Below are 71,731 nucleotides of genomic sequence, written 5' to 3'. Positions count from 1 at the left end.
GCGGCAGGTCGCCGCGGAGGAGAAGAAGAAGAAGAAGGACGCGGAGAAGGCCCAGGCCCACGAGCGGAGGCGGGCTCGAGATGCCTTGGAGAAGCGCCGTCGCCAGCAGGAGAGGGAGGGACTCCCGAGGGAGCCGTCGCCGGAGACGCCCGACAACGACGACGACGATGATGATGAGGAGGACGACATGGCCGCCCGTCTCGGCCTCAGCCCCGGCTTGGGGTGTGGCCAGGAGCCGTCGAGCCAGCCCCCGAGCGGGCCGACACCGTCAGTCCCCGGAGCTGGGGCGTCGGGGTCCCGGCCCGAGGCATGGGGGCAACCCGAGAGGTCACCTGACCCCTCGGCTGGAGGAGCTGAGGTGGCTCCGGAGGGCCAGGTCAGGGCGTCTGCTCTCCAAGGGCCGCCGCTCGTACCGGCAGCGCATGGAGGTGACCCTCAAGTCGTCGTGACAGTGCCCGGGCAGTCTGCTCCCCGGGTGTCCAAAGCAAGGGTGGCGCCAAAGTTGCCGGCGAAGCGGACCTCGGCGGCTGTTCCGGGAGCCGGGATCCAAGAAACTTCCCCCCAGGCGCGGTGGATCATGGCCCGGAGTGGGTAAGTATCTCGGAATGTCTTCGTCTTGGCTTTCCATTCATATGTCTCGGCCGTGATTTTCCTTTTTTCCTCAGCAAGCGAAGCCATGGCCAGACCGACCTGGCACCCCGGAAGGCCCTTAAGACGGCGCCGACCTGTGCGGCCAGCGCCGCCCCGGGCCTTGTCGTTCAGCCGACCCTTTCGTAGGGCGTTTCACCGCAGGGGGCTCGGGTGGCACCTGTCGCTAGGGAGTAGGCTCCTGAGGCTGGCTCTTCTACCGAGGCGGCCATCGTGATAGGGGAGGCGGCTGACGCCGACGTGGTCCCGAGCCCGCCTGTCGTGCCGGCCATGCTGGCGCCTGCCGCTACCGAAGTTGCCGCCGTCCCAGTCGAAGAGCGACCGGTTGCTATCGGCGTCGAGATGGCTGATGCGTCGGCGCCCAGTGCCTCGGAAGAGGTGGGCGTGGAGGCGTGATCCGTCCAGCCGGGCGGCAGCCGCATCGCTGTGCGGCGGAGCCCTGGGGCGCCCAGTGCCTCGGAAGAGGTGGGCATGGAGGCGCGATCCGTCCAGCCGGGCGACAGCCTCATCGCTGTGCGGCGGAGCCCTGGGGCCCGGCGCCAGTTGCTCCGGTTTCGGACCCGCGAGGCCTCGGACCCTGTCTTCGTTCTCGACGATGAACAGGAGGACCAGTCCTGGGATGAGCTCCGCGAGTGTGCTGAAGCAACGGTGGGGTCGCTCCGGTCGTCGCTGGAGGTTTTCTGCAGGGACGTCCCCAAAATCCTCCAGGTAACGGTTTCAGGCATACCTTTTCTTTTCTGTGAGCGAGGCGTTCTTCGTGACGCCCTGTTTCCTTCCCCCAGGATCTGACGGATCGGAGCGCCGCCAAGTCGTTGTTCATCCGCCGTGAGGTCGATGTCTGGGGCTCGCTGCGATCCCTGAGGACCTCGCTCGCCGGGGCTACTGCGCGCCTTTCTCAGCAGGATGCCAAGGTAGCGGACCTCCAGTTGCTCTGCACTGACCTGAGAGCCGAGGCAGCAGCAGCGCGCACGGAGGCGGCAGCGGCGCGCACAGAGGCGCAACGGCAGCGGTCGGAGTTCGTCCAGGTCGTCGAGGAGCGGGACCAATCTCGGGGCCGGGCTGTCGAGGCCGAAAGCCGGGCCGAGACCCTCGTGGCCGACCTAGCCGCAGCTCAGGTCGCGGCCTCGGAGCAGCGTGCCCGAGCCAGAGGTACGCCTTGGCCGTCCCTGGTTCTTGTTCTTGTCTGTTTCCTCTGCTTGTGCTTGAGGTCTTTCTTCTGGTTGTTCGCAGAGCTCGAGTCCGCCCTTGACGAGTCCGCCAAGGCGCTCGCCGAGGCGCTCGCCGGAGCTGCCGAGCAGAGGGAGGCTGACCTCGTGGCCATGTCCGAGGCCGTCTCGGACGTTTATCGGATCCTCGGCTCCGGCGACGTCCCTTCAGAAAGCTCCCCTCAAAGCCGCCTTCAAGCCTTGGGTGATCACGCACGCGGCAGAGTCCGCGAGGCGCTACACCACGGCGTCAGGCGGGCCTTCACCGTGCTCGCTTCCCACTACGTTGTGGACCTGGAGCGGGTTAGTGAGGGGTATTGTCTTCCTGACGAAGACGAAGCTGCCCTGGCAGAAGTTCAGCGGCTCGACGCGGTCGCCGCGGGTCCGAGCGTGGTGCTGGCGACCACCTTTGAGGCGGAGATCCTTCCCCCTGCGCCGTCGCCGGAAGCCAAGATGGACCTTACCGAAGGCGGGGACGGAACTGAAGGCGCGGCTCCTTCCCAAGGCGGCGCCTAACTCTCGTTGGAACAGTTTCTGTTGGATGTGCGTGTGTCTTACCGCGGCCGCTGAGGCCTGAACACTTTGTTTTTCTTGCATGAAGTCGCACTCTCCTTTCTTTCAATTTGCGTGTCCGGCTTAGCTTGCCAATAATAGGGTGGCTTCCCGAGTTGGGTTATTTTTCGTGGCAGGTGATGAGTGAGGCGTCCCTAACCCGGAGGCATAGGAGTTCCTCGGCTCAGTCGGCCTCGCCACTTACATGTACCCACGTTCGCTCCTCGGGACCCTGCTTCTGACATAGCCGGGAGAACGCAAAAAGCCTTTTTTGATCGAAAATTTTGGATGCGGAGAAGTACACCCAATCTTGACGCAGAGGGGTTCCCCCTTTTTAGCCCCCGAGGGAGGGTCAGGCTCTGCCGAGGCGAGGCCGACCCTTCCTTGACGACTGAGACTTGTGTGGGAGCGAGGTATACAAACAGCTTGAAAACATCTTAAGGGTAGAAGCGACGTAGCTATCGGACGTTCCAAGCGTTGCCGTAGACCTCGCCTTGACCGCCGGCCAGCTTGTACGTTCCGGGCTCCAGAACGTCGGCGATGACAAGCAGCCTTTCCCGGGGGTGTGTGCAGCCCCCGGGTACCCCCAGCAAGGGCTCGGGGTGCTGTGCGATGGTCGAGGTTTTCTCCTGGTTGGCTTCGATGCCCCGTTTGGAGATAATGAACTCCAAGACCATGCCCTGGGACGCCCCGAGGACCCACCTTTCAGGGTTGAGCTTGACGCTTTTCGCTTCTTTTAGCTTGTGGATCTCCTTGCCTATCACTCTGCGCTTCCCCTTGTCGAATCGGCGCAGAGGCTGCCTGACGGATCGGGCTCTGGCCCGAATATCCAGCGAGTGCTCGGCGACATCCCTCGGTATGCCAGGCATGTCCGAGGGACTCCACGCAAAGACGTCGGCGTTTGCGCGGAGAAAGTAGGCGAGCACTGCTTCCTATTTGGGGTCGAGCCCGGAACCGATCCGGATCTGCTTGGAGGTGTCGCCACTGGGGTCGATAGGGACGTCCTTGACCGTCTCCACCGGCTCGAAGTTGCCGGCATGACGCTTCACGTCTGGCACCTCTTTAGAGAGGCTTTCCAGGTCGGCGATGAGGGCCTCGGACTCGGCGAGGGCCTCGGCGTACTCCACGCACTCCACGTCGCATTCGAACGCGTGTTTGTGCGTGGGGCCGACGGTGATGACCCCGTTGGGGCCCGGCATCTTGAGCTTCAGGTAGGTGTAGTTGGGGACGGCCATGAACTTCGCGTAGCATGGCCTCCTCAGTACCACGTGGTAGGTTCCTCGGAACCCGACCACCTCGAACGTCAAAGTCTCCCTTCGGAAGTTGGAGAGCGTTCCGAAGCAGACGGGAAGGTCGAGTCGTCCGAGGGGCTGGACGCGCTTCCCGGGAATGATCCCGTGGAAGGGCGCAGCGCCTGCTCGGACGGAGGATAGATCGACGCGCAGGAGCCTGAGGGTCTCGGCGTAGATGATGTTGAGGCAGCTGCCCTCGTCCATCAGGACCTTGGTGAGCCTGACGTCGCCAACGATGGGGTCGACGACGAGCGGGTATTTCCCCGAGCTCGGCACGTGGTCGGGGTGGTCAGCTTGGTCGAAGGTGATGGGCTTGTCGGACCAGTCTAGGTAGACTGGCGCCGCCACCTTCACCGAGCAGACCTCCCGGCGCTCTTGCTTGCGATGCCGAGCCGAGGCATTCGCCACATGCCCACCGTAGATCATGAAGCAGTCGCGGACCTCAGGGAACTCTCCTGCTTGGTGATCTTCCTTCTTGTCGTCGTCGCGGGCCCTGCCACCCTCTGCGGGTGGCCCGGCCCTGTGGAAGTGGCGCCGAAGCATGACGCACTCCTCGAGGGTGTGCTTGACGGGCCCCTGATGATAGGGGCACGGCTCCTTGAGCATCTTGTCGAAGAGGTTAGCACCTCCGGGGGGCTTCCGAGGGTTCTTGTACTCGGCGGCGGCGACAAGGTCCGTGTCGGCGGCGTCGCGTTTCGCTTGCGACTTCTTCTTGCCTTTCTTCTTGGCGCCGCGCGGAGTTGACGCCTCGGGAGCATCTTCCGATGGGCGGCCCTGGGGCTGCTTGTCCTTTCGGAAGATAGCCTCGACCGCCTCCTGGCCAGAGGCGAACTTGGTGGCGATGTCCATCAGCTCGCTCGCCCTGGTGGGGGTCTTGCAACCCAACTTACTCACCAGGTCGCGGCAGGTGGTGCCGGCAAGGAACGCGCCGATGACATCCGAGTCGGTGATGTTGGGCAGCTCGGTGCGCTGCTTCGAGAATCGCCGGATGTAGTCCCGGAGAGACTCTCCCGGCTGCTGCCGGCAGCTTCGGAGGTCCCAAGAATTCCCGGGGCGCACGTACGTGCCCTGGAAATTGCCGGCGAAGGCTTGGACCAAGTCATCCTAGTTGGAGATCTGCCCCGGAGGCAGGTGCTCCAACCAGGCGCGAGCAGTGTCGGAGAGGAACAGGGGGAGGTTGCGGATGATGAGGTTGTCGTCATCCGTTCCACCCAGTTGACAGGCCAGGCGGTAGTCCGCGAGCCACAGTTCCGGTCTCGTTTCCCCCGAGTACTTTGCGATAGTAGTCGGGGGTCGGAACCGGGTCGGGAACGGCGCCCGTCGGATGGCCCGACTGAAGGCCTGCGGACCGGGTGGTTCGGGCGAGGGACTCCGATCCTCCCCGCTGTCGTAGCGTCCCCCACGCCTGGGGTGGTAGCCTCGGCGCACCCTTTCGTCGAGGTGGGCCTGACGGTCGCGACGATGGTGCTCGTTTCCGAGGTGGCCCGGGGCCGCAGGCGCGGTGTTGCGCGTGCGCCCGGTGTAGACCGAGGCTTCCCGCATGAATCGGGAAGTCGCGGCATGAGGTTCCGAGGGGTATCCCTGCCTTCGGGAGGCAGAGCTCTCGGCCCGTCGGACCGCAGCGCCTTCCAGGAGATTCTTGAGCTCTCCCTGGATTCGCCGACCCTTGGTGGTTGATGGCTCCGGCATCGCGCGGAGGAGCATCGCTGCGGCTGCCAGGTTCTGACCGACCCCACTGGATGCGGGCGGCGGCCTGACCCTGACGTCGTTGGCGACGCGGTGCTGGAAACCCTGGGGCAGGTGACGTATTTCTCCGGCCAGGGGTTGGCCCGCCCATACTTGCCCGACGTCCCGGCGGATCGGCTCAAGCGCTCCTGCTCCCTCGTCGAGCCTGGCCTGCGCCCCGCGGACTTGCTCGAGCTGTGGGTCGTGACCCCCCGCCGGAACGGGGACCACAACTAGCTCCCACGGGATGTCAGCGCGAGGCACCGGCCTAGGGAGATCACCGTCCTCCGGCATGCCGAGATGGTTGCCTTCGGAGGGATCCCCTAGCTCGACGTGGAAACATTCACGGCTTGGGCCACAGTCCTCGTCGTCGAGGCTGCGGCTACCGTCGGAACAGTCGGAGAGGCAGTAGTCACATGCGGTCATAAAGTCCCGCATGGCACTGGGGTTGCCAAATCCAGAGAAATCCCAACAGATGCTGGGATCGTCATCTTCCTCGGACCCAGAGGGCCCGTAGGTCGAGACGTCCGTCAATCGGTCCCAAGGCGACCGCATACGAAACCCCAGAGGGGTTGCACTCGCCTCAACGAGAGCGCCCGCCAAAGCAAGGTCGCTAGGCGGGTTGAGGCTGAGTCGAAATGATGTAGGATGGGAATCGGTCGGTACCTTTTGGTCGACGAGCAGCGACATAGTCACGTCGAGGACTGATTGCACCGTCGTCTCAGGTACGAGGGCGACGTCCTGCAAGCTCTCCGCGAGCGCGCTGGCGTCGTACACTTGCTCGGGATTGGCGTGTCGCGGGGGGACGGCGCTCGCCTTCGTCTCAAGCGCGAGGTCGACGCCCGACGCGCCCCCCGTTGGGGCGCTGGGGACGTCGATTTGCTCGACAGCCGACGAAGCGCGGCCTCCCGCTTGGCCTTGGTTGCCCCGCCTCCTCCTCCGTTGGCGGGGGAGAGGACGGGGCGAGCTCGAATGTTGTTCTTCCACCACGCGGGGAAGATGTCGTCGATTCCGCCGCCGGCGGGCGGGTTGTCGGCCGCCATTGTCGTTGTCGCGCGGCGGTGGAAGGAGTATCATGTTGTAGCTGCCGTCGAAGGACATGAACTCAAGCCTCCCGAAACGGAGCACCGTCCCGGGCCGGAGAGGTTGCTGGAGACTGCCCATCTGGAGCTTGACGGGAAACTGTTCGTCAACACGCAGCAGGCCCCTACCTGGCGCGCCAACTGTCGGCGTTTCGAGACCGGGGGGTCCCTAAGCCGACGAGTGAATGTGCCGCGTGCCCCAGCCCAGATGGGTCGAGCGCGTGGGCGAGCGCGAAGGGGGGAAGCGAGGTGGCCGGAGACGGGCGTGAGAGAGGTGGAAATCCCGCGGCCTTCGTGTTCGTCCCGCGCCCAGGTCGGGTGCGCTTGCAGTAGGGGGTTACAAGCGTCCACGCGGGTGAGGGAAGCGAGTGGCCCCAAGAGAGCGCCTGTCTCGCCCTCGTCCCCGCGCGGCCAACCCTCTCTAAGAGGGCTCTGGTCCTTCCTTTTATAGGCGTAAGGAGAGGATCCAGGTGTACAATGGGGGTGTAGCAGAGTGCTACGTGTCTAGCGGGGGAGAGCTAGCGCCCTAAGTACATGCCAATGTGGCAACCGGAGAGATCTTGGCACCCAGCTGGTGTGGTGTCGTGGCTGTCGGAGGAGCGGCGGAGCCTGGTGGAGGGACAGCTGTCGGAGCGGTTGAGTCCTTGTTGACGTCCTCCTGCTTCCGTAAGAGAGCTGAGAGTCGTCGTCGTCACAGGGCTTGCGGGGCGCCATCATTGCCTATCTGGCGGAGCTAGCCAGATGGGACACCGGTCTTGTTCTCTGCGGCCCGAGTCGGCTCGGGGTAGGGTGATGATGGCGCTCCCTGTTGACGTGGCTGGCCTGTGCCCTAGGTCGGGCGAAGCGGAGTTCGTCGTCTTCTGGGGCTGAGCCCGAGTCCGAGCCCTGGGTCGGGCGGAGCGGAGTTCGCCGTCTTCCGGGGCTTAGCCCGAGTCCGAGCCCTGGGTCGGGCGGAGCGGAGTTCGCCATCTTCCGGGGCTTAGCCCGAGTCCGAGCCCTGGGTCGGGCGGAGCGGAGTTCGCCGTCTTCTGGGGCTTAGCCCGAGTCCGAGCCCTGGGTCGGGCGGAGCGGAGTTCGCCGTCTTCCGGGGCTTAGCCCGAGTCCGAGCCCTGGGTCGGGCGGAGCGGAGTTCGCCGTCTTCCGGGGCTTAGCCCGAGTCCGAGCCCTGGGTCGGGCGGAGCGGAGTTCGCCGTCTTCCGGGGCTTAGCCCGAGTCCGAGCCCTGGGTCGGGCGGAGCGGAGCTTCCTATGGTGCCTTTGGCAGGGCCTGACTGCCTGTCAGTCTCACTCTGTCAAGTGGCACTGCAGTCGGAGTGGCGCAGGCGGCGCTGTCCTTCTGTCAGACCGGTCAGTGGAGCGGCGAAGTGACGGCGGTCACTTCGGCTCTGCCGGGGGGCGCGCGTCAGGATAAAGGTGTCAGGCCACCTTTGCGTTAAATGCTCCTGCGACTCGGTCGGTCAGCGCGGCGATTTAGTCAGGGTTGCTTCTTAGCGAAGGCAAGGCCTCGGGCGAGCCGGAGATGTGTCCGCCGTTGGAGGGGGCCTCGGGCGAGACGGAAATCCCTCGGGGTCGGCTGCCCTTGTCCGAGGCTAGGCTCGGGTGAGGCGTGATCGAGTCGCTTGTATGGACTGATCCCTGACTTAATCGTACCCATCAGGCCTCTGCAGCTTTATGCTGATGGGGGTTACCAGCTGAGAATTAGGCGTCTTGAGGGTACCCCTAATTATGGTCCCCGACAGGCACCTTCCCCGTCGGCAAGATAGAGCTCCCCCTATCATTTGGTATAGCACCCAATGCACGAAGTGAGCAGGTCACCTTCGACATTGTTGACATGGTTTACCCGTACATTGCTATAATGGGTCGGGACTCGATCAACAAGTTTGAGGCGACCATTCATGGACTCTACCTATGCATGAAAGTCCCAGGCCCTCAAGGCGTAATCAACGTCTACGGCGACCAGCAGACAGCGCACAACATTGAAAGGGATTTCGTTCCAGGGCAACGAAATGTCCACTGCCTAACGGCAGAGCGTGAAGGCTTTAAATGCAGTCGCCCGATCAAAGAAGAAAAAGCCAAAGTGCAGCTCCAGAGCAACGATGGAACGAAGGCGGTACCCCTCGACCTAGCAACGCCTAGGCAAACAGTATTAATAAGCGAAGACCTGACCTCGCGAGACGAGGAAAAACTCCTTTCCTGTCTCTCCCAAAACAAGGACGTCTTCGCTTGGTCTGCCCTCGATCTGGTCAGGGTCAGCCGCTCTATCATCAAGCACAGCCTGGGCATCGACTCTTCGGTGCGCCCAAAAAAGCAACGACTGCGGAAAATGTCACATGAGAAAACTAAAGCAGCCAAGGCCGAGGTGCACCGCCTATTGGAAGCTAGATTCATCGAACCAATCGCTTATCCCACATGGCTCGCCAATGTGGTCATGGTGCAAAAGAAGAGTGGCAAGTGGCGCATGTACATAGACTTCACGAGCCTCAACAAGGCTTGTCCCAAGGATAACTTCCCCTTGCCACAGATCGACAAAATAGTCGATAGCGCAGCAGGCTGCGAGGTAATGTCCCTCCTCGATTGCTTCTCCAGGTACCACCAGATTTACATGAAAGAGGAGGACAAGGCAAGCACAAGCTTTATCACACCCTCCGGCACGTACTGTTTCATCCGAATGCTAGAAGGACTCAAAAACGCCGGATCAACCTTTTCTCGCCTCACAAAGAAGGTCCTCGAAAGTCAAGTAGGCCGCAACATTTTCACCTACGTAGACGACATTGTCGTTGCAAGCAAAAACAAAGAGGATCACCTGGCCGATCTTGTAGAAACATTCGCCAACATGCGCGATGCATGACTCCGACTCAACCCTGAGAAGTGTGTCTTCGGAGTTCGCCAGGGGAAAATACTTGGTTACCTGGTGTCGCACCGAGGGATCGAGGCCAACCCAACTAAGATCCAAGCGATCATCAACATGGCACCTCCGCAGTCCACCAGGGATGTCCAGCAACTAACAGGCAGATTGGCCGCCCTGAACAGATTCATGTCCAAATCCATAGAGCGTAGTCTACCTTTCCTCAAGACATTGTGTGGTGCAAAAGACTTCGCTTGGGGACTAGAGTAGGCGGCGGCCTTCGAGTCGCTCAAACAACACATGTCCGACTTAGCAACCCTCACAAGTCTCGACCCTTCGCTGCCTCTTCTTCTATACATTGTGGCTTCACCATGCGCAGTCAGCGCAGCGTTAGTCCAAGAGTAGGACAGAGAGGGCACAAGTCGGCAGTGCCCAGTGTACTATGTCTCCGAAGTCTTTACGACTTCTAAGTGCAACATGACTGAACTAGAAAAAATTTCATACGTAGTCATCATGGCATCGCGCAAACTGTGACACTACTTCGAGGCATTCAATGTACGAGTCACTTCGGAAAGGGGTCTGGGAGAATTGTCCAAGAACCCGGAGGCATCCGTCCGAATCACCAAATGGGCATCCAAACTCTCCGGGTACCACATCACCTTCGAACCTCGAACAACGATCAAATCACAAGTCCTGGCAGACTTCATTGTTGACTGGATAGGACTAGCATGGCCACAAGAAGAGTCCCTAGAGAAAGTTTGGACCATCCACTACGATGGCGCATGGTCCCTAGAGAAAGAGTCCCTAGAGAAAGTACAGATACGTAGCGCGCCTCAGCTTTGCCTTAGAGTCTGATAGGTGCACCAACAACATAGCAGAGTACGAAGCCGTCATCATGGGACTTCGCAAATTATGAGCACTCGGTGTCACCACATGCATAATCAGGACAGACTCCAAAGTAGTCGTCGGCCAGGTTGAGAAGGAGACTCAGCAAAAGAGCACATGCTCATGCAGTATCCCACCGCCTTTTTCCCCCGGCGGACAACAGCATCGGCGTCGTCATCCCCCGGGTAGCCGGCATACGACAAATGGTTCAACTCAAAGACGCGGTTCAACCGAACATTTGAACCGCGGATATCCCAACTCCTCAGGGTCTCCGTCCTCGGAACATACTTTCCCACAATCTTCACGGCCTCAGCCTCCACTTCACGAACAAATGCGGCCGAGTTCCGACCACGCAAATCCACAGCAAAGGCAGGACTTCGCACCAACCGGTCGCCCAGTGTCAGCATCCGCCGAGGGCACACTTCGCTTAGCATCCAGCCATGCGCCAAAGGCCACACCCCATACCCGATGAATTCCTCAACCAAATCACGCCCGCTACTCAAGCGGGCAGCATACCGAAGGGCCCCCTCGTCCTCGTCATCTTCCGCCACCTCGAATTGAGGGAACGCCACATAACAATGTGAGCAAAGAATGGCCAGAGGCAGGCTAGGCAGGTCTTCGACATCACTAGGAGAAACATAGAACCAATAATCCCACCAGTTGCCCCACTTGTTCCTGGCGCAAGGGACTATCTCCACGACCTCCGCCGAAGTCTTTCCAGTCCTCGGCGTGAAGGTGCACGATCCAAATTGAGTAATATTATTTCCTATCTTCCTCTTCTGCCAATGCAGGCAATAATTATTGGCGAAGACCTCCATAGACGGCTGCCCGCCGTACGAAGTAACCACCCAAACATACTTCGCTAGCGCAACCACGGCGTTAGGCGTCAACTGATGAACCTGTACTTCGAACCATTGCAACACCTCCGCCACAAAGCGATGTGCCGGGAGGCGAAGGCCGCCGACAAAAAAGGACTCGAAAACAACCAACTCGCCTTCAGGCTCGGGGATCTCCTCTGCACCCGACACCCGCCCGACGCCGTCGCCAAAGTACCCATGCCGCTGCATCTCCAGCACGCGGACCGAGGAAATCCTCGAGGTGCCGAACTCTACGGTGTGGCCAGGCTGCAACTCCATCACCGCCAAATCGGTCAAAGTATCCTCGGATGACGGCGCGGCCGACGATGCACTCGCAGCAGACGAAGAAGAAGGCATTGGAACGTACCATCGGCAGCGGCGCGCGGTCTGCTTGATGCGGGCCAGAATTCCGAGGCGGGAAAGCAAGGAGGGCAAGCGAGCAGTTCACGAAAGCTAGGGTTTCTACAGTGCGAGAAGAAGATGGGACCAGGCTGGCCACGATCGCCTTTTTATAGGCAGGACGTGACGCCTCGGGAAACACGCAGTCCAACAGTAACACGTCCATAAACGGTCACATTTCAAAAACCATTTGAGCGAGGGCAGCGTCTTCACCATCTAGCGGCGTCTTCGACACCAGCTGACTTAGTCGACCTGGTCCCTCGGAGGGCAAATCTTGGGGCGAAGGCGAACATGCTACCCTTCGCTCTACGCCTTCGTCTCCTCATCACTCTGACGAAGGCTACACCCACAACACATCAGAACAGGCCGAGGGTGTGACCCAAACAGAGACTGGTGCGACCCCCTTTGCTCTGGTCTCGCAGATGAAGGTCCCGCGTCCCCACCGCCGGGGAAGGCCTAGGTGTAATTCGGCCCATGGTGATGGGCCCCGCGGGGTCAGGTCTGATTAGGGCCATGTTTGTAATAGGGTTTACTTTAATGACTGTCTGTAACCTCCCCTCGTGGGAATATTCTGGGGATAAACCGGGTACTCGAGGGTATAAATGTCTTTAACAGGGACAAACACCCCCTCGAGTACCTATAAATACCCCCATACAGTGCCCTCACACGAGAGAGGAACAAAGCTTTAAGCATTCCATGCTAAACTTTGCAAACACACTTTCCGCTTCCTTGTTGGATCAATTTGCCCGGATAAGCAAAACACCAACACTCCCGCCGATGCTTATGTAAGCGATCGGGGCGAATAGATTCATGTGGAGTAGCTCAAGTGGCCTGTCAGTCATCATTATGTTCTTGTGTGGATGATGGGTGCCAACTTGCTTTCCTGCTTGGCATGCGCTACAAACCCTGTCTTTCTCAAAATAAACATTTGTTAGTCCTAAAATGTGTTCTCCTTTTAGAAGTTTGTGAAGATTCTTCATCCCAACATGGGCAAGTCGGCGATGCCAAAGCCAACCCATATTAGTCTTAGCAATTAAGCAAGTTTCAAGTTCAGCTTGGTTATCATTAAAATCAACTAAATATAGCTGACCCTCTAACACTCCCTTAAACGCTACTGAATCATCACTCCTTCTAAAGACAGTAACACTTACATTTGTAAATACACAGTTGTAGCCCATTTTACACAATTGAGAAACAGAAAGCAAATTATAATCTAAAGAATCTACAAGAAAAACATTGGAAATAGAATGGTCAGGTGATATAACAATTTTACCCAAACCTTGATTTCCATCCCCGAATGTGATAGCTCATTGGGGATCTTCATTTTTCTCATAGGAGGAGAACATCCTTTTCTCCCCTATCATGTGGTTTGTGCACCCGCTATCGATTATCCAACTTGAACCACCGGATGCATAAACCTACAAAACAATTTTAGGCCTTGTTCTTAGGTACCCAAACGGTCTTGGGTCCTTTCACATTAGAAACAAGCACCTTGGGTACCCAAACACAAGTTTTGGAGCTCTTGTGTTTGCCCCCAACATATTTGGCAACTACTTTGCTTAATTTGTTAGTTAAAACATATGATGCATCAAAGGTTTTTAATGAATCATTATGCTCATTTGATGCAGCAGGAATTTTCTTTTTAGGCATTTTAATGTGAGTGATATGCCTAGAACTAGAAGCCTCATTCTTATACATAAATGCATGGTGAGAAACATTATGAGGTTTTCTAGCATGAATTTTCCTAATCTTATGTTCGGGATAGTTTGCGGGATATAAAATGTAACCCTCACTATCCTGAACCATGGGATCCTTACCCTTAACAAAATTAGATAATTTCTTAGGGGCATTAAGATTGACATTGCTCCCCTGTTGGAAACCAATGACATCCTTAATGCCAGGGCGTCTCCCATTATAGAGCATGCTACAAGCAAATTTAAAATTTTCATTTTCGAGCTCATGCTCGGCAATTTTAGCACTTAATTGAGCTATGTGATCATTTTGTTTCTTAATCATGGCAAGGTGATCATCTATAGCTTCAACATTAATATCTCTACATCTAGTGCAAATAGAAACATGCTCAACAGTAGATGTAGATGGTTTGCATGCATTTAATTATTCTATCTTAGCATTTAATTTAACATTCTCATCTCTAAGACAGGAAATAGAATCATTGCAAACATTTAATTTTTCAATCATAGAACCTAAGCTATCATTTCATTTCTAAGACTAGAAATTGAATCATGATAAATGCTAAGCTCCTTAGTTAATTATTCACAATTTTCTACTTCCTGAGCATAAGCATTTTTCAGTTTAACAAAATTTTTGTTCTCTTTAATTAGGAAGTCCTCTTGGCTATCCAAGAGTTCATCCTTCTCATTAATTGCTTCAATTAATTCATTTAATTTTTTCTTTTGGTCCATGCTAAGGTTGACAAAGAGAGACATTAAATTATCTTCACTATCACTAGGGCTACCCTCATCACTAGATGTTGTATATTTGGGGGTGGCTCTAGAGTGTACCTTCTTCTTCTTGTCGTCCTTAGCCATGAGACACTTGTGGCCGACGTTGGGGAAGAGAAGGCCCTTGTTGACGGTGATGTTTGCGGCGTCCTCGTCGGAGGAGGAGTCGGTGGTGCTCTCATCGGAGTCCCATTCCCAACATATGTGGGCATCGCCGCCTTTCTTGTAGTATCTCTTCTTCTCCCTCTTCTTCCCTTTCTTGTCGTCATCCCTGTCACTTCCACTAGAAATAGGACATTTAGCAATAAAGTGACCGGACTTACCACAGCGGTAGCACACCTTCTAGGAGCGGGATTTGTAGTCCTTCCCCCTCGTTTGCTTGAGGATTTGGCGGAAGCTCTTGATGATGAGCGCCATTTCCTCGTTGTCGAGCTTGGAGGCGTCGATTGGAAGCCTACTTGATGTAGACTCCTTCTTCTCTTCTTCCATCGCTTTGAATGCGACGAGTTGCACCTCGGGTGTGGAGGTGGCGGCTTGCTCCAAGTTGACAATGTGTTTGGAGTCTTTGATCATTAGCTCAAAGCTCACAAACTTGCTTATCACTTCCTCGAGAGACATTAGCTTATATCTAGGATCCCCACGAATTAATTGTACTTGAGTAGGATTGTGAAAAACAAGGGATCTTAGAATAACCTTGACCATTTCATGGTCATCCCACTTGGTGCTCCTGAGATTGCGCACTTGGTTCACCATAGTTTTGAGCCGGTTGTACATGGCTCGCGGCTCTTCTCCTTTGTTGAGGACGAACCGACCGAGCTCCCCTTGATTGTTTCCCGCTTGGTGAACTTAGTCACCTCGTCCCCTTCGTGTGCTGTTTTGAGGACGTCCCAAATTTCCTTGGCGCTCTTTAACCCTTGCACCTTATTATACTCCTCTCGACATAGAGAGGCAAGGAGTATAGAAGTTGCTTGGAAGTTAAAGTGTCGTATTTGGGCAACCTCGTCTGAGTCGTAGTTTTTGTCCCCCACCTTAGGTACCTGCGCTCCAAATTCAACAATGTCCCATATGCTTTCGTGGAGTGAGGTTAGATGATGCCTCATTTTATCACTCCACATACAATAATCTTCACCATCAAAATATGGTGGTTTGCCTAGGGGAACGGAAAGTAATGGAGCGCACTTTGAAATACGGGGATAGCGAAGAGGCATCTTACTATACTTCTTGCGCTCATGGCGCTTAAAAGCGACGGATGACTCAGAGCTTGATGTGGAGGGTGACGAAGAGTCGGTCTCGTAGTAGACCACCTTTTTCATCTTCTTATTCTTGTCACCTTTCCGATGCGACTTGATGGAGGAAGAGGATTCCTCCTTGTGTTTGTTGCCGGACTCCCTTGAGAGAGTCCTCCCCGAGCTTGCGGACCTGTCGCCGGTCATAATCTCCCTCTTGGCGTGATCTCCCGATATCACTTCAAGTTGTTAGACTCTAATGAAGCACTGACACTGATACCAATTGAAAGTCGCCTAGAGGGGGGTGTAGCATCCCAAAAATTTGAATCTTGAAATTTTCTCAAACTTGCTCTAAATTCAAAATGAATTTCAAATTTCATTTCAAAATGTTTGTTTGCGAGTTGATATCAACAAATAAAATATAGTGGTCTATATTCTCTCTACAATCCTCCTCAAAATATCGTACAAATATTTCCCTAGGGATCCCCCTCAAATTTTTTCCAGAGATACTGCCCAGATATTTCCCAGTGATCCCTCTCTGATTCTTTCCAGAAATACTGCCCAAATATTCCACCGATAATTCTCCAAATATTTTCCTCCTGAGAAATACCTTCAGAATCATTTTTGAAGTCCCTACAAATATTTTCTTCATAACTTTCCTCATGACCATACGTATACGTACGCCTCCGGTGTCATACGGTGAGCTCTACAAGCTAATTACACTTATACAAGACAAATACATGTTTATCTCCCACTAATCCTTTCATCCTCCCACTAATCCTCGCCTCCCTCCCCCTAATCCCCCATCGAGCCTATAAATAGAGGGGCAAGGGCCTCCTCTCAAGCCACCCAAGCCATTTCATGGCAACTCTCTCCCTCCCCCCACACGCCCACACAAGCACACACTAGCACAAGGATTGTTCGGTCGTTCTTCGATCGTTCGTCCACCTATTCTTAGTTTGTTCGTTCGTTCGTTGGATCGTTCGATCGTTCGTCCGATTGTTCATGGTTCGTTCGTCCGATCGTTCGATCGTTCGTCCAGATAATCTTTGTTCAGCCGTTATGCTGTCGAAATTCTGATCGTTCGTTCGTTCGATCATTCGATCGTTCGTTCATAGTTCTTATTCATCGTTCATCATTCGTTCATAGTCCCTATTCATCGTTCGTCCAGAAAATCTTTGTCCAGCCGTTATGCTGCCGAAATTCCGATCGTTCGTTCGTCCGATCATTCGATCATTCGTCCTTTCGTTCATAGTTCCTATTCATCGTTCATCGTTCGTTCATAATCACTATTCATCGTTCATCGTTCGTTCATACGACTATTCATCGATGATATCTATAATTACTTTTTCGTCGTCACTATTCATCATTACTATTCGTCGATCATCCGATCATCCCAAATTTCAACTACTCATCCATCATGCTGTCCAGTCCACCTAAGACCTACCAGACCAATATTCTAGTCATACGAACTCCTGTGACTGTGATTTTCCTTCCAGTGGGAACTTCCCATCTGGTCACTCATCCCAGGTTTCTCCAAGTTGGGCATGCTTAACTTTGAGATTCCTTCGAACCAGGCTTCCAAACTCAGATTGCAATAATTCTTGTTTCTAAATTCTTATCAAACTATTCCCTATCCAACCATGTCATCCCTTAAGCATGGTTCATATTCCAGAAAACTCCCAAAATACTCTTGTCACATATTCTGCCTATAACTCTCCTGTTCATACTAAGTCAGACGATTCATTCGTCACTATTCTCATCAACAGTGAACTCTACTGTACTACACCACATACACCCAGCTACCATCTCCCTCTCCACACACACTCAACACCCTCAGCCAAGGCAAACACCCCACCCACTCAGTTACTCCGCTCTGTCGGCTACACACATAGTGTCGCTTTGACTCCAGTCCACCCTCCTGGTAAGCACCTCCGCTCCACCACTAGTAGTATCTCAACACCACATGACACAGATTCTACTCGAGACTCTACCCATCCATATATCGCTATTCTGACCACTATACTAAATATCTGTTGATATACTTGCTGGTTTGTATGTTTGCTTATTCATGTTGCATAGTTATCGGAGCGCTCGTGCCGTCTCGTGGAGGCCAGATCTGCAAGTCTACGCCAAGCGATGGAGCCAGAAGCCAGTTCTGCGAGCTCTCCCCCTCTTCGCCGGATAAGCACGGCAAGCTCATTGGATCCCTTTGATGCATAAATTACCTATGATTTTTCAACCACAACCCTCAACCTAGTATTTTATGCATGATATGACATTGAGACAAGTTATTATGGCCACCCAGCCGCTTGCCGCAATAAATCTTTCTACTCCTTGATACCTTTGTTACAAATGATTTGAGAAAAGGTGTGAGTTTTCAAAAGAAAATGTTTTCCAAAATGGGTATGATGAAGGGTTGTCACCCTTATCACCTTTTGAACGGGATGATCAGGGACTCCCTGGTTTAGGGGAGGGCCTCGAGTGTTGTCTCAGCCGGGTTAGGTGTGAGCAGAAGGAGTGTCCCCTCATATAAGGATCGGTTTGTCATCCTTCACTACCTGTACTCATGACTAGTACAACCACTCGAGACTGTATGGGCAGTCACTCAATCTGAACTCGTATGGTCCAAACCCAAGGGTTATGATGGCTGGGGAGCACCGGGAGGATAATGAGGGGGAATATTTTGTCCGGTTTGGACATGGTGGTGTCCTGACTCCTTCCGGTATAACCGTTAAGGTAAGGGCGTGCGAGGAAAGAGAGAGATTCGGCATTCGGATCTCACGACGGTGAGATTGCAGAAACCAGACTAGTGGGTAAAGTGTACACCTTTGCGCAGAGTTCAAACCTATTCGAATAGTCCGTGTCCACTGGAATGGACGAGTCTGGTGTGGTATGACAATTAGTGTTTTGTTTTCCGAAAATGCTTTTGAAAAGTGGTTTTTAAAAGGTCTGGCGGTTGAGCCGTGAGCTATGGTGGACAGGAAGTCCAATAGCTGTTTTTGAAAATAAAAACCAGTGGGAAACTGCTGAGATACCTGGATGGTTTAGTCCAGGGGATTTTGTTCTATATGGAAAAACTTACTGCTCCTTTGGGAGAGGATGCTCTTTGAAAAATACAAAATTTTTTACAAAACAACCCTGCATCAAATATTGTTGTTTCTGCAAAATATCCTGAGCTCCACATATTCCATGCATTATATCTGATTTCCCCATTCCGCGGGTGAAGGTGGGCTGCTGAGTACATAAGTACTCACCCTTGCTTATTTGTTGTTTTTCAGAGAAGGTGATCGTTGATCGGGTAAGAGTTAGAGTTATGGACCTTGCCTGTGGCTGTTGGACTGCTGATTTGCTTCGCTTCGTATATCGGGCTGCTTCAGCCCCACTCTGATGATATGTCCCGAGTTATGGACCAACTCTTAAAGTTTATTGCCACCTTTATAGGTTTGTCTCGTTTAAGCAGATCTGAAATAATCTGATGTATAAATGTGTTTACTAGCCTCCTGGGACTAGTAATTGTATCACATTTGAATCCCAGAGGATTGGAGCGCTTTAGGGGGTGAATAGACGAATCCTGAAATTTATAACTTTAAACACACACTTTAAGTCGGGGTTAGCGTTAGAGTTAAATTCAAGTCGGAAAAAGAGGGAAAACAAATCAACCAAGAAATAAGGCGAGTCAACACGGTGATTTGTTTTACCTAGGTTCGGTTCAAAGAACCTAGTCCCCGTTGAGGAGGTCACAAAGACCGGGTTTATTTCAACCCTTTCCCTCTCTCAAACGGTCACTTAGACCGAGTGAGCCTTCTTGCTTAATCTCACGGGTCACTAAGACCCCACAAGGACCACCACACACTTGGTGTCTCTTGTCTCGCTTAAAAGCACTTGAGAATAAGAATGGAAAAGAAAAAGTCCGAGCCAAGCAACAAGAGCAACAAAGAACACAAGAAAACCCTCTCTCAAGTCCCTAATAGAATTGAGTTGATTTGGAGGCTTTGGAGAGGATCCAATCTATTTGACGTGTCTTGGAGTGGAGTCTTTTGCTCTTGTATTGAATGCAATGTTTGGAATGCTTGGATGGATATGAATGAGGTGGTTGGGGGGTATTTATAGCCCCCAACCACTTCCATAGCCGTTGGGGAGGCTGCTGGCGATGGGCGCACCGGACAGTCCGGTGCGCCGCCACATCACCCAACCGTTAGGGTTCGGAGCGAATTCGACCGTTGGGGCTTTTGTCTTCTTGCGGCATCGGATAGTCCGGTGCCACATCGGATAGTCCGGTGCCCTCTAACTTCGCGGCTCTGACTTCTACCGCGGCACTGTTCACGTGGCAGGTACTTTTGAAGTCGACCGTTGGCGCTGGATAGCCGTTGCCCGCTGGCTCACTGGAGACGCCGACAACAGAGCTCCTCCGTCGTCGTCCCTCCCGCTCAGACCCAGGCGTCGTGAGCGGGAGGTGCGGGTGAGAAGGACAGCGGGCGACGCGGGTCTGGGTCGTACGAGACCGCGCTTTGATGTCGGGAACGACGCTCTTCTGCCATTGTCCCTCCCGCTCGGACCCGAGCATCGCCGAAGGGCGGCGGTTGTGGCATCGATTACAGTTCTGAGATGCGGGTGGGGCGGTTGCGGCTGCGAGATGCGGGGATGGGGCGGGCGCGGATCAGCCGCGAGATTAGCGGGGGGAGGGCGAGGGAGTGGATCCCGCGATGCCATGGATGACCCCGCTGGTGACGGCTGCTGCGGGGATGCGGGGACGGGGCGGGCGCGGATCGGCCGCGAGATTAGCGGCGGGGGAGGCGGAGCCGTGGTGATGACGGTGGTGGACGCCCTTGTTACCCTTTTAAGAAGTAGTAGAGATTCAGTTTTATGAAAGGACCAACGACTTAATATGAGTAATTTGATTTTTTAGATGCCTGGATTGTTTCAGAAAAGATTCCGCATGGCCCAGTAGAACGTGGAGCAGGCTTTGGGCCTATCTATCTGTCCTTCGCACATCTGAATATTCAAGCCCAGCCCAGCGTCTAACCAACCAAACCAATCACTGTAGTCCGTACCGCGAGGCGGAGGCAGTGGTGACCAGTCCACGCCTCTCCTCTCCCGGTCCACCGCCACCGGCACCCCGCCCTCCGTTCCGGATCCGCCGCCGCCGCCCATGTCCGGCCGCCACGCGCCGCACCTCCGGCTGGCCGTGCCGCCGCGGCTCTCCGCGCACCCCTCTTTCCGCTTCCCCTCCACGCCGCTCCCGACCCCGTCGAAAGCCCGCGGACTCCCTTCCTCCGCCGCCCCGCCGTCCTCCCGCTACGCCGACGGGCTCCTCCGCCTAATCGTGCTGCACGCGCTCTTCCTCCTCGCGCCCGCCGTGCGCGCGCTCCCCTCCCTGGCCCACGCGCTCGCGTTTTCCCCGCCCCTCGCGCTGCTCTCGGCCGCCGCCCTCCTCCTCCACCACTTCGCCGCCGCTTCCCGGAAGACCCACCAGCCTCACCGCCCGTTCCCCGGGTTCCCCGCTCTCGTCCGCCCGGCCTTCCTCCTCGCGCTTTCTATCCTCCTCCGGCTCGTGGCCCTCCGCATCCTCCCCGCCCCGGGCCTCCTCGTCCTCGCGGACTCCGCGGGCTCCCTGCTCGCCCGCGCCCTGCGCCGGCCCTCCCGCCGCCGAGTCATCTCCACCGCCGTCGCCGCCTTATCCCTTGTCTGCATCTCCCCTTCCCCTTCCGTGATCCTCGCGATCCCCTTCGCCGCTGGCTTCCTTTCCTCGACCGAACAATCGGCCGCGGCGCGGCATGCCACACGCACTCGGCTCGCCCGGGCGGCGGCATTTGCTCTCGCTGCTGCCTTTCTCTCTGTGCCAGCGCTTGTGGGTCTCTCCTTTTTCGGTGCCAGCGATGCGGGCGATGGTCCTCCTGATGGAGCAGTGCCGATCGGCCCGGTCTGGTGGCTGCTGCTTAACTCTGCCTTCTTTGGCATGGCTTTGGAGCGACGGCAGGAGCATGGCAGCGGCGGCGGTAGGCCGAGTGTGGATTTTGCACTGACGTTCTTATGCACTCTTGTTCTGGAGCTGCTGTACTACCCAAAGCTGTCTTTACCAGGATTCTTGATTTGTGGGTTCCTCTTGTGGATCGCCAGCAGGGAGCTGATCCCTGCAGGATATGTGGAGCATGGAACTGAAGATATCTCAGAGTCAGTTTTTGAAGCAATCATGGGTCCAGTTAGGCATATCTTGAGTGAGCGGAAGTCGAGAAAGATTGCTGTGTTTCTATTGATCAATACAGCCTACATGTTTGTGGAATTTGGCTGTGGGTTTGTGAGTGATAGTCTTGGGCTGATCTCTGATGCTTGCCATATGTTGTTTGATTGTGCTGCACTGGCAATTGGTCTCTATGCGTCCTACATTGCGAGATTGCCTGCAAATGGGATGTACAACTTTGGAAGGGGCAGGTTTGAGGTTCTGTCAGGGTATGTCAATGCAGTGTTCTTGGTTCTTGTTGGTGTGCTGATTGTGTTGGAGTCGTTTGAGAGGATTCTTGAGCCTAGGGAAATATCAACTAGTAGTCTTTTGTCAGTTTCGATAGGTGGACTTGTTGTAAACATAATCGGATTGGTGTTCTTTCATGAGGAGCACCACCATGCTCATGGTGGTACCTGTTCTCACTCACATTCTCATTCACATCATGGTCATGAACATCATCAACACCATGGCCATGAAGAGCACAAACATCATAATCATGATCATCACGGTGCGAATAATGTGAAGGCATGTTGTGATCATCATGGAGATGACAACCATCGCCATGATCACCATGGGAATAGTAAAAGTGAGGGCATTCATAACAATATCATGGATAACACCTGCAAGGAGAAGCATGGCCATGAGCATCATCACCATGAACATTCGGAACATTGCCATCAGAGCAGAGATCATTCTCATCAAAATTGCAACAATATTACTGTTGAGCAACAGCTTCTTGACATTCCTCTTAGCAATATATCTTCTCATGACACAGAAAGTCACTCTTCAAAAGAAGGATTGAGACCATCAGATTCTGGAAACAGTAATAAGCCAGGACACCGGCACCACATTGATCACAACATGGAAGGAATCTTCTTGCATGTCCTAGCTGACACAATGGGAAGCGTTGGTGTTGTAATATCGACCTTACTGATCAAGTACAAGGGATGGCTTATAGCTGATCCGATATGCTCAGTATTCATTTCTGTAATGATCGTATCTTCTGTTATTCCATTGTTAAGGAATTCTGCGGAAATTCTGTTGCAGAGAGTCCCAAGAAATCATGAAAAGGATTTGGCTGTAGCATTGGATGATGTTATGAAGATCGAGGACGTCCTTGGAGTCAACAATGTTCATGTATGGAACTTAACTAACACTGACACTGTAGGTACTTTTCAGTTACATGTATCAGCAGAAGCTGACAAGTCTTCCATAAGAAATAAAGCTTCACGGATATTTCAAGAAGCTGGGGTTCAAGATCTGATTATCGAGATTGAGTGTGTTAAAAGGTAGCAAGAGTTGTTGAATGTTGATAGTATGATAGGATTTGACATAGAGAAGTTTTTTGACACTCCATACAGGAGCCATCCGTTTCAAATGTATCATGGAAGTATTTTTTTTTTCATCTAAATGCAAGTATGCAGCTTGTCGTTCAGGAATAGCATACTCTGTTGTAGGCTTGAAGCAATCAATTTTGAATCCAAATGATGTTTGGTGCAACAGCAAATCATACCCCCATCCATCTGTTATTGTGCATATTGATAATTTTGCAACTCAATAGTGGTCCTCCTATCATCCTATGGACCTGATAACGGAATATTATGAGACATAACAACACTTCTTACAGCGTCGGTTTATTGCTGCACTGACATCTTTCTCTAACTGGCTCTAAATAGACCATTTCACAACTTCCAGGCATCTATTATTTACATTAGTAATTATCTTATGGTAAAGTAAATCACAAAATTCTCTTTACCAACATGTGTAAATGGCTGTTTATTTTGTTGTTACACTTGCAATCTGAATGAAACCGGACATTTACTTTTATTTCACATAATTGATACATTGATCAACAAATATTGAGCATCTCAGCTCCATTCAGCATTATTTGAAATTCTAGAGTACTATACATATTCACTCCATCAGTTCAGTAAAGTGGGCAAATTACAAGTGAAACTAGATAATACACATTCTAAACTTGATGTTCAATCTTGTGCTCTGGAAAAGGAAAACTAAATCAATCAGAGATCATATATGTACTCTATTCATCTTTCCCCTGACAGTGCTATATTCATGTATCTATACATAATTTTGTTTCTGAGGAAACTTTCATGTGTTTTTAGTGAAACAGTTTATTCCCCTTGGCGGTAATCTAAACCGGCTCCATATCTCCAAGCTTCCAGGTACCGTTTCCACTGATATTTGTCCCGTGGGGGCAAGGATTCCACCCAAGACCTTCAAAATATTATAAAAATCGGAAGCACGTCAGACTCTTAGATGTCAAAAGTGAGAATTTTGATATTAGGTACAGGTGACAACAGTTGTACCTCAGGATCGGATCAATATAGGTAGAAAGGAATGTGTAGTAACCAAGCATCATAAAATGGCCTGACCACTCAAGGATGACTCCCAGTCCAACCTAGGAGGAAACAGAATAAATTACTAACAGACTTCAGCCTCATGAGAAAATGATGCCTTTTCAAAAGCCTACCTGCTTAAATATGGAAGGTAAAATTTGTGGTCTAGTGATCATTACTAGCCCCAAAGTTTTCACAAGAGGTCCAAACTGTATTACATCCTACAAATGTGCAGTCCCATAAGTGAAAGACAAGTATTTCTTTATGGATATAACAACGCATACAATGTCCAAGCAGCAACCTGTAGAAATGGCCGAAGTACCGAATCCCCTAGTTTCTGACATTGAAGGAAATCAAAATTCATATAAGATGAATAGAATTATTGATGCAATGGTGTACTTTTAGGTACCTTAAGTTACCTGCATTGACTGAAAATTAGCAAAGAGAAGCTCATTGATAAAGGTTGGTGAAACATTGACATGTGGCCTTACTGACATCGCTCGTTGGAACAACCATGATGCACTTAAGTTTGGCTGCAATACCAAAACCGAATAAGCTTCCACTTCAAATTGTATCGAAATGGCTATGGCATACACTAACCATGTAAGGGTTGAGCAGCTGCAAACTATGAGCATCCAGGAAATCACCTTCAACTGCTTCACATATACCTTAACCCCAAAATAAAAAAAAGAAGTATGTGAAATCAAATGATAAGAAACCAGCACATGTAGAGCTATCCAAAATTCATCATCAATAAAGTGATACTGCAGAAGGGCAGGTCTGGTGCACTGGTAAGAGTTGTCTCACTGAGTCAGGTAACGGGTTCAAAGTAGCCTCTCCGTATTTGCGCTGCTCTGAATGAGTTTTTAAAGTCATTGATAAAATTAGAAGAGGTTCCTCTAGAAAGGTCGAATAAACGTACAAGGAGGGCATTGTCTTGTTGGTTGGGAAAGAGTCTGCAGGTCACTCAACCAAGGCGGTCTTGGAATCCATAATTTAGAAGCTTTGGGTTGGTCGCTGTCTCGCTGAACATGAGGTGGCTCTGGTTAAGGAAGGCCAGGAATGACGGCCCTTAGAAGGACCTGCAGTCACTTGTTCACTCTAAGGGCATGTACAACCTGGCATGTACAACTTTGAGACTCTGGTTCGGTTTTCTAAGTATAAGAGACACTTAAAAGACTCTGTGATACAAGCCTCTAGACTATAAATGCAGTTAAGAGACAATATAAACAATATTCGTGAAGAGCCCGTCTTTTGTATTTTTTTATCTAACCCCCTAAAGACCCCTCAAGAGACTTCATATTAAATGAGGTTGTATATGCCCTAATGCTGCAGCACTCTTTGCTGCTTCTGTGGTTGATGGTGCAAATAACTTTTTCTGGACACATAGGTGGCTACACGGGCATTCCGTTTCTGTATTGGCACTGGCCCCGGTGGCTGCAGCACTCTTTGCTCTGTTTTCTTAATATTAGATCAAACATATTCCTTTTTTTTGATAATCAAACAGTTATATATTAAGAAAAGGATAATTCAACAGACAAACCACTAGACAAACGGCCAAGATGTCTCGTCAAGCTTCCAAAACCTCCAAAAGAAACAGGTGACTGTATTCCACTAGCATCGCCAACCTGAAATGCAAGAGCATCAGTGATTGAGAATACTTGCAGGTGCAGGAGTAATAAGGCTTCTGTTAAGAGAAAATCACATGCCTGTAAGATACGGTCAAATGCAGCTGGCAAGGGGCTGAAATGGTGGAATTGTTTGTCAGATTTAGCACACTCAACTAAGAAAATAAGTACCAATATGTGGCATAATCAGAACTGAAATACTGGCAAACTACAGAACTCTGCAGATGCCTTGCAGCTAAATGTTGGGTCTTACCCCTCGCATGTTTATACACTAGAGATGTATACACAAAATACGCTGCTCTCAGGTATCAGATGAGCATCTAAAGGGTTTGCATTTTTTGAGGAATAAATAAGAGTGTCTATCAAAATACTCCATTGTAACACCACAAACCAACTGTTTTCTTTGTATAATATTTCTCACATTTAGGTCAAGCATGATGCAAAAAATTTAACATGGATTGGCATGAGAAAAGAGGAAGGATGTAGGCCATACCTATCCCGATAAGTTGGGAAAATTCCAAATATAACTCTTCTTATATCCAAATTTTGAAGAAGCACATCCTACAAAGAACACAATAAATAACTAAATAAATAAAAATGATAATCATAATATGCAAATGACAACGAACATAATATATATCAATTCGTGCAAATTGGATAGACTGGTGAGTCACATTTTCAATTTCAATTGATTAATTAGACGGTTTCCAGCATTTCAGCTTGCATATGCTATGATTAGAGCATATGCAACTAAGCAATCAAAAAATGACACTAACCTATAAAATAGACAAGGGAACTTCCATGGACGCATCAGACTTTTGTTGTAAAATCAAAGCCAACAGGGCCCACTGTTGTGAAGAACTATCAGAATAAGAAACAAGAATTCTTAACAACATCATATTTGACACCTAAGAGAAAAAGGTAGGCAAAACGATCAACATAAGTACAACACAAGCCCCTGGCCTCATATGTTGTGTTTTTTATTCATGTAACAGATATTGTATGACTAATAATGCAACAAACTTTTGCTATGCAAATTTTTAATCATGGATATATGGTGCAAAATGAATATACATAATGGCATGATGTATTCCATTACTTAGTAATTATACCAGCACTTATGCTGTTAGAAAAACCATCTTCCTTGATCGACTCATGCCTATTTGAGTATTGAACAAATTGTAGAAATGGTATTCAGTTATACATACATATCTAAGTATGGACCTAAACCAAGTTACTTATACAAATGTTATTGATTTGATTAAAAAAACATGTTAATTTTTTTAAAAAAATAAATATGTAGAACACTGAGAACACCATTCACCTGGTAAGCAGGCATAAGATCCCAAAACACTTCCAAAAGTTCTTCTAGCTTTGGGCCTCCAAATGTTGGATCAACATAAGTGAACATGTATGTAGTACGGTCATTGGGACCAGAACCAGCAGGAAAAGCCTGCAAAAAAAATGCTCAGATCAAAGAAGAAATAAAATATTGACCAGAACCATGTCGATTAAGTTTTAGGAGTGTTAGACTACCCGTCTAGGGTTTGGGGTGTTCCCCTTGTAATTACCGTCTCACCCTCACTGTAATGGGCCTGACCCATTTACTAAGTCTATTAATACCACTCCCAACCCTGTTTAGGGTCATGTGTTCGCATTCCAACATGGGATCAGCTTAGGTTTAGGTTTTCCAACAGCAGCTACAGCCGCCGGGGGCTTCCTCCTCCCCTACAGCCGCCGCCGGCCCCCCAGCCGCCGGCCTCCCAACTCCGGCCCTCCCTCCCTCCCTGCTCGCCGCGCCGCCAGCAGTCCCGGCGCCCCGACGCCGCCCCAGCCGTGATTGCGCCGGTCCCTCTCCCTCAGCCGCCGGCCTCCCATCGCCGGCCCTCCCTCCCTCCCTGTTCGCCGCGTCGCCAGTTGGCCCAGCGCCCCTCGACACTCCAGCCACGTCCGCGCCAGGACGCTGTCGCGCCGCCAGCCGCAACCGCGCCAGGCCCCTGCCGCGCCGCCCGCCGCTCGGGCGCCACCCGCCCAGGCCACCGCGCCGCTAGCCAGACCGCGCCTCCGTCCAGACGCCCCTGCTGCGTCTTCGCCCGATGGACGCCTCCACTGCCGCCACCACTGCGGCCGGATCCAACGTCGGGGTCACCACCGACCATGGCACGCACGCCCCTGCTGCACTCAGCAGCGAGCTCGCCCATGGAGGGGCCCCCTACATCGCCGGCCTTGGGCCGATCCACGCCGCTTCCCCGCTGCCCCTGCGTCGCGGCTCCCCGCCGGGCTTCCCCGCCTTCGCTTCACCCACCTGGAGTCACACAGTCGCGCCCTCCGCACTCCCCACCACCGGCTCCCCGCTCGTCGGCACCCTCGCTACGATCCAGGCCGCTGTGACGGCCTCGCGGGAGCGCGAGCGCGCTGCCTCCCTCGCCCTGGAGCGTGAGCGTGCCCTGGGCGCCGCTCTGACCACCAGATGGCCACCACGCAGCGCCTCCTCGGTCGCCCGACACTCGCCGATGCGGAGCCCCCAGAGGACCCCCACGCCTCTGACCTCGACGCCGACCTCATTGTTGCTCTCCACGCTCAAGCCGCCGACCTGCACAACATCCGGGCCCTCGTGTCCGTGGTGTTGGATCCGGCGTTGAAAGGGAATTAGGCTTACACCTAGTTCCTAATTGATTTTGGTGGTTGAATTGCCCAACACAAATAAATGGACTAACTAGTTTGCTCTAGTGTATAAGTTATACAGGTGTCAAAGGTTCACACTTAGCCAATAAAAAGACCAAAAGTTGGGTTCAACAAAGAGAGCAAGGGATAACCGAAGTGTGCCCTGGTCTGGCGCACCGGACTGTCCGGTGTGCCACCGGACAGTGTCCGGTGCACCACCGGACAGTGTCCGGTGCACCACCGGACAGTGTCCGGTGCACCAGGGGACTTCACGCTGAACTCCTCACCTTCGGGAAAATCCAGAGGCGCTCCGCTATAATTCACCGGACTGTCCGGTGCCCCAATGAAGAGCGGCTCTGGAACTCGCCAGCCTTGGGAAATTGCTCCGCTATAATTCATCGGACTGTCCGGTGTACACCGGACTGTCCGGTGTACACTGGACTGTCCGGTGAACCAGCAGAGCAACGGCTACTTCGCGCCAACGGTCACCTGCAGGCGCATTTAATGCGCGTCAGAAGCGCGCAGAAGTCAGGCACGCGCGAGACGGTACACCGGACAATCTACAGTACTTGTCCGGTGTACACCGGACAGCCAGGCGGGCCCAGAAGTCAGAAGCTCCAACGGTCGAATCCCAACGGCCTGGTGACGTGGCTGGCGCACCGGACATGTCCGGTGTGCACCGGACTGTCCGGTGCACCATACGACAATCAGCCACCACCAAACGGTTAGTTTGGTGGTTGGAGCTATAAATACACCCAACCACCCCACATTCAAGTCATCCAAGTTTTCCTACTTCAACTACTTACAAGAGCTCTAGCATTCAATTCTAGACACATCCAAGTGATCAAATCCTCTCCAAACTCCACACAACACCCTAGTGATTAGTGAGAGAGATTTGCTTGTGTTCTTTCGAGCTCTTGCGCTTGGATTGCTTTCTTCTTTCTTTGATTCTTCATTGCGATCAAACTCACTTGTAATTGAGGCAAGAGACACCAATCTTGTGGTGGTCCTTGTGGGAACTTTGTGTTCCAAGTGATTGAGAAGAAAAGCTCACTCGGTCCGAGGGACCGTTTGAGAGAGGGAAAGGGTTGAAAGAGACCCGGTCTTTGTGACCACCTCAACGGGGAGTAGGTTTGCGAGAACCGAACCTCGGTAAAACAAATCCACGTGTCTCACTCCTTATTCGCTTGCGATTTGTTTTGCACCCTCTCTCGCGGACTCGATTATATTTCTAACGCTAACCCGGCTTGTAGTTGTGATTATTTTTGAGAATTTCAGTTTCGCCCTATTCACCCCTCCTCTAGGCGACTTTCAATTGATATCAAAGTCCGGTGCTTCATTAGAGCCTAACCGCTCGAAGTGATGTCGGGAGATCACGCCAAGAAGGAGATGGAGACCGGCGAAAAGCCCACTACAAGCAACGAGAAAGCTCTATCAGGAGAGTCCCGCAACAAGGAGAAGAGGAAGGAAAAGAAGAAGGAGAAGAAGACTTCCTCCCACAAGTCGCATCGGAGTGGCGACAAGATAAAGAAGATGAGGAAGGTGGTCTACTACGAGACCGACACCTCATCGCCATCTACCTCCGGCTTCGACGCGCCCTCCATAACTTCTAAGCGCTATGAGCGCAAGAAGTTTAGTAAGATCCCATTACACTATCCTCGTACTTCTAGACATACTCCATTACTTTCTGTTCCATTAGGCAAACCGCCAACCTTTGACAGTGAAGATTATGCTAGGTGGAGTGATTTAATGAAATTTCATCTAACCTCACTTCACAAAAGTATATGGAATGTTGTTGAGTTTGGAGCACAGGTACCATCCGTAGGGGATGAGGATTATGATGAGGACGAGGTGGCCCAAATCGAGCACTTCAACTCCCAAGCCACAACCATACTCCTCGCCTCTCTAAGTAGGGAGGAGTACAACAAGGTGCAAGGACTAAAAAGCGCCAAGGAAGTTTGGGACGTGCTCAAGACGGCGCACGAGGGTGATGAACTCACCAAGATCACCAAGCGGGAAACGATCGAGGGGGAGCTCGGTCGCTTCCGTCTTCGCCAAGGGGAGGAGCCACAAGATATGTACAACCGGCTCAAGACCTTGGTGAATCAAGTGCGCAACCTCGGGAGCAAAAAGTGGGATGACCACAAGGTGGTTAAGGTTATTTTAAGATCACTTATATTTCTTAACCCTACTCAAGTACAATTAATTCGTGGTAATCCTAGATATACACTAATGACTCCTGAGGAAGTAATCAGGAATTTTGTGAGCTTTGAATTTATGATCAAGGGCTCACGAAAGATCAACGAGCTTGACGGCCCCTCCACGTCCGAAGCACAACCGGTTGCATTTAAGGCGACGGAGAAGAAGAAGAAGGAGTCTACACCAAGTAGACAACCAATCGACGCCTCCAAGCTCGACAATGAGGAAATGGCGCTCGTCATCAAGAGCTTCCGCCAAATCCTCAAACAAAGGAGGGGGAAGGACTACAAACCTCGCTCCAAGAAGGTTTGCTACAAGTGTGGTAAGCCCGGTCACTTTATTGCAAAATGTCCTATTTCTAGTGACAGTGACAGGGGCGATGACAAGAAGGGGAGAAGAAAGGAGAAGAAGAGGTACTACAAGAAGAAGGGCGGCGATGCCCATGTTTGTCGTGAGTGGGACTCCGACGAAAGCTCTAGCGACTCCTCCGACGACGAGGACGCCGCCAACATCGCCGTCACCAAGGGCCTTCTCTTCCCCAACATCGGCCACAAGTGCCTCATGGCAAAGGACGGCAAAAAGAAGAAGGTTAAATCTAAATTCTCCACTAGATATGAGTCTTCTAGTGATGAAAATGCTAGTGATGAGGAAGATAACTTACGCATTCTTTTTGCCAACCTAAACATGCAACAAAAAGAAAAGTTAAATGAATTAATTAGTGCCATCCATAAGAAGGATGACCTCTTGGACACCCAAGAGGACTTCCTAATTAAGGAAAACAAAAAACATGTTAAGGTTAAAAATGCTTATGGCCTAAAAGTTGAAAAATGTGAAAAATTATTTAGTGAGCTAAGCACTTGCCATGAGACTATAGACAACCTTAGAAATGAAAATTCCAATTTGTTAGCTAAGGTTGATTCTATTTCAATTCCAAATGATAATGTTGAATTGCTTGCTAAAATAGAAGAATTGAACATTTCTCTTGCTAGCCTTAGGATTGAGAATGAAAAATTGCTTGCTAAGACTAAGGATTTTGATGTTTGCAATGCTACTATTTTCGACCTTAGAACTAAAAATGATATTTTGCATGCTAAGGTTGTAGAATTAAAATCTTGCAAACTCTCTACATCTACCGTTGAGCACACGTCTATTTGTAATAGATGTAGGGATGTTGATGTTAATGCTATTCATGATCACATGACTTTAGTTAAACAACAAAATGATCATATAGCAAAATTAGATGCTAAAATTGCCGAGCATAACTTAGAAAACGAAAAATTTAAATTTGCTAGAATATGCTCTATAGTGGGAGACGCCCTGGCATCAAGGATGGCATTGGCTTCCAACAGGGAGGCAATGTCAAACTTAGTGCCCCTCCTAAGAAATTGTCCAACTTTGTTAAGGGCAAGGCTCACATGCCTCAGGATAACGAGGGTTACATTTTATACCCTGCCGGTTATCCCGAGTACAAAATTAGGAGAATTCATTCTAGAAAGTCTCACTCTGACCCTAACCATGCTTTCATGTATAAGGGTGAGACATCTAGCTCTAGGCAACCAACCCGTGCTAAGTTGCCTAAGAAGAAAACTTTTAGTGCATCAAATGAACATAGTTTTTCATTTAAAACATTTGATGCATCTTATGTTTTGGCTAACAAATCCGGCAAGGTAGTTGCCAAATATGTTGGGGGCAAGCACAAGGGGTCAAAGACTTGTGTTTGGGTACCCAAAGTTCTTGTTTCTAATGCTAAAGGACTCAAAACCATTTGGGTACCTAAAGTCAAGAACTAAACATGTTTTGTAGGTTTATGCATCCGGGGGCTCAAGCTGAGTAATCGACAGCGGATGCACAAACCACATGACAGGGGAGAAAAAGAAGTTCTCCTCCTACGAGAAAAACCAAGATCCCCAACGCGCTATCACATTCGGGGATGGAAACCAAGGTTTGGTCAAAGGATTGGGTAAAATTGCTATATCTCCTGACCACTCTATTTCCAATGTTTTTCTTGTAGATTCTTTAGATTACAATTTGCTTTCTGTATCTCAATTATGCAAAATGGGCTACAACTGTCTATTCACTGATGTAGGTGTCACTGTCTTTAGAAGAAGTGATGATTCAATAGCATTTAAGGGAGTGTTAGAGGGTCAACTATACTTAGCGAATTTTGATAGAGCTGAACTCGACACTTGCTTAATTGCTAAAACTAACATGGGCTGGCTCTGGCACCGCCGACTAGCACATGTTGGGATGAAGAATCTTCATAAGCTTCTAAAGGGAGAACACATTCTAGGATTAACAAATGTTCATTTTGAGAAAGACAGGATTAGCGCATGCCAAGCAGGAAAGCAAGTTGGTGCTCATCATCCACACAAGAACATCATGGCGACCGACAGGCCACTGGAGCTCCTACACATGGATCTATTCGGCCCGATCGCTTACATAAGCATCAGCGGGAGTAAGTACTGTCTAGTTATTGTGGATGATTATTCTCGCTTCACTTGGGTGTTATTTTTGCAGGAAAAATCTCATACCCAAGAAACCTTAAAGGGATTCTTGAGACGAGCTCAAAATGAGTTTGGCTTGAGGATCAAGAAAATTAGAAGCGACAATGGGACGGAGTTCAAGAACTCACAAATCGAAGGATTCCTTGAGAAGGAGGGCATCAAGCATGAGTTCTCTTCTCCCTACACCCCACAACAAAATGGTGTAGTGGAGAGGAAGAATCGAACTCTATTGGACATGTCAAGGACCATGCTTGATGAGTACAAGACTTCGGATCGGTTTTGGGCCGAGGCGGTCAACACTGCCTGCTACGCCATCAACCGGTTATATCTTCACCGAATCCTCAAGAAGACATCATATGAACTCCTAACCGGTAAAAAGCCTAATATTTCATATTTTAGAGTCTTTGGTAGCAAATGCTTTATTCTTGTTAAAAGAGGAAGAAAATCTAAATTTGCTCCTAAGACTGTAGAAGGCTTTTTACTAGGATATGATTCAAACACAAGGGCATATAGAGTCTTTAACAAGTCCTCCGGACAAGTTGAAGTTTCTTGTGACGTTGTGTTTGATGAGACTAACGGCTCTCAAGTAGAGCAAGTTGATCTTGATGAGATAGGTATTGAAGAGGCACCATGCATCGCGCTAAGGAACATGTCCATTGGGGATGTGTGTCCTAAGGAATCCGAAGAGCCTCCAAATGCACAAGATCAACCATCCTCCTCCACGCAAGCATCCCCACCAACTCAAAATGAGGATGAGGCTCAAGTTGATGAAGGAGAAGATCAATCAAATGAGCCATCTCAAGATGACGGCAATGATCAAGGGGGAGATGCAAATGATCAAGACAAGGAGGATGAAGAACAAAGGCCGCCACACCCAAGAGTCCACCAAGCAATCCAACGAGATCACCCCGTCGACACCATCCTCGGCGACATTCATTAGGGGGTAACCACTAGATCTCGTGTTGCACATTTTTGTGAGCATTACTCTTTTGTTTCCTCTATTGAGCCACACAGGATAGAGGAAGCACTACAAGATTCGGATTGGGTGGTGGCGATGCAAGAGGAGCTCAACAACTTCACTAGGAATGAGGTATGGCATTTAGTTCCACGTCCTAACCAAAATGTTGTAGGAACCAAGTGGGTTTTCCGCAACAAGCAAGATGAGCATAGTGTGGTGACAAGGAACAAAGCTCGACTTGTGGCCAAGGGATATTCCCAAGTCGAAGGTTTGGATTTCGGTGAAACCTATGCACCTGTAGCTAGGCTTGAGTCAATTCGTATATTATTGGCCTATGCTACTTACCATGGCTTCAAGCTTTACCAAATGAACGTGAAGAGTGCCTTCCTCAATGGACCAATCAAGGAAGAGGTCTATGTTGAGCAACCTCCCGGCTTTGAAGATAGTGAGTACCCTAACCATGTTTATAAACTCTCTAAGGCGCTTTATGGGCTCAAGCAAGCCCCAAGAGCATGGTATGAATGCCTTAGAAATTTCCTTATCACTAATGGATTCAAAGTCGGAAAGGTCGATCCTACACTCTTCACTAAAACTCTTGAAAATGACTTGTTTGTATGCCAAATTTATGTTGATGATATTATATTTGGGTCTACTAATGAGTTTACATGTGAAGAATTTAGTAGGATCATGACACAAAAGTTCGAGATGTCTATGATGGGGGAGTTGAAATATTTCTTAGGATTTCAAGTAAAGCAACTCCAAGAGGGCACCTTTCTAAGCCAAACGAAGTATACTCAAGATATTCTAACCAAGTTTGGAATGAAGGATGCCAAACCCATCAAGACACCCATGTGAACCAATGGGCATCTCGACCTCGACGAGGGAGGTAAATCCGTCGATCAAAAGGTATACCGGTCGATGATAGGATCTTTACTCTACTTATGTGCATCTCGACCGGATATTATGCTTTCCGTATGCATGTGTGCAAGATTCCAAGCCGACCCTAAGGAAGCTCACCTTACGGCCGTAAAACGAATCTTGAGATATTTGGTTTATACTCCTAAGTTTGGGCTTTGGTATCCTAGGGGATACACATTTGATTTAATTGGTTATTCCGATGCCGATTGGGCGTAGGGATGGCAATTTAATCCGTGGATTTGGATATCCGGCGGATATCCGACCCGACGGATTAGGATATGGATATGTTTTTTGACCCGCGGGTTAGATCCGTATCCGATCCGAGATAAAATAGACATGGATTTGGATATTAAATTTCACCCGCGGATAATCCGTTGGATATCCGAAATTAATCATTAGTCCATTATTGAGCCTAGGCGCCAGCCCACCAAAATAATATTTAGCCCACCAAAGCACCGGTAGCCAATTGGGCAATGGGCTATCAAATCCATCGAAACTGTCAGAACATGGGCCGTTCAGCAGTAGTAATAGCGTTGTCACTTATCAGTTTACGAAGCCTGGGTTGGCACCGATCTATTTCTGCTTGAATCCCAGGACCCAGGCGGCCAGGCATCCTGCTTTCATCCTGCAGCCAGATCCCCAAGACCCCAACCCCTACGCAGCACGCACGGACGCCTGACGGCCTGAGGCCGGATCCCCATCCCTACGCGCGGACGCAGGACGCCAGAGGCCGGATCCCCTACGCGCGGTCGCGGACGCCGGAGGCCGGATCCCTACGCGCGCCGTCTCCCAGGCAGTGGCAGGCCGGATCCCCTACGGACGCCGTCACCCAGGCAGGGGCAGGCCAGATCCCCTAGTCCCCTACGCGCGCCGTGACCCCGCCGCCGGATCCCCTACGCTTTGTCTGCCGTCAGCCCGTCACCCAGGCGGCCAAGCAGGAGCAGCCGAGCAGGGCGTTCTTTCCTGTGTCCGCCGCCGGATCCCTACGCCTACACGCCTACACGCCGTCACCCAGGCAAGCCGTCAGTTCCTTCAGGTTCAGTTTGGTTCACCCTGCGTTTGATGTTTCCAATTTGGTTCAGTTTTGACATGTGATGTATTAGCAGGATGACGTCTAGAATTGGCTCTGGCTCGCAACCACCCTCCTCACAAGATGGTTTAAGTAGGCAGATCTCAAACAGAGCTAGTGCTACTACTCCAACAAGTGCTGGTGTTGCGACTGATACTCCGACACCGTCCTCAAGTGCTGCTGCTGCTGGTACTCCAACACCTATAGATGGAGGTACAGATAATGTGGTTGTAGCTGGGGAAGATGCTAATGTAACTGTTGGAAGCAAAAGAAAGCTCAAATCTGATGTATGGCTAGAGTTTGAACAAGTGACAGTAGGAGGCAAATTAAAAGCTGAATGCAATTGGTGTAAAAAGCATTTTGTTGGAGATAGTAAATCTGGCACAACTCACTTGCGTAGTCATCTAAAAACTTGTCAATCTAAGCAGTGTCAAAAAGGCCTAAAGCAATCAATATTGAAGTTGGGCAAAAATGAGAAGGGAGGAGCTGTGGTTGAGAAGTATGTTTTTGATCAAGTAGTTGCTAGAAAAGAACTTGCGCTAATGATCTGTGTGCATGAGTACCCACTTTCTATGGTTGATCATGTTGGGTTCAGAAGATTTTGTGCAGCACTACAACCCCTTTTCAAAGTAGTGTCCAGAAACACTATTAAAAAAGACATATTGGATATGTATGAGGTGCAAAGACTTTCTTTAGTGAATTCCTTCCAACAGTGCCAATCTCGAATTGCTGTAACTACTGATATGTGGACAGCAAACCACCAAAAGAAAGGATACATGTCGGTTACAGTACATTTTATCAATGATAATTGGAAGCTGAAATCTTTTCTTTTGAGGTAATATTTTGTTTCGTTTCATGTTCTCTACTGTAGTCTTATAATCTTGTTGTGATGGTGTTGCTTAAATCGATATGTTGGGTTATTGTAGGTTCATATATGTGCCCGCCCCACACACTGGTGAAGTTATAAGTGATGTCCTTTATGAGGTACTACAAGATTGGAAAATAGAAAAGAAGGTGTCGACTGTGACTCTTGATAATTGCACGACCAATGATAGTTTGATGAGTTCTATGCAAGATAAGTTGCCCCTCGTCTCCCTCATGCTAGATGGTAAATTGTTACACATGCGTTGTGCAGCACACATCATTAATCTTATTGTGAAAGATGGAATGACTGTTATGGATAAAGGCATTGAAAGGGTACGTGATAGTGTTGCATTTTGGTGTGCCACGCCAAAAAGACATGAGCGTTTTGAACGCACAGCTGCTCAAATGAATGTTAAATATGATAAAAGTATAGCTCTAGATTGTAAGACAAGATGGAATTCAACTTATATTATGCTTAGCACTGCACTAGAGTATCAAATAGTATTTGACCGCCTTGCAAGTAAAGAAAGACTTTGTACTTCATTTAAGCCAACAACAGAGGATTGGGAATTTGCTAGGGAGCTTTGTAGTAGACTAAAGATGTTTTTTGATGCAACTGAGCTATTGTCAGGAACAAATTATGTCACAGCCAACCTTTTTTTCCCTAAAATATGTGGTATTTATTTGGCTATTGAGAAATGGAGGACTAGTGCAATCCCTAAGGTAGAAGAGATGTCAGCATTGATGAAAGAAAAATTTAAAAAGTATTGGACAGATGTTCATGGGCTTATGGAGGTAGCTACTGTTTTAGATCCTAGATACAAATTGAAGTTTGTGAAAGCTTTCTATAGCACCATTTATGGGGAAGACAATCAAAGAACCAACAATGAAGTGTGTAGAGTTCGCTCTTTGTTGTATGAGTTGGTATTGGAATATCAAGTATCAATGGAGGGCATGGCAACAACTGATGGTGTAGGGACATCAAATAGAAATGTTGTCCTCAATGAAGGTGATGACCTTATGTTTGGCATATTTGACAAATTCTTGTCTGAGGAACCAGAAGAGCATTCAACCTTTGTACGGACTGAGTTGGATTTGTACTTGGAGGAGCCAACACTGCCAAGAACTCAAGAGCTTGACATTATCAATTGGTGGCAATATGCAGGGATCAAGTATCCAACTTTGAGAAAAATTGCTCGAGATGTAATGGCAATTCCTGTTACAACAGTGGCATCTGAGTCTGTCTTTAGTACTGGGGGGAGAGTAATTAGCCCACATCGTAGTAGACTTGCTCCAAAAACAGTAGAAGGGTTGATGTGTATGCAAGCTTGGGCCCGAGCTGACATGTTAGGCGACCAATCCTGTTTTATAAATGCACTAATGACTTGTTTGGAGGATGAAGAGGAAGAAATGGTAACATGATTCAACTCTTTAGTATGTTCTTATATTTTGATTATCGAATCTGATCATTGATTTAACCATTTATCTATTTTGTTGTTTGCCAGGATGAACATGATTCTACTATCATTGACTAGCTCAAGTGCTCAACACAACACTACACTCGGATCGGATCAGAATCAAAAGGCTTAAGGCCAAAAACAGACATGTATTTGTTGTCATGTTGAGACATGTTACATGTAGACATGTATTTTTGTCATGTTGAGAATGTTGCTTGTTGAAGGACATGTATATTTAAATTTTTATTCAATTTTAAGTTGTGTATGATGTTGAATTAGGAAGCATTTTGATTAATTATGTTATTCAATTGTTGAAAATGGTTTATCATATCCGATGGATATCCGATGGATATCCGAAACCCGATGGGCATGGATATGGATATGAATTTCTATCCGTGGATATAATCGCGGGCGGATATTATATGTGACCGTGGATATGACTGCGGGTGAATATTTTCAATATCCGATCCGAATCCGACCCGTTGCCATCCCTAATTGGGCGGGGTGTAAGATTAATAGAAAGAGCACATCGGGGACTTGCCAGTTCTTGGGAAGATCCTTGGTGTCTTGGGCTTCAAAAAAGCAAAATTCTGTAGCTCTTTCTACTGCCGAGACCGAGTACATTGCCGCAGGACATTGTTGCGCGCAACTACTTTGGATGAGGCAAACCCTTAGGGACTACGGTTACAAACTAACCAAAGTCCCTCTTCTATGTGATAATGAGAGTGCCATCCGCATGGCGGATAATCCCATTGAGCATAGCCGCACTAAACACATAGCCATTCGGTATCACTTTTTAAGGGATCACCAACAAAAGGGAGATATCGAGATTTCTTACATTAATACTAAAGATTAATTAGCCGATATCTTTACCAAGCCACTTGATGAACAAACTTTTAACAAACTTAGGCATGAGCTAAATATTCTTGATTCTAGGAACTTCTTTTGTTGATTTGCACACATAGCTCCTTTATATACCTTTTATCATGTCTCTTTCATATGCTATGGCTAATGTGTTTTCAAGTCTATTTCAAACCAAGTCATAGGTGTATTGAAAGGGAATTGGAGTCTTCGGCGAAGACAAAGGCTTCCACTCCGTAACTCATCCTTCGCCATCACTCCGAGCAACTCTCCATCTTTGGGGAGATAAGGACTCCGTCTTTGGTATAGTCTTCACTTATTTAATTATGACCAAAGGGGAGAAAGTTATTATAAGGGCTCTAATGACTCCGTTTTTAGCGATTCATGCCAAAGGGGGAGAAAGTATTAGCCCAAAGCAAAAGGACCGCACCACCACCTAATTTTAAAAAGAGTTTTTCAATTGGTATGATTCTTTTTTTTTCTCGAAAAACGCAGGAGAGCTGCGCATCATTATATTAAGAAGGGGAAATTAAGGTCCAAGAGGACCAGTACAAAAAACCACCCTATGGTGGCCAGCAACAAGCATAAATAAAACTATCCATAGGACTAGGATACAAAAAGACGACCAAGGAAAAAATTAGGTCGGGCCTGCTGCGCCTAGAGCAGCAGCAAGCCCAAGGCTTCCGAGGTGTTTGGCACCAGCCAGCACCCATAAGGATAGCTCGTCGATGAAACTTCTATGCACCTTGCCAATGGTTGGTAACTCTCCATCGAAAATAACTTTGTTTCTATGCAACCAAAGGCACCATGCTCCCAAAATAATGGCACTGTTGACTCCCTTTCTCTTGCTTCTGTGCACCTGAATGGTCACTAGTCCCCACCAATCAGCAAAATTAGTATCTTCTGGTCCTGGAGTTAAGTGGCCCATACCAAAGGGGGAGAGGATGCTATGCCAAAACTGCCTGGCGAAGACACAACCAGTCATCAGATGCTGAACTGTTTCTTGCTCTTGATCACATAAAGGGCATGCTTCCGGATGGGGAAGACCTCTTTTTTGCAGCCTGTCAGCTGTCCAACACTTATTCTGCATGGCTAACCATAAAAAGGTCTTACACTTAGGAGGAGCCCAAGATTTCCAAAGTCTTTTCCAAGGTTCGAAGGTGATGGAGCCCAAAAACAGAACCTTGTAGCAGGACCTAGAAGAGAAAAGGCCCGAAGACTCGAATCTCCACACATGGTGATCCTCCTGAGAAGTGAGCACGATCTCACCCAGGGTGTCCCAAAGCGTAAGATATTGTTGTATCCCTATAAGGGAGAGGGTTGGCTTGATGTCCCTGACCCACGACATGCCCTCTAAGGCTTGATGCACTGTCCTGGTAGAGGCAAACTTTTTATCCACCTTTGAGATCACTTCAGGTGCCAGCTCAACGATAGAGCACCCATTTATCCATCTGTCCCTCCAAAAAAGGGTGTTATTGCCATTTCCCACATTAGTGTACATCGAACTGGCCACTAGTTTCCTTACTTGTGACTGAACAGGGAGATCCAATCCACTCCAAGGCCTATTCGGGTCAGTCTTGGAGAGCCAAAGCCATTTAGCTTGCAACGCCCAACTCTTATATATCAGATTTGGGATACCAAGTCCACTAAGGTCCAACGGTCTGGTGACTTTATCCCACGCCACTAGGCAATGCCCACCTTTCACATCTTTTCTACCCTTCCACAAGAAACCTCGCCGAATTTTGTCAATAGCACTGATAACCCACTTGGGAACATTCATGGCGATGAGAAGATATACTGGGATTGCAGAGAGCACGAATCTGACCAAGGCTGCCCTGCCCGCAAGGTTAAGTAGTGGAGCCTTCCAACGGGGCAGCCGGTTAGCAATCTTGTCAACCCACTGCAAAAGGTCCCTCCTCCCTAACTTCTTATCCGAAACAGGCAGCCCCAAATAGTTGCATGGAAAGGAAGCCGGGTTGCACTGCAAAATGTTACAACTGTCCTGAACAGTCTGATCATCACAACTGAGAGGGATAGCACAACTTTTTCGCAAATTCACCACTAAGCCCGAGGCCTCTCCAAAGCAATCCAGGATCATTTTGACACAAATAAGATCATCAACTGCAGGCTTGACAAAAAGAACCACGTCATCTGCGTAAATCGAGAGCCTAGATTTCACGTTTCTGATGGCCAGGTCCTGCAGCAATCCTCTTTCCTCAGCATGCTTGAATAAGCTACTAAGCACATCCATCACGATTATGAAAAGCATAGGAGATAAGGGGTCGCCTTGGCGCAGCCCCCTCCAATGACGAATATAATCCCCAGGAGCTCCGTTCAAAAGCACTTGTGTGGAAGAAGTGGATAACAAGTTGGACACGAGACCACACCACCTAGGCCCGAAGCCAAGATGGGATAAAACTTCTAGGAGAAAGGCCCAGGACACTGAATCGAAAGCTTTTGTAATATCCAGCTTTAGAAACAGACCAGCGATCTTCTTCCTGTGAAAGGCCTTGATAGAATGCTGAACCAACATGTAGTTATCATGAATGGAACGACCCTTGACAAAGGCACTTTGATTTGTAGCCACCAAATTTTGAAGGTGCGGTGCTAAGCGATTAGCCAAGACTTTGGATACCAACTTGGCGAAGCTGTGAATAAGACTAATTGGCCTGTAGTCCCCGGCTGCCTTGGCATCAACTTTCTTAGGGATAAGTGTTAGGTACGCAGAATTCATCATCCACAATTTGCGTGTGTTACCTTGGTGCAGGGTGATAACTGCCGCCATCAGATCAGCCTTAATTATGTGCCAACAAGTTTTATAAAATCTTCCCGTATATCCGTCTGGCCCCGTGGCTTTGTCCGAGGGAAGGCTAGCAATAGTGGCCCGGACCTCCTCCTCTGTAATGGGAAGGTCCAAGGCCCCAAGATCAACATCAGCACTGTGGCAAACCTCCAAATCCAGAGTGAACTCAAGCTGCTTCGCTACCCCCAACAGATTGGAGAAAAAATCAAACAAGACCTCCTGCTTTTGCTCTTGCGAGGTGGCGATCTGGTCCCCATGCACTAATTCAGAGATAAATTTTCGCTTTTTCCGATAGCAAGCCTGTAGATGAAAAAAGGAAGTGTTGGCATCTCCCTCTTTCAAATATTTGATCCGCGATCTAAGTCTAGCAATTGTCCTTTCCAGAGATGCAAGCCCCAGGCAGTGATGCTTAAGCCTTCCTTTCAGCCATATCTCGTCCCCACACAACAGTCTATTGTCTTGAGCAATCTCAAGTCTGTGCAAAATTTCCCTGGCCAAGCTAAGCTGAAATTTAACATTTCCGATCCTTTTATGACTCCACGACTGCAAAGCCTTTGCAAGCCTTTTCAACTTTAGAGCCAATCTTTCCAAGGGGCAAGAAATCATAACTGGCTGCTCCCAAGAGGTAGCCACCGTCTCCAAAAAATCTGGAAACCTGGTCCAAAAACTCTCAAAATGGAATCTTCGCTTCCCTTTGACATTCTCATTAAGATGCAGAGCTAAGGGACAATGGTCAGAGAGTTCTGAAGAGTTGCTATGGAGAATACAATCCGGATGGATCTCCTCCCAGCTGGCTGTACAGAAAACATGATCGAGTTTAACAAGTGTAGGGACATTTCTCTCATTTGACCAAGTGAATTTCCTGCCTACCAACGGGATTTCTTTTAGCTCCAGGTCATGGATAAGTCTCCTGAATCTGCCCAGCATTGCCCTGTTTATATTGGTATTGTTCTTGTCTTCTGAGCTGTGGATCTGATTAAAATCTCCAGCTATTACCCAAGGGCCAACGCAAGTCTCCCTGACCTCCCTAAGCTCCTGGAGGAACGAAAGCTTGAGAGGGTCGTGGTGTGGCCCATAAACACCAGTGAACCACCACTGGGCACCACCTTCCTCTTGCAACTTGACTGAAACTGTGAAATCATGCACCAAACTCTCAATAACAGAATAGACTCCATCTCTACAAGCCACCAAAACACCACCTCTGGTTCCTTGCGCTGGGGAGTAAACAAAATCACTAAAACCAGCACCAAGAATAGACAGGATGTCAAAGGCTGAGATAGAGCCTAGCTTAGTTTCCTGCAAACAGACAACCGCTGGTTTGATGCTCAGGACCAAGGACTTAACAATGTCTCTCCTAGACCTGTCATTTAGGCCCCTTACATTCCAGATAAGAAAAACAGGCTGCATTATAACAGGGTACACAAAAGAAGCACGACCTACACCCCCTCCAATCAGTTTTGAGCCCGGTCTTCCCCAGGCAATTCCCAGCCAAATAATGCTGCCATGGCAGCAACATGCTCTCTGGAAAGTGCTGCATCAAAAAGGTGAACATACTTTTGGGCGTCTTCGAAGGAAATATGTTCCTGATCATCACAAAATCCCAGCTGCCTGCAGATTGTAGCTGCAGATTCATTGCCCAGTTCCGGTGGCAGTTTAGCCACCCTTCTGCTTCTTCTTGGATTGAAGTCATTGGGCAGGGTCTTCCTCTTCTTTCGCTTGGTAATCGGGGGGGGGGGGGGGGGGGGGGCAGCCAACAGCCTTGTAGCTGGCTTGGTAACAATCTGCATGAATTCTTGTAATTTTTCAGCCCTCTCAACATCTGTCATCTGGGCCACCGCTGCCTGGACTTCTTTTCTTCGCGAGTAGACTTTGAAACAGGGAGGCTTTACTTTGAATCTGCTGTCAGAGTGGTCTTGAAGGTGGATAGGGGTGCCACCTCCGCTAAAATTGGTAACGTCCTGCGGCTCAACGGACAAAGGCGTGTCAACAGGGTGAGGGGTGCCCTGGGCAGGCACAGTGTCTGGAACCACAGCAGCGCGAAGACCACTTTCTTCTAAAGTAAGTAGCGGTCGGTTGATGGCTGGAATAATAGAATCAGCATGCACATCATCATCAGCATTGGGCACCAGCTGCTCCACGGTCTCGAGTACATCAACAGGGGCCAAGGGACCCTGGATATGCTCAGAGGCCGAAGCCATGGTACCCCAGACAGCAGCTAAATTCGGGACAGCAACAAGATCTGCAGGTATACCAGCAGTGATCTCCACTGCCGAGGACTCCTCCAATATCTCATAGTTTCCAGCTGTCTGGACACACTGACTGGCATCGCCTTCCTTCCTAGGCTGAACTTCGGACCGTGGGCCTAGACGTTCAAGAGCAGAACGTCTGCCCAAAAGTACGCTGTCTTCCGTAGAACCCCTTCGGCCATCACGGTCCCCTGGTGGCGAACGCGAACGGAAACGCCGCCTCTGACGTGTGGAACCATTCATATCTGTTGGGATTTGGATGGGGTCAGGGACAACACGTGGTCCATCCAACACCTTAATCTGAACACGATAGGCAAGAGATAGCCTTTCAGCGCATGGTCCTATTCCCAGCGGTTCAGTAATCCAGAGATCTCTAGAATGAGGGATTGAGGCCAAATCATAACACCAACCATAACAGCGAAAGGCCTCCAAATTCTTGAGCTCAAGAGTCTCCTCATGTACCTTCTGAACCCAGGCGAAAGGGTTCAAAATGTGCTGGACAGTGGAAAGTTCCCAGGCATGAATTGGGATGCCACTAAGCTCGAATTCCACAGGGATAGGTAAACTTGCACCTGAGGATCCAAAAAACCTGGACCATCTTTTACAGTGCAGGGAGAAAGCGCCTGCACGAATAGTGCTCCATCTCGATGTCAGCTGGTCAACGGAGTGGAGGGTGGGAGCATGAGCAGAAAATGTCCATGAGCCAATTGCCTCAGGATTAGCGAATCAGAATTGACTTCAAGCTTTTGAGCAACTGCATCTGCGATATCGGCGACCGGCACAAGCACATCACTGACCACAAAGATAGAGACTGCGTTCAAATCTTCTTCTGCTTTGTCCATCAAACTATTCCAGCCTATCACACAAGGGTGCTGAAGATGCACAGGGCTGGGAACATCCTGAGGGGTCTCTTCATTTCCAGGTTGATCAGATTGTCCACAACCCGGATCAGAACCACCCCTAGGGGATGACTTGCGCTTTCGATGGCGTCTGCGTCGCGGGCGGGGCGGGAGGGAGACCTGCGAGGCAGAAGCAGCAGCAGCTCCAACGTCGCTGGAAGGAGTAACAATTGCGCGCGCATCCACTGCCCCATTCATCCTCTCAAAATGGGCCTGGCCCTTCTCAACGCCTGGAGGGGAGATTCGACGCCAGACACTGACACGCGTCTTCTCACAAGGACGAGGTGTTGGTGGCACAAGTCGCTCCCAGACCGAGGCCCGAGCTAGCTGGTGCTGCGACACAGGCACCGTCGCCCCACGGTCGACGTTTGCTGGCGCGACTGTCGAAAGCATACTCCAGACCGCCCCCTTCAACCGTCGTCGAAGGACAGGAAAAATCTTGTCACCATTCACTGGCCCAGGGCAGACGTAGGAGCGATGACCAAGAGCCTTGCAGCGGAAACATCTTGGCCCAAGGCGGCAGGATGCAGCAAGGTGGTCCTCCGCGAGGCAGTTGAAACAACGACCGGCGAGGTCTCCTGGCACTGGACGGCGTGCCCGCAGTGCGCGTAGGCGGCGCTTCTTCGAATTTCTTGATTCTACTCTGGTCCACCCACCGCCGAGCGTTGTCTCCAGCGCTCTCTCCAGGCCACGAAACCGACGGTGTCGTTCCTTGTGGTGAGGAGACGACGTCACGGTCTCAAGTGGGGAGGGCTCCCTCGGAGACGAGGCACACGGTGCTGGAGCAGGTGGCGCGCGCTGGAGAAGCAACACGTCGCGGAACAGGGGCCGGCCGGCCCAGGACCGAGGAGGAAGACCGTCAACAGGGGATCTCGAGCACTCCCGCTCCACCGCTGGAACTTGGACCGTCCTTGGGTGGCGGAGGTGGACGAAACCAGGGAAGGGGAGGAACGGGCAGAGGACGATGGACGGGGGGAAGCCGCGGCGCCGCCGTATATGGTGTGGGCGGTGGCCGGCGTAGGCAGGTGGGTCGCCGGACCGTTGGTGGGGGGCGCGGCGCCATGGAAAGTGGAGGGGTCGCGCGCATGGGATGAGGGATCGCGCGCGGGAGGCGAGGAGACGCGCGGGCCGGGCACCGAGGAGACGCGCGGACCCATCCCCTTGGTATGATTCTCAATTGATAAATTTAAAATTGTTATCTTATTGTGTTCAAAAGGGGGAGAAAAGTAGTATTTCAAAATTGATATATCAAAACCCTCTTGAACACTAAGAGAAGAATTTTATTTAGGGGGAGTTTTGTTTAGTCAAAGGAAAAGCATTTAAAACAGGGGGAGAAAATTTCAAATCTTGAAAATGCTTCGCAAAATCTTATTCATTTACCTTTGACTATTTGCAAAAGAACTTTGAAAAGGATTTAGAAAAGAATTTGCAAAAACAAAACATGTGGTGCAAGCATGGTCCAAAATGTCAAAAATTAAATAAACAATCCATGCATATCTTATAAGTATTTATATTGGCTCAATTCCAAGCGACCTTTGCACTTACATTATGCAAACTAGTTCAATTATGCACTTCTATATTTGCTTTGGTTTGTGTTGGCATCAATCACCAAAAAGGGGGAGATTGAAAGGGAATTAGGCTTACACCTAGTTCCTAATTGATTTTGGTGGTTGAATTGCCCAACACAAATAAATGGACTAACTAGTTTGCTCTAGTGTATAAGTTATACAGGTGTCAAAGGTTCACACTTAGCCAATAAAAAGACCAAAAGTTGGGTTCAACAAAGAGAGCAAGGGATAACCGAAGTGTGCCCTGGTCTGGCGCACCGGACTGTCCGGTGTGCCACCGGACAGTGTCCGGTGCACCAGGGGACTTCACGCTGAACTCCTCACCTTCGGGAAAATCCAGAGGCGCTCCGCTATAATTCACCGGACTGTCCGCTGTACACCGGACAGTGTCCAGTGCCCAAGGAAGAGCGGCTCTGGAACTCGCCAGCCTCGGGAAATTGCTCCGCTATAATTCACCGGACTGTCCGGTGTACACCGGACTGTCCGGTGAACCAGCAGAGCAACGGCTACTTCGCGCCAACGGTCACCTGCAGACGCATTTAATGCGCGCCAGAAGCGCGTAGAAGTCAGGCACGCGCGAGACGGTACCGGACAATCTACAGTACTTGTCCGGTGTACACCGGACAGCCAGGCGGGCCCAGAAGTCAGAAGCTCCAACGGTCGAATCCCAACGGCCTGGTGACGTGGCTGGCGCACCGGACATGTCCGGTGTGCACCGGACTGTCCGGTGCACCATACGACAGTCAGCCACCACCAAACGGCTAGTTTGGTGGTTGGGGCTATAAATACCCCAACCACCCCACATTCAAGTCATCCAAGTTTTCCTACTTCAACTACTTACAAGAGCTCTAGCATTCAATTCTAGACACACCCAAGTGATCAAATCCTCTCCAAACTCCACACAACACCCTAGTGATTAGTGAGAGAGATTTGCTTGTGTTCTTTCGAGCTCTTGCGCTTGGATTGCTTTCTTTTTTCTTTGATTCTTCATTGCGATCAAACTCACTTGTAATTGAGGCAAGAGACACCAATCTTGTGGTGGTCCTTGTGGGAACTTTGTGTTCTAAGTGATTGAGAAGAAAAGCTCACTCGGTCCGAGAGACCGTTTGAGAGAGGGAAATGGTTGAAAGAGACCCTGTCTTCGTGACCACCTCAACGGGGAGTAGGTTTGCGAGAACCGAACCTCGGTAAAACAAATCCACGTGTCTCACTCCTTATTCGCTTGCGATTTGTTTTGCACTCTCTCTCGCGGACTCGATTATATTTCTAACGCTAACCTGGCTTGTAGTTGTGATTATTTTTGAGAATTTCAGTTTCGCCCTATTCACCCCCCCTCTAGGCGACTTTCAGGCGTCTTCCCACTACCCCCGTTGGCGAGGACAGGTCCTTCTCACGCTGCGGCGGTTCGTCCTTGACGATCACGTCCTCGTCGACCACGACACTCCGTCGCCTCGCTCCTGGTGCCTCATGGACAGCGTTGTCCTCTCGTGGCTCCATGGCACCATCACCGTTGAGCTACCGGACATCATCCGCGACCAGGCGGACACTGCGCGCCAGGCGTGGCTCGCTCTCGAGGACCAGTTCCTCGGGAATCGGGATGCTCGGGCACTCCACCTCGACGCCCAGTTCCACCTGTTCTCTCAGGGGGACCTCTCCGTGGGAGAATACTGCCGCCAGATGAAGGGCCTGGCTAACTCCCTCCGCGATCTCGGCGAGCCAGTTGCCGATCGTACCTTGGTGCTGAACCTCCTGCGTGGCCTCAGCCCTCGCTACGGCCACCTGAAGGCTCTCATCAAGAGGAGCGTGCCCTTCCCCACCTTCCACGCCGCGAGGAATGAGCTTCTCCTCGAGGAGCTCACCATGGCGCATGAGGCGCCCACTCCTGCCTCGGCTCTCTACAGCGCTCCTACCAGCGGTCAGCCGCCTTCGGGGGGGCCAGGCCACCCGTCCTCCGTCGACCGGGGCTCCTGCCCCCCCCTCCACCCGCCGTCCCGACAACCCCTCGTCCGACTTCCACGACCGACGGAGGTCGTCGCTCCAGCAAGGGCGGCCGTGGGGGTGGCGGACCCTCTCGTGGTGGTCCCTCCGGCCGGGGTGGCGGCCACGCGTGGCCGTCCTTCTACAACCCCTGGACCGGGACCATCGCCATGTGGCCGGGCCAGGCACCGAGTGCCCCCCGTCCCTCGGCGCCGACCCTCCTGACTGCACCTCACTACGGCATGCCCCCGCCGCCTCCGTACGGTGTGCCTGTCGTGCCCCAGGCTCCGCCCGCGCTCCTGCCCTCGGGGACCCCCACCTCGACGACTTGGTCCCTGCCAGCTGGAGGTTGGGACAACGCCTCCCTCACTGCTGCTTTCAGCACCATGGCGATGACCCCTCCCTCCTCCGACTGGGTGATCGACTCCGGTGCCTCCTACCATACCACTCCCACTGCAGGCATGCTCTCCCGCTCTCATTCCCCCCTTTCCTCTCACCCATCCTCGATCGTCGTTGGAAACGGTTCCACTCTGCCAGTCACCTCAGTAGGTGCCTCGGTTCTCCCTGGGCCGTTTTACCTCAACGATGTTCTCGTAGCTCCCCACATCACTCACAATCTCCTTTCCGTCCGTCGTTTCACCACTGACAACTCCTGTTCCATTGAGTTTGACCCCTCTGGTTTTTCTGTGAAGGATCTGGCCACCAGGACCCCTCTCGCCCGCTGTGACATCTCGGGACCGCTCTACACGCTCCAGCCCTCCACCGCCGGCGTGTCTCCACCTCCCGTCCTGGTCTCCACCACCTCCTCCACCACTTGGCATCGTCGTCTCGGCCATCCTGGACCCGACGTCTTGACCAAGATTACCAGTAGTCTAGATCCTTCATGTAGTAGGGGACATTTTGAGGGCCTCTGTCATGCTTGTCAGTTAGGCCGACACACTCGTCTCCCATTTACTACTTCCTCTTCTCGGGCTGAGCAGGCTTTTGACCTGGTTCACTGTGATCTTTGGACCTCCCCTGTACTCAGTCTTTCTGGTTATAAATACTATTTGGTGATTTTGGATGATTTTTCCCATTTTCTCTAGACCTTCCCGCTTCGGTTGAAGTCGGACACATTCCCCACCCTCACACACTTCTTCACCTGGGTATCCACTCAGTTTCGTCGCTCGGTCCGTGCTCTGCAGTGTGACAATGGCCGCGAGTTCGACAACAACGCCTCTTGTTCTTTCTTCCTCACTCATGGCGTCCAGTTGCGTCTCTCGTGCCCCTACACCTCTGCACAGAACGGCCGAGCCGAACGCATGATCCGCACCACCACCAATATGCTCTGCTGCCTTCTCTTCCAGGCGTCTCTCCCTGCCAGCTACTGGGCAGAGGCCCTGCACACTGCCACCCACCTCCTCAACCGTCTTCCCTCGAAGGCGGTGCACCACCCTACCCCTCACTTTGCCCTATACGACACAGGCCCTTCCTATGACCACCTTCGCGTGTTCGGCTGTGCCTGCTACCCTAACACTTCCGCTACCGCTCCTCATAAGCTTTCTCCTCATTCCACCCGCTGTCTATTCCTTGGCTACTCTCCTGACCACAAGGGGTACCGGTGTCTGGACCTCACCTCCCACCGCATCATCATCTCTCGTCATGTCATCTTCGATGAAGATGTGTTTCCCCATGCTGGCTCCACCCCACCCACCGATCTTGACTCCCTCCTCGAGTCCGATCCGATTCCTCCCCCACCTCCGGCTCCCCGTCTTGCGCCGTTACCTGCTCCTCGTGCGGCCACGACGACCTCTTCCGCGCCACGCGCGGCCACGTCAATCATACCTGCGCCCAGCGCGGCCCCGTCGACCCCGCCTGCGCCACGCGCGGCCCCGTCGACCCCAGCTCGCTTCGCCAACCCCGCACTCGTCTACCATCGCCGCGGCCACGCCACTACCTCGGCGCCCCCCCGACTCGGGCCCGTCGACGAGCGCGGCCCGCTTCGCCGACCCTGCCGTCGTCTATCACCGCCGCGAGCCGGCCACACCCGCCGCTCTCGACGTTCCGGCGGTTCACTCCGAGTCGTCCGTTTACCACCCGGTCGCCATCCACCGCGACCCCGGGCACGTCCACCCGATGGTGACTCGGCGCGCTGCTGGCGTTCTCCGCCCCGTCGACCGGCTGATCCTGGCAGCTGCTACGTCTAGCACTCCACCCGACGCTTCCCCGGTGCCCTCCTCCGTCCGCACTGCCCTCGCCGACCCAATTGGCGTCGTGCTATGGAGGAGTACGCGGCCCTCTTGGCCAACCACACCTGGGACCTGGTGCCGCGTCCACCAGGCACCAACGTGGTCACCGGCAAGTGGCTATTTCGCCACAAGCTGACCTCGGACGGCTCCCTCGACCGCTACAAGGCCCGTTGGGTCCTTCGGGGCTTCACCCAGCGCCCCGGAGTGGACTACGACGAGACCTTCAGCCCCGTCGTCAAGTTCGCCACTGTTCGCGCCGTCCTCTCCCTCGCCCTCTCCTGCGACTGGGCGATCCATCAGCTCGATGTCAAGAATGCCTTCCTCCATGGCACTCTGACGGAGACTGTCTACTGCAGCCAGCCCACCGGCTTCATCGACGCTGACCGTCCGGATCTGGTTTGCCGGCTGAATCGGTCCCTGTACGGCCTCAAGCAGGCGCCACGGGCTTGGTACAGTCGCTTCGCCTACTACCTGGCCTCCATCGGCTTCGTCGAGGCCAAGTCGGACACGTCCCTGTTCATCTACCGGCGCGGTGACGACACCGTCTACCTCCTGCTCTACGTCGATGACATTGTGCTCACGGCATCCACCGCCGACCTTCTACACCACACGATCGTCGCCCTTCAGTGGGAGTTCGCGATGAAGGACCTGGGGCCCCTACACCACTTCCTCGGCATCACCGCCGAATGACGGCCTCAGGGTCTCTTCCTCCACCAGCGCCAGTACGCCATCGACATCCTGGAGTGGGCTGGCATGTCTGACTACAAGCCCTGCTCCACGCCTGTCGACACTCAGGCGAAGCTCTCTGAGGACGACGGGCCTCCGGTTGCCGACGCGACGTCATACCGGAGTCTCACCGGCGCGCTCCAGTACCTCACGTTCTCCAGGCCCGACATCGCTTACGCCGTCCAGCAGGTGTGCCTGCATATGCACACTCCGCGGGAGCCCCATCTCACTGCGCTCAAGCGGATTCTGCGCTACCTCCGCGGCTCCCTCGACTACGGCCTCCTACTCCGCCCATCCCCGACGTCGGAGCTCGTGGTCTACACCGACGCTGACTGGGCTGGCTGTCCCGACACGCGCCGGCCACCTCCGGCTACGCCGTGTTCCTGGGCGCCAACCTCGTCTCTTGGGCCGCCAAGCGGCAGCCCGTCGTCTCTCACTCCAGCGCTGAGGTCGAGTACCGTGTCGTGGCCAACGGTGTGGCAGAGGCCTCCTGGCTGCGCCAGCTCCTCCACGAGCTCCACAGTCCCCTTCAGCGCGCCACTCTCGTCTACTGCGACAACGTCAGTGCGGTCTACCTCTCCACCAACCCCGTGCAGCATCAGCGCACGAAGCACGTAGAGATCGACCTGCACTTCGTCCGCGAGCGTGTCGCTGCCGGTGACGTTCGGGTTCTCAGCGTCCCCACCACGCTGCAGTTCGCCGGCATCTTCACCAAGGGGCTACCGTCGAGTGTATTCTTAGACTTTCGATCCAGTCTCAACATCTGTACAGGATAGAGTTGTGACTGTGGGGGGTGTTAGACTACCCGTCTAGGGTTTGGGGTGTTCCCCTTGTAATTACCGTCTCACCCTCACTGTAATGGGCCTGACCCATTTACTAAGTCTATTAATACCACTCCCAACCCTGTTTAGGGTCATGGGTTCGCATTCCAACAAGGAGTTCAAGGGACAAGCTTTTTTTTAACTAGTTCACAGGAGATAGCCAATGTTGGAAAAAGAAGTGGTGACTGAGAATAACACTGAATAGATATCAATTGTGGTAGAAAAAAGAAACCTCAACCTGCGGGGGTAAGACAGATCTCGGGCATTATATCGAGAAGAAGACCTTCTCACACAGATTAAGAAACCCCCAAATCTCTATCTCACTCATACACAGTGGCACCGTAGCCCATGTGACAACGACCACGATCAGGGTCAGGCTTTAGTCCTATGCTTTGGCGTGGGACAAACGAGAGGATTTTTTTAAACCTCAACCTGAAATTTGCTCCCATGGGGACTCGAACTTAGAACCTGAGGAGTGCTATTGAGACCACCTAACCAACTCAGCTAGAAGCTCTTTCACAGCTGTGATAGAAAACAAATGATAGAAGCACTTTTGTTTTTTTAAGAAATCATGATTATGTTGTATGTTATAGAGGAAAAGCACAATAATATGAAGAACACGAGAAGTTCAGATATCTTTGTGTTATAAGTTCGGAGTGAAACAATTACCTCCCAAAAGAGCTGTACTCCTGAATTCCCAGCTCTTTTCACTGATGAGCTACTGAAAATAATATCACTTGTTGTATTTTTTTCGAATCCATGAGCGCAAGCACCAACAACAAGGCACATTCCATCTGGTTTTCTACCAGACCGGATCTTGCACAAGGACAGAAGAGTCGTAACTAACTTGTAGATGGAATCAGGAAATGGTTGCAACGGTAAGATGGATATACTACTAATAGAAGCAAATCAGATTCAGGCACACTGTTCAATGATCTCGAATTTAGATGAAATGAATCTCATGGCTATTTCAGATTTCCCTATGGATGTTTGAAACACATAGGAAATGCTATTTTTTACTTGCGCCTGTATATCAAAGACTCAAAGCTTCTCTTTTAGTTAAATAACGAAAACAAAGTTTCGTTTCCATTTTTTATCTTTGATGCATAGAGCTGTAATCAATAAAAACTTTGCGCTAAAGCTACTTCTGTAATGTAAGCATGGAACTTGGTTTGCAAAGTGGCACATGGCAGCCCAAATATGCTTAGCCGCTCCTGGTATACTACTGAACTTATCATACTGTTCAAGCTCAGCAACTATTCAGGGTGCATCATTGAAATCAAAAGTGGCACAAGAATGAATTAGGGTGACATGACAACAAAACCTTATAGGCATCAGCACATGCTGAAATGTATAACTGGACTATAACAATTGAAAGCTACCGTTTTAATATACTAAGTGAAAGATTTTATGAGGTGAGTCTCATGTAGACAGATACGGTGACAAGGGACCATACAATAAAATTAAAGGAGCTTTGAGAAGTGTGGTTACCAGTTGCCACAACCAACAGATTTCTAATTTCAACAAGTTCGAGAAAAAAACAAGGGAGAATATGGCTAAGTTATGATGTGACTTTGAATACCTGCCGTACTATTGGAGAAAAATTTCCCATAGCATCAACAACAAGTCGGCAAGACAAAGAATCACCATCACTAAGTTTCAGTACCTGCAAAAATAGCATGAAATTCCATTATTTGAGGGAAGGAGATGCCAACACAAAATTTTTCCACTTGCAGGCTCGCCACCGCAAGAAGAGGAATTTTATCTCTCATTTGGAGGATGAGGGAAGGTTAGTCACCAGCCATGATCAGATGCAGGAAGTTCTGGATGATTTCTTTTCCAATCTTTTGGGTTCTATTGTCCAGAGGCCTTTTACTCTTGATCTGGCTAGTTGCCATAGAGATGCTATTGATTTGAGTCTCCTGGAGGCTCCTTTCTCGGAAAAGGAGGTTCAAGACACGATTGGAGCTCTCCCCTCTGATAAGGCTCCTGGTCCTGATGGGTTTACAGGGAGGTTTTATAAGCGTTGTTGGCATATTAGTAAGTCAGATTTGTTGGCAGCTATAAATTCGCTTCATCAAGGAAATGCTTACAAGTTGGGGATGCTGAATTCTGCTTTTATAGCTCTTCTTCCTAAGAAAATTGATGCCTTGACAGCAAGGGACTTTAGACCAATTAGCTTAATTCATAGTTTTGCTAAGTTGGTCACCAAAATGCTTGCTAATAGGTTGGGTCCTCACCTACAGGAGTTGGTGGCTGCTAACCAAAGTGCTTTTGTGAGAGGAAGATCGATTCATGACAACTTCATGTTGGTGCAGCATTCAATTAAATCTCTCCACAAGAAGAAAGTCTCTAGTTTGTTCTTGAAGTTGGATATCTCCAAAGCCTTTGATTCAGTTTCTTGGGCTTTTTTGACTGAAGTGCTTTCACATCTTGGTTTTGGTCCTGTGTGGCGAAGTATGATTTCAAATTTGCTGACCTCGTCCTCCACTCAGGTGCTTTTGAATGGGTCTCCTGGTATTCCTATTAAGCACCGGAGAGGGCTTCGCCAGGGGGATCCTCTTTCTCCTATGTTGTTCGTCTTGGTTATGGATGTGCTCAACAGTTTATTCAAGCTGGCTGAAAACAGGGGGCTGCTGCATAGATTGGAGGGCGCTAATATTCGAAACAGGCTGTCCATTTATGCTGATGATGTAGTCCTTTTTGTTCAGCCTTTTGAGGAAGATCTTCACTGCGTCAGAACAATTTTGGATTGCTTTGGTTCAGCCTCTGGGTTGGTGTCTAACTTGCAAAAAAGCTATGTTATTCCAATTAGGTGTAATCAGCAAGCGGTGCAGGTGGGCTGCAATATTCTTCAGTGCTCTTCTTCATCTTTCCCTTGCACTTATTTGGGCTTGCCGATATCAGACAAGAAGCTCAGAAGGAATGATCTCATGGTTTGGGTCGACAAAATTGCTGATCGGCTTCCTAATTGGAAGGCCTGGCTGCTTAATCTGGCTGGCAGGACAGCTATAGTGCGCTTCGTGCTTTCGGCCATCCCGGTATACCTTCTCATTGCCATGAATATTCCCAAGTGGGTGATTAATTCTATAGATAAGATTCGAAGAGGATTTCTTTGGAAAGGAAGAAAGGAGGTAACTGGAGGTTGTTGTCTTGTCTCTTGGGATATAATTACAAGGCCTTTATATCTTGGTGGCCTTGGGATTTCTAACTTACTTTACCAAAGCTGGGCGCTGCAGACTAAATGGTTATGGTTGGAAAAAACAGATCCAAATAGGCCTTGGGTTGGGCTGAAATTCCCTATTCAGCAGCATGTCAGGAGATTCTTTGCTTCTTCAATTATTACCTTGGTTGGAGACGGGTCTACTACTTTATTCTGGACAGATAGGTGGTTGGATGGGTCTTGTATCCAGGATCTTGCCCCTGATGTAGTTGCTAGTGTTGGGAAAAGGGCTAGTTCTTCCAGAACGGTGGCCCATGTTCTTGAGAACTGGCAGTGGGTCAGCGACTTAGAGACCCCTCTTAATTTGATTGGGCTGCAGCAGTACCTACAGCTTTGGGACGCTTTAAGAGGAGTGGTGCTCACACAAGAGGCTGATAGACATGTGTGGATTCATTCTTCCTCTGGGCAGTTCTCTTCTAGATCATGCTATAAGGCTTTTTTCATGGGTTCGGTTACCTTTGAACCTTGGAAGAGGTTATGGAAATCTTGGGCTCCACCCAAATGCAAATTCTTCCTATGGTTGGCAATAAGGAATAAATGTTGGACAGCTGATAGACTTCAGAAGAGAGGGCTGGATCATCTTGAGGTTTGTCCTCTATGTGATCAGGAGCCGGAGAATATCCAACATCTCCTTTGCAGTTGCATCTTTGCTAGACAGTTTTGACATTGCATTCTTGCACCGTTGGGGCTTGCTAATCTTTCTCCTGCTTCTATTGAGATATCTTTTGCTGAGTGGTGGAGGAAGGTGTGTAAGCAAGTGCACAAACCCAAAAGAAGAGGCATTAACAGCGTCATCATCATGGGGGCTTGGTGTTTATGGATTCATCGTAATAAGGCAGTTTTCGAGGGTGTCAGTCCTTCCATAAGCAGAATTCAAAAAGTTTTCTTGGAAGAGTTAGAATGTTGGGGTCTAGCCGGTGCCAAGCATCTTGAGGGCTTAGGCCTAGGTGCTGCCATTATTAGGTCCAGGGAGTTTCTGGGTGAGTAGTGCAGGTGTGTGTGGGGGGCCTGTTGGCACGTTTGCTGTTTGCCTCCTTTTGTTGGAGGTTGGGGCACTGTGCACAGCAGGAGGTTGGTGGGTCTGTTTGTTCTGCCTTTTGGGCTTTGTACTTTGGTCCACTTTGGACCCTTTTCTTCTCTTAATATAATGATGCGCAGCTCTCCTGCGCGTTCAAGAAAAAAAAAATAGCATGAAATGATATCCTTGTTTGGAAATATGCAATATCTAATGCCAAAATGACACAAACAATATTTACTGATTTACCTCTAAATACATAGATTTGAAAGAAATGGAAAAATATACCTAATAACTAGAATGGTTTCGTTAACAACATACTCCCTCTGTCCCACAAAGAGAGTTACCTCTACAGAAGTTTGCCTATGGAGCCTTTGTTTGTGGGTTGGCCTCAAAAGTACCTAGATAGGATACACACGTTTGCCTACAGTGGCATTCTTTGTGGGGACAAAATTTGAATGTTACAATGAAACTCTTTATGGGACGAAGGGAGTATAAGCTTATTATATCAGTCAAGTAGCATAATTATATTTCGAAAATCAGATATGAAGACAATGCAAGACAATCTATTTATTTATAAATTTTTATGGCAAAAGACTAACAGAATTTAGAAATCTCCAGTCCATTGAAACAGTTTTACTATGGCCAGGGGGGACAAAATATAATTTTGCTTACAGCGAGATCATCATAGACATAAATGCTTGATAGACTTTTCTCCTCAAATATTGCTCCTCCCGAAGAAATGAAGCGTTCTTTCATGTTCTCAACAAGTTTAGCAGGCCTGGAAAGGTAAAATCAAACATAAACTGATGCATGAGCTAAAATTATTGTTTTATTTATGTTAAGGGATCTTTCTTGCTGCAAGATATACATAGGACATGTGTAAGGTTTGGATTCTCTTATCATCCTGGTGGTCTGGGAGATTTGGAAGCATCGTAATTCTTGTGTGTTTGAAGGTTCCTTGCTTAATGTACGGGAGTTACTGCAGACCATTGAGGATGAGTGCAGTCTTTGGTGCATGGCAGGAGCATCTAAACTTAGCTTTTTCTTTCTCTCTCTTGGTTGCTATCTCTAGCATCTTAGATGCTGGGGCCTTGGGTCTTTTTGAGTGTTTGTGTGTATTTGTTCTTAGGCTGGGTTTCCTTCCCTAGCTCTTTGTACTCTTGTTCTTTCTATCTTAATGAAATGATAACACAGCTCTCCTGCATCAGCGAGAAAAGATAGACATAGTGTAGAATGGGAGAATACCCAACCCTAGCAGGGGTTGGGAGATGTATTTATAATAGGAATAGTTGGGTCTAGGCCCATTACAGAGGGACGAAAGGGTGAACCCTAACACCCCCCCCCCCCCCCCCCGCAGTCACAACTCTATCCTGTACAGAAGTTGAACTGGACCGAAAGTCTAGGAATACACTCGTTGGTAACCCTTTAGTGAAAATGTCGGCGAACTGCAGCGTGGTGGGGATGCTGAGAACCCGAACGTCACCTGCAGCGACATGCTCGCGGACGAAGTGCAGGTCGATCTCCACATGCTTCGTGCACTGATGTTGCACAGGATTGGTGGAGAGGTAGACGGCGCTGACGTTGTCGCAGTAGACGAGGGTGGCGCGCTGGAGTGGGCTGTGGAGCTCGTGGAGGAGTTGGCGCAGCCAGGAGGCCTCCACCACGCCGTTGGCTACGGCGCGGTATTCAGCCTCTGTGCTGGAGCGGGAGACGACGGGCTGCCGCTTGGCAGCCCAGGAGACGTCGGCGACAAGCGACTGAGTGGTGGAGAACCCAGGGGCAGGTGTATGGGGAGACGTGTCGGCAAGGGTAGACCGGAGAGGACGCATGTGCACGTCGGGTAGCCCGGTAGGCCAAGCCCGGAGGGGACGAGGCCAGCGGCACGCGCGTTGGCTGCGGTGGTAGCACTCCGGGAGATTCCACTGTCTCCGCGCTGCAGGAGGCGGCCGACAAGCAGCCAGCAGCAGAGCGTACCGAGCAGGCCAGTCTAGAGCAAGGGAAGGGGGGGTGGGAAGCCGTCACACGGACTCACGGCCAGCCGGTTGCACGGAGAAGAGCGGGAGCAGCCTAGGAGGCGGTTGCAGGCCGACGGCTAGGGAGGTGGGGGCGGCCGGCCAGGGGTGGCGGCGGCTGGCCAGGTGGGAGGAAAGAAAAGAAAACCCTAACTGTGATACCATGTAGAATGGGAGAATACCCAACCCTAGCAGGGGTTGGGAGATGTATTTATAATAGGAATAGTTGGGCCTAGGTCCATTACAGAGGGACGGAAGGGTGAACCCTAACACAGTTCTAACACATAGGACACTATACTTTTGGTAGGCATCACTATTAATATTATTACTGTACCATATAGTTAGGCATCACAGCGAGAGTATTCCATATGTATAAAGTAAATGTCTATTCCATCGTATTTATGTCCTATCATCTTGTGTATTCCATAAACATCAAAATTATGCAAGCAGCATGCAATTTTTTCCGATCTTGCTACTGTCACCATGCCAACAAACGAAAACTAATCTATATGTGGCGTCATTAGATAACTTACGAAACACCAAGATTAAGAATGTTCTCCACCCAAATTTCACCTTTATCTTCAAATCCACATCTATTCTGCAGATTAAAAATTAAAAGAAATAAGTGAACTAGTTAGATAGCAAGACATGATTTAATGATGATAAGATATTACATAATTGACGATTTGACGTCAACTTTTGATATAGACATTACAGGATTGAAATCACTTGAAATTATTTGTTCAAGTTCTGCTTCTGAAAGAATACCAATCTCTACAATTTCCATAAGCTCCTTTCTTGAAATATTCCACTCCTGTTCCCTCTGTTCAGCAGATATAGGTATATGTTTCATGGTTCAGTAAAATGTTCTTCAGATAACTCAGGAATAGCCATATAGTGTCGAATTACCCCTTTGATTATGTTTCTTTCGATAATTCCAATCCGAAGGCCTTTAGAACTGAGAGCAGTAGCTACAAATATACCTAATGTGCCGCCACATACAATTACATCAAATATCTCTGAACCAGAACCAAGATCAGAATCAGCCAACAGCCCTTCAACCCGAGTAACAACTTCAGGGACTTTGGAATCTGCATGCATTCATTTCCATTACAATGTAATTAAAGAGAGATTCAAGCTTTCAGCTAAAACTATTTAAACTTATACAGCAAATAAAGTTGCATGTTCTTTGGTAGACTGGAAAGTCATAGTCTCAGAATTTCAGAAGCTAAGTGATGAATACGAACACTACCAATCACGCACGTCCTCTACTGTTCATCAAACAAACAGAATATGTACGTTACATTGGCTTCATGCTTGTGTGGACAAAATTACTAGTTTAATACGCAGAAGTAGTTCTCAGTAAACCCTGTAAAACCTTCGTATTGAGCAAACCAACTTTCGTGCTTTAGAAATTAGGACAGCAATCCACACGATGAGCCAAATTAGACTTTTTTGTGGCATTGTGTCTGTAACAAACATGGAGGCCAGCAAAATGCAAAACTCATTTCGAAATATATCTATCCAATATGAGACTGGGGTGTGGTCGAAACAGGCTTCTCTTCCAATATCAGTAGCAACAAGATCAGAAGCAAAGTTCACCACTAAAGACAGCACTAGGCTCGCTCGCTCTCTCTCGCGCACCCCCCCCCCCCCCCCGGCCGCTGCTCCACCTGCCATCATGTGTCTACCCTGGTCATGGCGTCGCCGTGGGTTTAGTCTCCCTCATCCCTGGATCCTAGGCTTCTCCTGTCCCTCATCCGGTGGAGGCGGGAGGCTTCCCGCGATGGCTTCTCCATTTGTTTGGGATGATAGGGGGGAAATTACTTGCAAATTCTTTGGACTGCTCTTCTGGTAAAGATTTTTACCTCTCGGCTCTTCGGAAATGTGGCTCCTCGGTCCATCATGCCTCTTCTTCGCCTTTGGGCTCCTTCTTACTGATTGCAGTTTTTCGCCGTTACATTTTTCTTCTTTCGGCTGAGTCGGACAGCTTGGCTTTGCAATCGGTTCTTGGTGTTTTTATGTTGTTGAAGAATCAAATCGTCATTTTTGTTTTTCCGTGGCCTCCAAGAAAGTTGGTTTCATGGTCCTGTCTCTGAAGCGCATCATCTCTGCAAACTTTGATGTTTATTTATACCTTTGGAGAAACGAGAACCCGAATTGGAGAAAAGAGTATACTCTTTGGTGCAGAGAGGAAGATGAGAAGTGGATAGTTGTTAAGCGCAGAAGATGTCGTTCTTCAAAATTGGTCTCTTTTGCTAAGAATTTGGTGCAAGACTCACCAAGCAAGAAATATTGCCCTTCGGGTGAATCAGCAATGGATTTCTCAGGTTGCCCATAAAGACGAAGTTCATTCTCCAGGGTATTCCTAATGATCAGTGTCAGTTGGTTTCGTACAAATCAGGAATTTCAAATGTCCATTGACAATCTCATTCAAATATGAGATCTCGTTTCAGCTCGACTTTGAACAACGACTCTCAGGAGACTGGTTTGGTTCCTGTTCCAGCCATCTTTTCTCGGATTTCTCATGATCTGGAGAGGGCAGTGTCTCATGGGGCTCCGTGCAAAATCCACCTCTTGTCAGCTGGGCGTGTTCGCACGTCGCAAGCGCACTTGGCGCATGTTGTGGCTACCTCTGCAAGACCCACCATCCTTCAGGGTAAACTTTGCTTCCGGTGTTTCTCGAGCACGCACTTAATCAGGACCTGTTCTAGCCCGGTCAGGTGTTGCCGGTGTTTTCTGCTCGGTCACGTTGAAAACTATTGCAACAGTAGGTGTTCTCAACCTATGACACGACTGCTCTGGAGGCCTAAAGTGCACTGCATTAAAGGATTGGCGGTAGGTTGCAATGATGCTCATGTTGCGTTGGAAGTTGCTCCCGGTGCCTTAGCTAAGGCTCCTTTGTCTTCGGTCACCGGGCCCACTCAATCTTCCAGTAAAGGTGCCTTTTCGCATTCTGACGAGGGCAACTATTCGGCTCCCATCCCTTAAAGCGTTTTGCCTATTCCTCGCTCCCTCCGTCACAGCCTTCCACTGGCTACGGTTACTGGGTTGTCTGCTATACCTGGTTTCAGTCGCCTTTTTGATTCTAACGTTGGCTACTCCTCTCTCACTGTTGTTGAGAAAACCCTTTCGTCTCCATCCTCTCTCTCAACAGTGCTACGGTTTCTCCTTGCTGCCCCCACCTCTCTTGCGCATGGCCAACTTCCCGGCGGACCCTCGTCCTTTCCTCCCACCGGAGTTCATCACCGTGGATGGGGATGCCAACCGGCGTACTCGCGCCCGCATTCATCTTGCTTTGGGACAGGAGATTCGTCGGGATGACTTTGTCATTGCGACGGATGTGGAGGGAGTGGTGCAACCAGCTGACTTTGGTATGTGGGTTAATCGCATTCGGGATTACCTTCAAAATCATCTTAGACTGCATGTTCTTAGCTGCTCTGATCACCCGTTTGGGCTGGGAATCTTTGAAATGGGAAGCCTTCTCCAGAAGGACAGATTGATTTCTGGTGATATTTTCAACATTGAAGACACTTTGGTGTGTTTTATCCGATTGGATAGAGCGCAAAATTTCAGAGAAGTGGCCTATAGCAGAAAAGGGTGGATTTTCTTGCTGGTTTTTTCCTGTTACTCTTATGAATGATATGTGCATCCACCAAGTTATGGCATCCTTTGGCAAGCTCCTTCGTCGGCACAACAGCCCTAGAATCAAGTCCTATGTCCTGGTTAAGTGCATGTATAGATCATTCAATGACGTGCCTAGAAGCATTATGCTCACTCATGGAGAAATCTCCACTGGTCTGGGGTGTTCTTGGACCGTCCATGTGTACATCCTCACTCCGGAAGATGATTGGAGGCTTGGGGACATTGAAGCTCTTGCCAACCTTCCTCCCAACGGTAACCCTCATCCACTTACAGAAGAAGACAATGATGAAGACTTCCTTCAAACCGAGGGAGATTTCATGGAAAATGCGGATAATCACAACTTTGGGGGTGTTCAGGGTCCTGCTCAGGGTGATTCTGTCTGGGAGAACGCGACCCTGAACTTGGGAATCGCTAATAACTGGCAGCCTTGGCCGCAACAGCTCCATTTTCCTCCCCAGGTTTATGGCATGCATGAGCAACTCCTGTTGGATCCCAATGATAGACCGGATGATGGGGCCGATTCCTCCTCCAGCAATTCGGTTGCAAGATGCAAAAATCGTAATAGATTCCCCTTCAGGATTGCTGGTGATCTCCCTGAACTTGGTGCATTTCCTTTATCTTTGGATCTTCTCTCTCGCGAAATGCCAGGATGGGCTGAACAATTCATGTCCATGGGGCTCAAAAGAATTATGTGCCATGCTCTCCCTCACCTAAGTGAGGTCTCTTGGTGGGGCTCCTCCTATCGCAGTCTCACAACGTCTGGTCCTTCCACTGTTCAAATTCAGATTCTGGAAGAAAATGCTGAGGCCTCTGTCACTAGTTCCCAGCCTTTTTTTCTTCTCAAAGGTCTACCCAGCTTGCCAGTTCACATTGGTACAAGCAGTAAGCTTTAAAGCAAAGGCAAGTGGTTACCAAAGTATATCAAAGGCAGATGCCTAAGCAGGCCAGGCAGATTGTCAAGAAGACCAGGTCAGCGTGTAAGAAGTTTGCCCGACAACCATACCCATCTCAAGTTAGAAGAAGTGCAAGGATCAATGCCAGGACCAAGGGACTCAAGGTCTCCTTTGATCTTGGCTCGCCCTCAGGGTCCGTGGAGGTACCTTCTCAGCATCTGCCCCATGAGCTAGGGGACTTGAATGATCTCAATTCTTTTTCGTGGCCGCTTAAATTTCCATCTTTGCAAAACATTTTGGAATTTATCTAGAAATTAATGCTACCACCTTGTGGAAGGTGGCTGTTGAGATTTGTGGAGTGTCCCCTGTGGAGGCATCTGTGGAGGTGCTGCTTCGTCCAGACCTAGGAGTGGAGGGCAGCATCATCCCCGCAGGACCTCTGCAAGAGCCATGATGATTTACAAAACTATGTCTCATGTTGCAGTGCGGGTGGTCGTGGTTTTTTGTGTCTTAAATCTTATGTGGTGGTTTAACATTGTTCCTTGTACCTGTGGGGTACCTTTTGGTGGTTTGTGGAACTTGGGTGACAAACATCATTTGACCTCGTTGGCGACTTGGTCATTGTCTTTTATCCGTGCCTTGATGGTGCTATTCCTTTTGCACTATTGGTTCGTTGACATTGCCCCAAGAAAGTTTGTTGTGGGGGTTATCCTTGTGTTTGCGTCTTGGATGTGATACACATGCGCTCGTTGGCTTTAAACTTTAAAGTGATAATTTATGAATCCCAATATTAGAAAATGGAATATCCTTCTTTGAATGATGAGGGCAAAGGCCGTGCAATGCGACAAAAAATTGAAGAGAGTTGTTGCTTTGTCTTCTGCATCCATGAAACAAAAATGGAGGACATCAACCCTCATTCTTTTAGAAGACTTGCCCCCAAGCGTTTCACCAAATTTGCCTTTAATCCCTCTAGAGGTGTCTCGGGTGGGGGTATTTTGATTGGTTGGAATGACTCCTTGCTTCAGGGAATGATCCAGGAGGTTAATCTTTTCTCCATTACAGTGGATTTTGCCTCTCGCCTTTTCGCAGATCACTGGAAGTTAACAATTGTCTATGGTCCCTGTCATGGCCCAGATCGTACTGTTTTACCAATTGGTTGAGCTCCCTTGATATTTCTTCAACAGATAACTGGATGTTGATGAGAGATTTCAATTTCTATCGTTCGATTGCTGACAGAAATAAGCCAGGGGGAATTGAAAGGGAAATAGGCTTACACCTTTTCCTAAATTGATTTTGGTGGTTGAATTGCCCAACACAAATAATTGGACTAACTAGTTTGCTCTAGTCTATAAGTTTTACAGGTGCCAAAGGTTCACAACAAGCCAATAAAAAGACCAAAGATGGGTTCAAATAAAGAGAGCTAAAGACATCCCAAATACACCCTGGTCTGGCGCACCGGACTGTCCAGTGCGCCACCGGACAGTGTCTGGTGCACCACCGGACAATGTCCGGTGCACCAGGGATCTTGACGCTGAACTCGCTACCTTCGGGAAAATGGGAGGCCACTCCGCTATAATTCACCGGACTGCCCGGTGTGCCAGCGGAGCAACGACTACTTCGCGCCAACGGTCAACTGCAACCGCATTAAATGCGCTACAGTGCGCGCCAGAGTCAGAGCACGCGCAGAAGGGGCACCGGACAGTCTAGAGGACCTGTCCGGTGCACCACCGGACAGCCCAGAGGCCCCACCAGTCAGAGCTCCAACGGTCAGAACCCAACGGCCGGCTGACGTGGCTGGCGCGCCGGACAGTGTCCGGTGGCGCACCGGACTGTCCGGTGCGCCATGCGACAGACAGCCTCCCAACGGCCACTTTTGGTGGTTGGGGTTATAAATACCCCCAACCACCCAGCATTCATTGCATCCAAGTTTTCCAACTTCCTACACCTTACAAGAGCTATAGCATTCAATACAAGACACACCAAAGAGATTAAATCCTCTCCCAAGTCCTTAGTTCATTCCAAATCAAATAGTGACTTGTGAGAGAGTGACTTGTGTTCATTTGAGCTCTTGCACTTGGATTGCTTCTTTTTCTCATTCTTTCTTGTGACCACCTCAACGGGGAGTAGGTTTGCAAGAACCGAACCTCGGTAAAACAAATCATCGTGTCTCGCTCTTTATTTGCTCACGATTTGTTTTTCGCCATCTCTCTCGGACTCGTTCATATTTCTAACGCTAACCCGGCTTGTAGTTGTGCTTAAGTTTAAAAATTTCAGATTCGCCCTATTCACCCCCCCCCCCTCTAGGCGACTTTCAGGAATGTTACAGATATGAATACTTTTAACTCTATCATTCGTGGGCTTGGTAATCGAAATCTCCCTCAAAGGCAAAAGTTTCACTTGGAGCAATATGCAGTCTGATCCTCTGTTGGTGCAAGTAGATTGGTATTTCACCTCCATCAGCTAGACCTCTGCTTTTCCCAACACCTTGCTAGTTCCCCTGGCAAAGACCACTTCTGATCATATCCCTTGTGTTGCCCAAATTGGTTCTTCCATTCTGAAAGCTAATATCTTTCGCTTCGAGAATTAGTGGATGGAGTTACCAGGATTTTCAGAGGTGGTTTCCAATGCTTGGAACAGAGAGATCAGGACAGTCTCCTGCAAGAATAGCCGCCAAATTCAAGAATGTCAGATATGATCTCAAGAAATGGAACAAGACTACCTCCAACTTGAATCGTTTGATAACAAACTGTAATGAGGTCATTTTAGTCATTGATAAATTGGAAGAACAAAGATCCATGTTTCTCCAGGAAAAGAATTTGAGATCAATCATCAAGACTCAGATCGACAGGCTCCTAAAATACAAAAACAGCTACTGAAGGCAATGATACACTGAAAGATGGGTCACCCTTGGGGATGAATGCATTAATTTTTTCACGCTGCTGCAACAAACAAGTACAGGCACAATGTCATTGCTACTTTAGTCAATGAGGAAGGTAATAGCTTCTCTGATCATGAAGGAAAAGTTGCTTGTCTCTGGGAGGCGTTCAAGGATCGTATGACCCACTATGGTCTTGAACCTTACAGGCCTGGTTCACCCTATTGAAGGCTTAGAGGATCTCACTATACCGTTCTCTACAGATAAAATTGATAGAATTGTGCAGAATATGCCTGTGGACAAGGCGCCTAGCCCTGACGAATTTAATGGCAGATTCTTGAAGTCTTGTCGGCCCATCATCAAGGCGAATTTCTACAAGTTATGTCAGGACTTCTTCGACTGTTCTGTCAACCTTGAAGGGCTAAACACCTCGTTCATTACTATGATCCCCAAGGTCAGCAACCCGGTTACCATTAGTGACTACATACCCATTTCTCTCCTCAACATAGTCATCAAGTTGATCACCAAACTCCTGGCCAACGAACTGCAGCCAAAGATGTCGAGTCCTATTCACAGAAATCAGTATGGGTTCATCAAACATAGATCTATTCAAGATTGTTTGGCTTGGACTTATGAGTACATTCATCAATGTCAACAGTCCAAAAAAGAAATAGTGGTTTTAAAGCTAGATTTTGCTAAAGCCTTTGATACAATAAAGCACCGCTCCTTTTTGTTATTGCGGCAGACCTTCAATGCATCATCAACAAAGCCACAAATATGGGCATCCTCTCGGCTCCCATTGAAAGCACCACCCGTTTGACTTCTCTATCATCCAATACGCAGACGATACCCTCATCGTCATGAAGGCTTCATAGAGGGAGTTCTTGTGTTTAAAAGGTATTTTGCATTCATTCTCCATATCGACAGGACTCAAGATTAATTTCCACAAATCATGTCTTTTGCCGATCAACCTTTATGTCACCAAAGCCACTCAGCTAGCGGCAGTGTTTGGATGTCAAGTTGGCACTTTTCCGTTCACTTATTTGGGTTTGCTAATGGGCCTCACGAGGCCGAAAGTCAAGGATTATCTCCCTCTCATCACTAAAGTTGAAAGAAGGCTCAATGCCATCAGTTCATGGTTATTTATAGTATGAAAACTTACTCTGGTCAACTCTACTTTCTCCGCAATGCCCATCTTTGCAATGTGCACCCTAAAGCTACTGGTGACGGTCATCAATGCTATTGATCATATCAGAAGGGACTGTCTCTGGCGCAGTAACAGTGAAACTGCACACCAAAACCCTCTGGTTGCCTGGGACAAAATGTGTTGCCCTAGGAATAGAGGGGGCTTGGGTGTCCTCAATTTGAAGATTCAGAACACAGCCCTCTTGTTCGAATACATTCACAAATTCTATGGCAAAGAGGATATCCCATGGGTAAATCTAATTTGGACCACTCACTATTCTAGGGGCAGGGTTCCTCATGGCTCCCCTGAAACAGGTTCTTTCTGGTGAAAGGATGTTTTCAGGCTGATTGACTATTTCAGAGGCCATGTTATGCCTTGGACTAGGGATGGCAGAACAATCCTTCTGTGGCAAGATATTTGGAACAATATCTCCCCCAGATTCACTTTCCCTTATCTCTTTTCTTTTGCCAGGAAAAAAGATGGTTCGATTCAAGAATTTTTAGCCAACATGGATCTGGAACACAACTTCCATACTCCTTTATCTCCCCAGGCTGCTCAGGAATATCATGTTTTTCGTGAGCTTGTGAGTAACCTTCAGAATTCTAGAACTGATAAAGACAAATGGACCTATCCGTGGGGCAACTCTACTTTGAGCTCATCCAAGTTCTACATCCTTACTTTTCAGTCAATTCAGCCCCCTGCTGCCTTTAACTGGATTTGACAGTCTAACGTTGGTAAGAAATTAAAGATTTTTGTATGGCTGGTCTTCAGAAATAGAATTAACTCAAAGAACCTGCTGTTTTGTTGTTCTTTCAGTACAAACTGCTGGAGTTATGTGGTTTTCATTGGAATCATGATCTTGACTTCTTCTCGATGATTCAAGAGACCAAGGGCGTCTTTGGCCACAGTTTTTTCATGGAAATTCTGGCTCTGGTGGTATAGTGCATTTGGAAGCAGATGAATGACTTCATCTTTAGGAATGAGGCTCCTTTTACTTTTTGGCGATGCTGCTTCAACGATATGTTAAAGTTGCAAATGCTAAGATTTAACCCCTCTTTTAAAGCTAGACTGTTGTTTTGGCTAAATTCTCGATAGCTTCTTTCCTGTTTTCTTTGACTACGCCTGTAATTTTTCTTTTTAAAAAAAATAAATGTGTGTTGTAGGGGTTTCCCTACAGCCTTTTCCCCTAAAAAAACAAGATCAGAAGCAGCAAATCCAGATAAACATATATATATGTAATGTTTGGCCATCTGAGGCGTACCTGCTTGAGCTTCACAAATACTAGACCATATTTGATCCAATCTTTTCAACGCACTATATGAGTAAGCCCCTCCAGCGCCTCCGACTCCTTCGCCAGCAGAGATCTTATCCATTATCATCTACATGACTTCGTGATGTTAATTCATCAAAATATAAAATCAGAAGAGGAACCAAACAAACAAGCAAATATGTTCATGCTGAATTGGCGTACACCAATACTCAATAAATTAGCACGTCACAACAGCCACAAAACTGATATATTTTAACTTTGACCTGGCCATGTTTCCACCAACTTGAGTGACATATTTGTTCTTATCAACGTACACATAATACTCGTACCACACACGGCTGTGTTAGTGTAGCTCTACCGTTCAGTCCTCTCAGTTCGGTAAGAAACAATGCGGCGCACAGACAGTAAGGCCGTACTGCTGGCTGGAATGGGGGTGGGGGGCGCAGAAGCGCGCGCAGTCGGCAGTTCACCTGGGTTCTGGAAGGCGCCGGCGCGGCCTCCCCAGCCGCTGCTCTGACGCGCAGGCGCAGGCGCGCGAACCCGCCATCGCCACGATGCGCCCTGGCGCGGCCACCGAGAGCGCGGGGCGGAGCTGCCGCGAACAGGCGAAGAACAGGCGGAGGCATAGGGTGTGAGGCCGAGGATTTTGGACTGCGGTGGGAGTGCGAGGTGCCGGGGCGAGACCGCGAGAAGCCGATGGGCGAGGAGGAACGGGAATGGGCGCTCGCGCGCTGCCACTCGCATCGTGGATTTGATGAGAATGAGACACGGCTATTGGAAGTGCTGAGCTCGGATGGCATGCGACGTGGCCTTCCCTCTTTCCGCGGGCTAGGATCTGTTGCTAGCAAGGGCGACTAAACTTTAGTCACTTTTAGTCACTAAAAATCAAATATGATGATTAAAGTGGGTGATCAAACTTTATTTCTTTAGTCACCAAGGAGATGCCCAAGAGCCCGTTTGTTTAAGCGACTAAAGATTAATCCCTCTATTTTCGTACCATGTAATCCTTAAATAGCCAAACGGTGGGACTAAAACAGTGACTAAATTGTTTTAGTGTCTAGTCATTCAAGGAGTGACTAAAAGAGACTAAACCATATTAATTCCATATTTTGCCCATTATTTATTTCAGTTACACTAATGGTGGAAGAATATTAAGGGGCATTTTAGTCTCTTATAAGTCATTTACCGTTTGGTTCACGAAATGTAACGTAAATGGTAATGATAATGATTCACACTCGAATAACGGCGGTAACAAGTTTGAATAAGACGGTATCCATTTGTAGTGTGGTATAGATTATGGTCGAACTTAAACAAATATGATTTAACGTTATCGGTTACTCATTACGTTACCAATATGTGAACCAAACGACACCTTAATCTGTTATGAATACTTTTAGTCCACGCAACCAAACCCAGGGTTGGGACTAACCTTTAGTCTCTCCACTAAACTTTAGGCCTAGCTTGGATTCACGGACTAAAGATTAGTTCATTCATTTTAGTCTCATTTAGTTCCTAAATTACCAAACGGTGGGACTAAAACCAGGACTAAACTGTTTAGTCTCTAGTCCCTCAAGGGATGACTAGAAGGGACTAAACCATATAAATTCCACTTTTTGTCCCTCCTTTATTTCAGTTGCACTAATGGAGGGAGAATGTTAGAGGGTATTTTAGTCCTCTTGTGATTTAGTTAATGTGTTTTGAATACTTTTAGTCCCTATAACCAAACATGGTAGAGACTAAACTTTAGTCCCTAGACTAAAGTAACCAAATGGACCCTTAGTCCCTAGACTAAATAAACCAAACATGCCCTAAAAGGGACTAAAGTAGGATTTTTACCTTATTTACCCTCTTCACTTTTTCTTGCAACAAACATCTACTAATTAATACAGGGATGTAATCGGATCGGATACGGACGGATATTGATGATATCGTATTCGTTTTCATAATTATAGTCGGATTCGAATACAGATACGGATAGTTTCGGATACAGATACGGATACGGATTATCTCGGTTACGGATGTGGATATTCACCTTTCGAATACGGACAAGTCAGACACGAATACTGTTGGTAACAAATAGTTTATTCGGATAACAAGTACACACATCGTAAATGTTTGAGAAACTAAAATACTCACTCAACTACTCAAGTATCTTGTTGCATGCATGCAATCAAGTAATTTAGTACGCACTCAAGCACTTGCACACATGACACATGCACTTGCAATCGAATAGACTAAAAGAAATTAAACAACTCAAGAAGCTTGATGCATGTACTTGAATTTTTGAAATCATAATAATTGTTTAAACTTCAAAGTTATCACAACCTCATAGTCGCTCATAGTCATAGCTCACAGAGACAGTCACAACTCACAAATAGCCAAATACAAAAGAAACAAAAGCAAGTCTGCTTGTCCCAAACGGTCATCCAGCCAACCCAAATAACCAAATTCAAAATAAACAAAAGGAAGTCTGCTTGTTCTAGACTTCTAGCCGGCCAGCCACCAGGTGTCCAGGTGTCCCAGACGGTCTGCTTGTTCTAGCCGGCCAGCCACCAGGTGTACAGCCATCTCTTTTTTCCCCTTATTGACACCGACCAAAAGAGAGTAGTCCTTTACGTCCAAAGACTATAGGATGGATCATGTTAGTAGATGCAATTAAGATACAAGTTGATAGACATGTTGTTAACTTAATGCTATGGAGAGAGTTGCTATTACATAGATACAAGTTGATACAAGTTCGAACGGTGTAATCTAAAAAAAGAACTTTCAGATTTAGTATATATCTTGAAATGTAATATTTTCTCTGTATGGCCGATTAACGCATGCATGCATACAAGAAGGCACCGTACGTTGTTTGCTCTCACTTAATGGCTTAATGCTATGGAGAGAGTTGCTATTACAGAGATGACAAATAACACTAAAAATCATCATCTACAAACAACCAATAGATTTGTTAACTGATTAAAGCCAAACAAATGGTTAGAAACTAACACCTTTCTCCTTAGTCACATATTGCTTTAGATCTCCATGTCGTCAATGTTGTTGTCCTCATCGTCATCACCATAGAGTTCCTCGTTAGCGAGGCCTTCAGCTTGAGCCTACAAAAATTGTGGAGAATTGGAGATCAAATGGATTTAGAAAATAAATATGTACAAACCAACTAAGATTTAGAAAACGATATAAGATACCTCCTCATTTCCATAGATGCATTCCTTGTTGTCTAAAACGAGATCATCAATAATTGATGGTACCTTAATCTTGCAATCTAAAAGTGCACAAATTTAATAATTAGTAACACTAACATAACTTGAATTGAAAATTAGTATTAGTAGGCTATAGTAGAGAAAATAACATATCAATTTTACCTCTATTAGATGCAATATACCAGTCCTTGGTACAAACTAGTGCCTCAACAATATGAGGCTCTAGACGACTGCGAACTTTACTAACAATACGCCCACT

The 71,731-nt window shown here is 49.3% G+C and overlaps 2 protein-coding genes across 2 annotated transcripts; one reads left to right on the top strand and one right to left on the bottom strand.

Moving 5' to 3' along the window:
* The first annotated feature begins 20,268 nt into the window (after positions 1-20,268).
* Positions 20,269-22,840, top strand: LOC100381425 (Cation efflux family protein). The gene has a single exon (NM_001174266.1). The coding sequence runs from the start codon at positions 20,330-20,332 to the stop codon at positions 22,691-22,693; it is 2,364 nt and encodes a 787-aa protein (NP_001167737.1). The 5' UTR covers positions 20,269-20,329; the 3' UTR covers positions 22,694-22,840.
* Positions 22,841-23,250: 410 nt separating this feature from the next.
* Positions 23,251-68,970, bottom strand: LOC100502482 (uncharacterized). The gene is made up of 18 exons (NM_001196960.1): positions 68,740-68,970; positions 68,261-68,378; positions 59,310-59,491; positions 59,116-59,223; positions 58,934-58,998; positions 57,061-57,166; positions 53,730-53,813; positions 52,817-52,963; positions 26,710-26,838; positions 25,879-25,946; positions 25,467-25,500; positions 25,301-25,385; positions 24,358-24,425; positions 24,177-24,290; positions 24,059-24,094; positions 23,892-23,978; positions 23,728-23,819; positions 23,251-23,635 (listed from the first exon to the last, which is right to left on the bottom strand). Exons 1-18 carry the CDS (start codon positions 68,893-68,895, stop codon positions 23,533-23,535), a joined length of 1,782 nt encoding a protein of 593 aa, NP_001183889.1. The 5' UTR covers positions 68,896-68,970; the 3' UTR covers positions 23,251-23,532.
* Between the last annotated feature and the right edge of the window lie 2,761 nt (positions 68,971-71,731).

This window comes from Zea mays, chromosome 4 (genome assembly GCF_902167145.1).
Source record: "Zea mays cultivar B73 chromosome 4, Zm-B73-REFERENCE-NAM-5.0, whole genome shotgun sequence".
Taxonomy (NCBI): Eukaryota; Viridiplantae; Streptophyta; class Magnoliopsida; order Poales; family Poaceae; genus Zea; species Zea mays.
Note: the sequence above shows the minus strand (reverse complement) of the source record. Positions and strands in the feature narration are given on the sequence as shown.

Excerpts from the sequence above, each read along its gene's own strand:
- LOC100502482 (NM_001196960.1), bottom strand. The coding sequence starts at position 68,895 with ATGCCTCCGCCTGTTCTTCGCCTGTTCGCGGCAGCTCCGCCCCGCGCT. Across the intron at positions 68,379-68,739 it reads CGGCGCCTTCCAGAACCCAG|ATGATAATGGATAAGATCTC; the intron begins GTGAACTGCCGA and ends GAAGTCATGTAG. Across the intron at positions 23,636-23,727 it reads TATATTGATCCGATCCTGAG|GTCTTGGGTGGAATCCTTGC; the intron begins GTACAACTGTTG and ends AATATTTTGAAG.
- LOC100381425 (NM_001174266.1), top strand. The coding sequence starts at position 20,330 with ATGTCCGGCCGCCACGCGCCGCACCTCCGGCTGGCCGTGCCGCCGCGG.